The 72,089-nt window shown below is 28.9% G+C and overlaps 7 protein-coding genes and 1 pseudogene across 8 annotated transcripts in view; 1 reads left to right on the plus strand and 7 right to left on the minus strand.

The window, feature by feature from the left end:
* Positions 1–516: 516 nt before the first annotated feature.
* Positions 517–1,074, minus strand: LOC132925368 (uncharacterized). The gene has a single exon (XM_060989771.1). The coding sequence runs from the start codon at positions 1,072–1,074 to the stop codon at positions 517–519; it is 558 nt and encodes a 185-aa protein (XP_060845754.1).
* Positions 1,075–1,151: 77 nt separating this feature from the next.
* Positions 1,152–1,721, minus strand: LOC132925370 (piggyBac transposable element-derived protein 4-like). Its single transcript, XM_060989772.1, has one exon. It carries the CDS (start codon positions 1,719–1,721, stop codon positions 1,152–1,154), a length of 570 nt encoding a protein of 189 aa, XP_060845755.1.
* An 8,262-nt stretch (positions 1,722–9,983) lies between these two features.
* On the minus strand, positions 9,984–12,131 carry LOC132924284 (uncharacterized; annotated as a pseudogene).
* Positions 12,132–13,410: 1,279 nt separating this feature from the next.
* LOC132925371 (uncharacterized) lies at positions 13,411–14,115 on the minus strand. The gene has a single exon (XM_060989773.1). The coding sequence runs from the start codon at positions 14,113–14,115 to the stop codon at positions 13,411–13,413; it is 705 nt and encodes a 234-aa protein (XP_060845756.1).
* Positions 14,116–15,863: 1,748 nt separating this feature from the next.
* Positions 15,864–18,072, plus strand: LOC132925372 (52 kDa repressor of the inhibitor of the protein kinase-like). The gene is made up of 3 exons (XM_060989774.1): positions 15,864–16,805; positions 16,897–17,644; positions 17,726–18,072. The coding sequence occupies exons 1-3, from the start codon at positions 15,864–15,866 to the stop codon at positions 18,070–18,072; spliced, it is 2,037 nt and encodes a 678-aa protein (XP_060845757.1).
* Positions 18,073–19,906: 1,834 nt separating this feature from the next.
* On the minus strand, positions 19,907–32,321 carry LOC132924590 (protein O-linked-mannose beta-1,2-N-acetylglucosaminyltransferase 1-like). Of its 2 annotated transcripts, none has more exons than XM_060988991.1 (13): positions 32,087–32,321; positions 31,690–31,999; positions 31,389–31,607; positions 30,500–30,673; positions 29,888–30,251; positions 29,586–29,800; positions 29,426–29,496; positions 28,500–28,814; positions 25,277–25,508; positions 24,671–24,936; positions 24,171–24,486; positions 21,772–21,944; positions 19,907–20,758 (listed from the first exon to the last, which is right to left on the minus strand). In XM_060988991.1, the coding sequence occupies exons 2-13, from the start codon at positions 31,774–31,776 to the stop codon at positions 20,671–20,673; spliced, it is 2,520 nt and encodes an 839-aa protein (XP_060844974.1). In that variant the 5' UTR covers positions 31,777–31,999; positions 32,087–32,321; the 3' UTR covers positions 19,907–20,670. The 2 variants fall into 2 exon arrangements, with proteins under 2 accessions (XP_060844974.1, XP_060844975.1); XM_060988992.1 differs by having other exon boundaries at positions 32,062–32,321.
* An 8,115-nt stretch (positions 32,322–40,436) lies between these two features.
* On the minus strand, positions 40,437–55,369 carry LOC132924117 (kelch-like protein 10). Its single transcript, XM_060988219.1, has 7 exons — positions 53,285–55,369; positions 50,705–50,956; positions 50,300–50,579; positions 47,989–48,392; positions 47,179–47,348; positions 45,724–46,087; positions 40,437–43,723 (listed from the first exon to the last, which is right to left on the minus strand). Exons 1-7 carry the CDS (start codon positions 53,488–53,490, stop codon positions 43,468–43,470), a joined length of 1,932 nt encoding a protein of 643 aa, XP_060844202.1. The 5' UTR covers positions 53,491–55,369; the 3' UTR covers positions 40,437–43,467.
* Positions 55,370–55,516: 147 nt separating this feature from the next.
* Positions 55,517–72,089, minus strand: part of LOC132924115 (uncharacterized) — a 21,943-nt gene continuing 5,370 nt past the window's right edge. Inside the window, exons 2-12 of the mRNA XM_060988218.1 lie at positions 71,447–72,053; positions 69,026–69,270; positions 67,010–67,321; positions 63,527–63,896; positions 61,881–62,080; positions 59,136–59,238; positions 58,739–58,963; positions 57,853–58,212; positions 57,426–57,554; positions 56,910–57,290; positions 55,517–56,075 (exon numbers count right to left, since the gene is read on the minus strand). Of these exons, the coding sequence (XP_060844201.1) occupies positions 55,875–56,075; positions 56,910–57,290; positions 57,426–57,554; positions 57,853–58,212; positions 58,739–58,963; positions 59,136–59,238; positions 61,881–62,080; positions 63,527–63,896; positions 67,010–67,321; positions 69,026–69,270; positions 71,447–72,007 (3,087 nt within the window). The 5' untranslated portion in view covers positions 72,008–72,053 and the 3' untranslated portion in view covers positions 55,517–55,874. The remainder of the gene's footprint in view (positions 56,076–56,909; positions 57,291–57,425; positions 57,555–57,852; positions 58,213–58,738; positions 58,964–59,135; positions 59,239–61,880; positions 62,081–63,526; positions 63,897–67,009; positions 67,322–69,025; positions 69,271–71,446; positions 72,054–72,089) is intronic.

A 72,089-nucleotide genomic window follows, 5' to 3' on the forward strand; every position in this document is an offset into this window, starting at 1 on the left:
CCTAAGTCGAAATCATGTGTTGGTACTAGAGGGGTTTATTTTTAGCCAGACCTTGTCTATTAAACAAACAACTGATGTGGAAATTAAAAAATTGCCGGCGTCCGCAGACTACTAACATACAACAGTATTTTTACGGACACCGGCGGTCGCACCTTTGTATTATTTATACGCCATATGACCGCGGGCTGTCATAAACACACTTATTTGTAAAGGGGAATATTTTTCGTGGCGTCAAAGTTATGAAGATAATGTTTAAATGATGGCGTAGAGGAGAAAATTTCGCGTAAAATGATATATTATTCGCCGCAAACCGATTATTTTATATACATTTATTATTATACGTAAAATATCACTATAATAAGTATATAAAAAAAATTCAATCACTTTTTTTATTCAAATATTATGTTTCCAATTTCAATTCTTAAATATAAACATAATACAAATTATAAATTTAATACAAAACATAAATATCGAGACGTATTTATAAATAATATATGTAAAAAATAATGAAAATCCTTAGCCTGTGTGATGCAGATTGAAACAACTTATACATGTATAAGATTTACATGGTGCGCAGAATGTAGAGATCTTTTTTACTTTCTTCGATGCCTTTTTCGATCTAACTATTACTGTTCTACTTTGATAGCAGTGGAAACATCTCTTTCTGATTTTTCTGTTTCTACCACATTTTTTTGTTGTTTCTTGAAATATGTGTTTGCTGTTAACTCTTGCTTGTTGAACTTCTTGTGATCCTTGATTGTCTAATCCGAGTATTGTATCAACTAATGTTTCTCGAAATTGTGTTATCTTCATTTTTTTATCAGAATTAATTGTATTGTAAACTATTAAAGCATTTACCATAGCAGTTCCAAACAGTATTTCTGTCGCCACCTTATGGTACCAACGTATAGACTTACGAACAGCTGTACTAAAGCTAGACAGTTGATCTGATAGATCAATTCCCGCTTTTCCGGAGTTGTAGTCGACAATTATCTTAGGCTTAACTATCGATTCTTTTTTTTTGTTCTTTTTTCCTGTGTCAATCATATCAATATTATGTTTTGTCGACAACATAGTTACATCCCTTTTATCACGCCATTTCGCAACAATAATACCGTCTGAATTTTCCTTTCCGATTATTTCCCCGGACTTCACTTTTTTTTTGTTATTTCAGGTAATTTTACTCTATTTGATCGCAGAGTTCCAACTAGGTGTGTATCATTAGTTAAAAGTTCGTTTGCAAGTGTAATTGAAGTGTAAAAATTATCCGTGACCATTGTACGTCCCATGTTTAAATACCTTCTACTTAGATCTAGAACAACTCTACAACCCAATCTCTTTCCATCCACTTGACTCTTTCCTCCATAAACTTGAACGTTATAAGTATAACCATTTGTTCCGCAAAGTTTAAACAATTTTACATCGTACTTATGAGCTTTCCCTGGTATATATTGTCTAAATAATAATCTGCCACGAAAAGGTACCATAGTCTCATCAACGGCCAATACCTCGCCTGGTTCCATTACATTTTGAAAACGGTTTACAATTTTATCAATTATATTATGTATTTTATAAATACGATCACCTTCAGGGGCTTTTTTATTGTCTGAAAAGTGCCAAAATCTTAGAAGTAATTCGAAGCGATTTCTAGACATTGTTTTTTGTGCCACATTGTTTTTATATCTATGTTTGGTGCTCCAGTAACTACCTAAATTTGGCATTTCAACGAGTCCCATCCATATTAATAAACACGAAAACAATTTAATCTCTTTTGAATCTGTAGGAACCCATTTTGTAAACCTGCTAAACTTGGAAATTCTATTATTTGATAAAAACTGTTCCGCGTTTCTGTTCGTTTCAATAACAATAAGTTCAATAATGTCATCAGTGAAAAATAAATTAAAACAGTCCTAAACAGTGGCATTAGCTGATATATTAATTTTTAATCCCGGAAAACCATTAAAAACTAGCTGTTTTTGATTATTACCTGTTACATTAGGACAAAATTTGAACACCAGGATTTGAAACCGGTAATATTGTGTCTTGTGAATGTTCGGTATCGCTGGTTTCACTTTGTTCATCTGAATCAGAAGTTATAATTGGGTTGTAGGTTTGGTCTTCATCTGTGTCATCGAAATCACTAAATGAACCTCCACTATCATCAGTGTCTAATAATTGACGTACCGTATCGTCATTTACTTTAGGTCTCTTTGGACGTAACGCCATAATTAAAAATAAAAAATTACAATAAAATATCACACGAAATTTTATTATGTACGACTGCCGGCGGTCATATGGCAACTGACTAATTATATTATAATGACAACGCCATGCGTCCGCCTGCTACCATACACTTTAAATATCATATTCTTACGTAGAAAGACATAACAAAGATAATAATATCGGAATTATTTTTTTACGATTATTTGTTCCATAAATATGCCAATATACATTTATGGAATAACATAAATAGAACGTGGCCTTGTAGGAAAGATAGCGATGCGACCGCCGGCTGCCGCATGGCAGTCAACGTGTTAAGTGTATAGTTTTTTCCCCTAGTGAAGGAAAAAGAGAAGGCTTCCTCAAATTGATCGAGAAAGGAAATAAATCTTTTAATACAATCCACATAGACCATTATGGGCCTCTGAGCACAACAAAAGGGAGATTTAAGCACATATTTGTGATTGTTGATGATTTTAGTAAATTTATAACTCTCTATGCTGTACGGTCAGTTAAAACAAAAGAAGTGTGCTCATAGCTTAACGAGTATTTCTTTCATTATAGTAGACCTCTTCGTATTATATCCGACCGTGGTACATGCTATACCTACCTCTGAAATGTTTTAGGAATATTGTAACTCCAATGACATACACCATATCCTAATTGCTGCTGGCTCACCACATGCTAATGGACAGGTTGAGAGGTATAATAGGACAGTTAAAGCTATATTATCTAAATCATTACATGAAAGAAGTAAAAATTGGAATAATTTTTTAAAAAAAGTACAATTTTGCATCAATAATAATTATAATCGCTCAATTAAAAGCACTCCTAGTGAAATTATCTTTGGTATGAATCAACACGGTGACTCTAATGATTATCTCAGATTGATTTTAGAGGCTGAGCAGTATCATGAAAGTGAGGATAGGGACTTAAGTGAGATTAGGAACTCTGCTCAAGAAAATATTCTTGATGCACAATTAAAGAATAAGTCATATTATGATAAAACTCACAAATCTCCTAAGAAGTATGAAATTGGAGATTATATTATGATCAAAAATGTAGATACAACACCTGGAATAAATAAAAAACATATGCCCAAATTTAAAGGGCCATATGAAATCAAAACTGTTCTCCCCAATGATAGGTATGTTATTCAAGATATCCCAGGCTTTCAGGTAACCCAGATTCCATTTAACTCAGTATATGAAGCTAGGAATATGAGCCCTTGGATTCAAATCTAATCAAAAATGTATTATGTATACTTTTATTTTATTTTTATTTTATTATCATTATTATTATAGGTACAACTTGTACTATTACCACTTATTATTATTTATTTTTTTTTATTTATTTATTTTACTACTTTGTATGCTATTAATTAGTAATTACCATTTTTTTTTATATATACACTTATGACTTATATGATAATATGTATTATTAATTTTATTTTTTTTCATTTGTGAGAGAAGTGGGAGCCACTTCTTGGTCAGAACGGCCGAGTTGTAGTAAATATTATATAGATAAGATAAGATGTAGCCGACTATCGATATCACTAGGATTTCCCTCATATTTATTATTTTATATAGTCAGTCTTCAGTTAACCACTGTTCGTAGTACATGTGAGCAATAGTGTGCGCCATGTACTATGACAGTTCTATTAACCACCTATTGATATTGTTAATTGTGATTTCATTATAAGTTATTAAATATACGTTAGAATATAATTTTCAATATTATTGTTATTAGTTACAACCCCACCTAAGCCATCCTACACATCATTCATTTCTTCGCGGTAGTCCGTCGTTTTTTTCGCAACTGTTTAGTATATTGATTTTGAACACCATTAAATCTTTTATGTTTTTTTGGAGAATTTGTATTTTTGTTGCGTCTTCTTTGTTCTCCATCCAAGCATTAACTATTGCTAAGTCTATGAAGTGTATTGCAACTTTTAACGTCCACTTCTTAGATTTAAACCATGTGCGGTAAGCTTCCATTTGTTGACTGCACAAGTCAACGCCATCCATATTTTTATTATATGATACTACTACTACAGGATAAGAAACATTTATCTCTTTAATTTCGGTTTTACTCCATCGTGGACCAACAATTTAACTATGCACAATTGTGCATCTACTACAGTAACATGTTATATTTGATATGAAACTTTAGCCAAACGAGAGGCTAATGATATTGGTTTGTGTATGTACAATTATTTATCTAATTACCAAAAAATATTACACATGTAACTATGTACAGTGATTGCTGCCCTGGGCAGAATAAAAACAGTATTCTTATGGAAATGTTTCTGTTTTTCTTGGATTAACAGGAAACTATACAAATAACAGATTATAAGTTTATGGTATCAGGCCACTCAAGAATAGAGTGTGACTCAGACCATGCCAAAATCGAAAAAATCCCGAAAAATATTTCTTTTTTCAATAAATCACCCGTATGATTGGATACAATTAATTAAGTAAGCAGGCAAAAACAAATTTTTGGTTGTAAAAATGACACAATATATGTTTTATGATTTCAACAGTTTGTTCAAAACAACCTATCAAATGAAAAAAACTAACAAAAATAAGAAAAAGTTTGTGTTTAGAGATGTCAAGTGGATTCGCTATACTAAAAATGAAAAAGAAATAGTACACCACTATTAATTCCATAAATTGAATCTAAGCAAAAGAAATCCAGTTTCAATGAACATTCCAAAAGCATATGATGACAATTTATTTATAACTGAAGAAAAAAAAGGATCTCATGTCATTGTTTAAGTTCATACCAGAAACTTTTCATAATTTTTATAAAAACTTTTTTCTTCCAGTTTAAATCGACGATGTCGTGGGGACTGCTTACGCATTGCTTACGCCTTATCGTTTATTTGAAATTAATAATATAATTACAATATGATACAAATAATAGTTCGGACTATAGGGATTGATGAGAAAATCTCCCATTTAACCCCCTTACAAAAAAAATGTAATTACATTTTGTGTTCAGCACCATGGTCTTGGCGGGCCGCCCTTGACTTCGCGTTCGGGTTATCCTATTCTAGGGCCGGCCGAAGCCCGCCATCCTCGTAACTCGTTCCTAATATGGTATGATCTGCCGTGATCGCAGTTCCTTCCGTGGTGCCATAAGAATGATAATGGAGAACGTGGTCAGTGGCACCTCCAACGTTTCGCTAAGCGAAATCGTGAGTGTGTGCGACTTGTTCTCCATACCGAGCGGATCGAGTGCAAGGGGCTGTTGCTACCTTGAAGCTCTCCCGTTACGTTGTGCTCTTCCAAAGGCTTCGTCCTCGCGTTCGTCGTCCTCTTTGGTCGACAGCATTGATTCAACCATGTTGATGAACTCCTGGTGATTTATCTTGAACTGGCGCCTTAGTCTCGAGCGATCTTCTGTACCTTCTGGTATTTCCTAAGGCAGGGGCCCACTCAAGATTTCTTCTACGTCGCCTGCGCACGGAGGTCTTCTCAGGATCTCGGTCATGTGGGCGCAATCGTCTAGCCATCTCGGGCAGACGAACAGAGTGTGTTCTGTCGTGTCATCGGGATCTACGCAGTAGCTGTCATCTATCCGTTTGAACCTGAACAGGTAGCTCCTGAAGCACCCGTGCCCAGAGAGTGCCTGCGTGTTCAGTGGTGGCTTGGCTAGCCAAACATATTATCCTATATATTGGTGAATTAAGTACCTATATATTATATTAATTAAGTAAATTTTGATTAAGAAGTGTTTGTACAATAGTATTAACTTTTAGGTATTTTTGAACACATTTTATAATATTATTTAAATTCAATGTTTTACTACATAATTATTTTATTTTGTTTTGTTTTACTTATTTTTCAAAAAAATAAATGTTTAAAGTGCAATTATAAGCTGTTTTTAGTCAATTTATATAATTATTAAAACAACTTACTTTATTATCAAATAATATAAATCAATTTTAGATTGAATTTTGTTGACTTGATACCAATAGCACAAACATTTTTTTGAATATTAACGACTAGATACCATTCAAGTCATAATATTTAACAACGTTTGTATTGTTAGTGTCAAGTCAACCAAAATGACGGAACAATTATTTTTAAGTATTTTATTTTATATAAACATGTAACAAATCAAAGTTAAAAATAAAATAAAATATAATTAACGCTCGAAACGGTATAAGTGTCGTCATTAAAATAATTTATAATCTAAAAACATCATAACAATAATTTATAAATATTACCAAATCACATAAACGCTATCAAGAAAAAAAAATTAAAATAAATGTTTTCCTTGGTAAATAGATCTAAATTTAGATAAATACATCATAATATTTTTGTCAATTTTATACTGATTAATGATCATACATTTTAATTGAAGCTTTAATCCGTTTTAAATCAGATAGAGCCATATTTTTATTAATTCCTATTGAAATTGAACATATTTTCGTCATCGTTTCAAATTGGATTTCTATTAGTATTGATATAACCACATGTGTTGCCAGTGTTGGTGGATGGGCACTGCGAAATTGCCATTTGTACATTTTGTGAAAGCTTTCTGGGCCGTTTGTTGTTCTATTGATTTAATTTATTTTTTTAGCTGTTCCAGTAATAAAATAATATTTTTAATTAAACTTACCTAGGTATAATTATTGATGGCTCTTTTGCCTATATTTTAGGTAGAAATAAACAACCAGGTTCAATGTATGTCTTTAAAATATAATCAGTAATGACCTTCAGTGTCATTTAGACACGAACTCATAAGTCATAAGTTGAATAAAACCATCTTCAACTTGTTCGAATGGTAGAAATGGTAGTCCAAAAATCGATTTTAACCACTGCCCCAATTCGTTGTTATTACCTAATATATGATATTCGTTATGTATTGTGGTTTTGTATCTAATCAATTAAGTAATTTATGTTATATTATATTTATTATTTTCTAAGTTGTAATATAATAAGTGCTTGCCCTACGCTACCAAGCTTGGCCTAAATAGAATCGACATCCAATAATCTTTATGTCAGGAAACACCGTTTTTGCAGCCTCATGAGCAGCAAAATCGAACATGCAATTGTTTTATACTTAGTATTTCAGATGAATATTTTGAGCTTAATTGAATTAAATACATTCACATTTGATTAAAAGTTTTTTTACATTTATCAATGAAAAAAAATAAACCAAAGATAAATAATAACCGTTTTTAATCCATGTATCGTATAAAGTTGCATAAAATGCTTGGTTGCATATTCAAAAGTACCATCTACAAATTCATCTTCACACTGTAATAGTACATTAATATTTGTCTTCGTTGTAATACAAATAAATTGCAAATCGTCTGGCGCGTGAAAAGTTTTTTCAATTTTGAATTTAATAACACCATTTTCTTCCATTTTTTTCAACTAAAGTATAGCACAGGTCAATGATCTGGGAAAGGAGAATAATTTTTCTGTCTTTTATCATACATGATATGATATTTCATATGGATTTTATATCTGCAGCTTGTGACACTTCAAACTCTGTTGCCATCAGTTCAGATCTGGTTATGTTTTATGGTCTCATTGAAATTGAGTCTTCTGCTTTACGTTCACAATTTTCTCGTGAGATTTGGTGTTCGATTTTCGATTTTGTGTTTAAAATAAGACTGTGCTCACCCAACATTGACAATACTTTTGAACGGACACTGTTTGATAATATACTGGCTTAGCATGTCCTGTTATCGTACAACAATATTTGTACCGTATGTTGACCATTTTATTGATCAATTAGTAGCTGGATTTTACAAAAATATATTCAAAGGTATGTATTTATTATATTTAAATTATACTTGTATAATTGAATAAAAAATGTATGGTTCATTCACAATTTAAATTATACAGATTTTGAAGCTATTTTTTCAAAAAATCAGTTTCTTAACTCATACAACCATAAGTATGTTTATTTTAGATACCCTACGTCTATTCATTTCAAAATTTCCAAAGGTGTCTCTCAGAATATTAAACATTTTGGCTAAGAGTCTTGTAGTTGTTGTCTCCGGGTTTTTCGTATAATCTTTCTTTTCAAGGAATTATTTTTCAGTGGTTTAGATATAGAAGGTTGATTAATTTTAGGTAGAGGTTTTTCTAAACGATTCACTGTTGTCCTGGTCTGTTTACTTACTCATTAACCAGTTGTTTATGAACATCATATTTTGCTGCTTCTTTAGTGGTTGAATTGTTCCTATCATTCCAATCTATATCACTCTTTATGTGTCTTTGTAAAAATTCACTCCAACAGAAATATTATCATCATCGGAATCATCTTCAAAAATTGAACTATCATATTATTCTTCAAATAAGAATTGTTCAGTGAATCCTATTGCTATACAAAGTGGTTCTGGGTTAATTGTTTCAATTTTTGATATAGATTCTGACTCCAATTTTAACTTAATACTTGATTCAATTGTTGGTATAACATAATATAATTCAAATTTGATTTTTCCTCATAATTTTAAACTAATTTGATTTTAGGGTATTGTTATTCTTTGGTTTTTAAGGAAGTATTTTTTGATACCGTTTATTAGTCATTTTCATTTTTTCTTTTCTATCATTGTTTAGGACGTCTAGGTTTCTTAAAATTTTCAATTAATACAAAATAATACAAAAAAAAAAAAATATGTAATTTATCACTTAAAATAAACCATATTATGTATGTAGGTTTATGTTTTAGACATACATACTACATAGTTAGGAATTCATAACACAAACATAATACACTGAAAAAAATAAGTAGGTAAAAATAATGAAAACTTAGGTCAATTTAATAATATCTTTGTTACTCCTGAGCTGACAAACAAATTGTCATTCCTACACCATAAACATTGTTAAATCTACAATAAGAATAAAACTAACAATTCTCCCGATTAATACAACAAATACTTTGTTAAATCTACACGAATCATGTTGTTAATAAAATGTATTGATGAAATTAATTCAACAATAAAATTTGTTGATACCAACATAAATAATGTTGAATAAACCATAGACATTTATTAAATTAAATTAATTTGTCTGTTAATACTATAATTTGAATTATATTTTCTACAAAATTTTTTGTTGTTATTAGTATCACCTATACTCGTGGTAAAAATATTTTTACCAATTTATTTCTTTTCTTTTCTTTATTTTTTTTATAGTAATACATTTATTATTTGTATAAACAAATTAAAAATGTAAAATGTTCTAATAAAATAAATCAATAAGTTAAATATTATCTTTTAAATTTATTCAAATAATATTGGTGAAGTATATTATAAACTATTAACAAAATAATATTTAATATAATTAACATAAATATTAAAATATATGTATCATATGTAGGAACCTTCTACCATACCTTAATAGTTATAAAAAATATTACATTAAGTATTATATGTAATAAATAATAATTAATACAACATATATACAAGTAATAAGATAATATTTAAAACAAGAATATAATAATAATAATAGTTTTTAAATTGATTCAAATACTGTTGCTTAAGTATACAAAATTATTAACTATTAACAATATAATATTTAATATAAGGAACATAAATATTAAAATATATGTATTATATGTAGGCGCATTCTACCACAATAGTTAAAAAAAAATATTACATAAAATATTATACGTAATAAATAATAATTAATACAAGTTATAATACAAATATATACAAGTAATATTTAAAACAAAAATAAAATAATAACAATTAAAAAAGATATAGAAATATGTAAAAACAGTACTTGAAATATATTTTATTTATTTAGTTCTGAAATAATTAGACTTATAATTGGATGAGATTGATCTGACTTAGTATGAATATTATAAAAAAATTTTTGTATAAACAACTATAAAATATAAGATTCATCAGGGTATAACAAATTAAATGTATGGAACAATTTAAAAACTACATCCACTGCTCTCTGGATAGTTAAAACTTTGTACTTTATATCATCAAAGTATACAATAATATCTTTTGGTTCTAGTAATTGACCAATTACAACAATGAATGGTTGTATTGGGATACCTAAACCTGTGAAAAAATAGCAAATAAATTAAATTAAATTAACTATTTTTAATAACTTTTTAATAGACACCTAATCTATTTACTCTAACTAATATCATTGATTATACATATTTACTAAGTATAATCAATGTTAATGCCAAAAAACAAACCTTTTTTTTTAGCTATAACATCTTCAAACTGTGAAACTGTATCAACATTAATTAAAAACGATTGCTGTGAATCTCGAATTGAGTACTTTATGGTGGATTTTTGTCCTTTATCATTACGGGTTGATTTTTTTGCGATAAGAATAAATACTACATGTAAAAGATGAAAAATACATGCAGTACGGCCATCTGAAAAATAATAAATAATTTTAAACATGTAGTATTTAATACTTAAAGATAACCCTTACTTTCTAGTGGATTCTTTTCTAGAACTTCTTCAAGCAGTTTTAAACTTTGGGAATCTTTAATTTTTAATTTTAACAAATCTATAAGTTTAAATGATACATCTGAATAAATTGACATTAAGTTAGATGAATTTGGATACAGCATAATAAAATCAATATCAATCTAGAATAACAAAATAAAATTGTATATTATTAAATAATTAAAATATCTCGGTCCACTTCAATAATACTTATACTTACTAATTTATAACCAGCTGGAAGCTTATAGCTTGTCCAGTATTTTAATGTATCAGTGGTACTTTCACTATTTCTTATATAATTCAGTCTATATTTCACAGTTGCTTTCCAGATAATTTCAATTTCATTAAATGAGCAATTATCGTGTTTTAAACTATTTAAGTATTCATCAATATCAGTTTCTGAATCTATATAAAAAAAAATAAACATACAGATATTATTTATTGTACTTACAGGATATTATTAGTTAGAAAAGTAAAAACAAATTTAATGCAACAAAATATTTACCAAAGTTTTTCAACTGACGAACATTACTATTTTCATCATATTTTGAAAGTTTATGTTTCTTTGTTACTTCGATTAGTCCACCATTCTTTAAATTTCTTATTACATTGTGATATTTTGCATATAATTTTCCTTTTGGCGCTTTATTTCCATCACGCATAAAGTAATAATCCTAATAAAAATAAATCATTTTTATCATTGTTTGCTAATTTACAAAATTTTGAAAAAACAAATTACCTTAACTTCATTAGGAAAAGCTGCAACGATTTGATTGGAAATTTCTTCAGCAGTTTCAATTGTCATGATAATATTTTCTTTTATAGCTGTTTTAATAATAATATCAACCAGTATTAATCTAGATGCATCATTTAATGAACCAAACTTTTTGTGGTTGGCAAGCACCAAAGATCCCTGTGATTGGTCTTCAAGTATTTTGCTTAGACTTAATACTGGTTTTGTAACTACTGTTGTAGTTTCAGGTAACATCATAGGAATTGCATCTGAAATATGTTTGCTAACACTCTGAAGTCCTATTAACTGATTTGGAACTGATTATTTGTTTTCCATTTTGATAAACAAATTTCAAATTTTATTTGATGCCTAGGGGAAAATGTTTCAACAATTTTTCACATTGAGCTGATGTTATATTACTCAAACATTCCAAATCAATCATTGAATCTAAACATTTTTTAAATTTGTGATATTAACAAAACAGTTATATTATATTCATTGTTTTTTTTTACCAATGCATGTATTATATAAACAGCCCAATTTCCAATTGTTTAACAATAACCACAATTTGTAAGAAATTTCTTCTGTAATCTTTGGATATTCGTTCATTACAGAATTTTGAGGTTCATTCATGTTTTGAAAATTAACAAGATTATCAATATTAGTTACATTAAATAAATCTGATGTAAAGCCATTTGTGATTTTATTTGCTTCGTCACCACTTAGATCCATTTTGTCTAACATACATATAAGCAAATTAATTATTAAATATTAAGTTATAACATATTATTTTATACAAACATACTGAAAATATCTTAATAAGTAGGTAGGTACCTAAAACAAGCAAATAAAAAAAAAGTATATTTATAAATATGGATGAAGTTAATAAATATTGCATAAATGTATATATATATAAAAAAAAAATTCTTAAAAACTATCATTGATAAAGTTTATAAGATGTTAATAATATTTTTTAAGCCGTATCATAATTGTATTATTAGCGACTCTAATATATTAATTGGGGGCCCATTTAAATCATCAATACTAAAAATACTCAAACTACCTGGTTGTGTTAAATTGTCTTCAACAACATATGCATCAAAATGTGAACGATAATAATTTACTTTAAATTCTTCAGCAAGAATTAAACATTTATTTTTATTTACTTTTATGTTGTGTAACTGGATACAAGTTACAGTTATGTAACAAAGTTAAATTTAAAGTTAAAAGTTACATTGATAAATAAAATATGTTTGTAATTATTCATTCATTATAATATCATTAACCATTTTAAAAGTTTTATGTATTAAATATAAGACAACCTACCCGTATAATAAGTCACAATAAAAAAACATGTTTATATAGCAGTTTTTAAAACATGTCAGTGGCGGATTTAAGGGGGGGCCCGAAGGGCCTCGGCCCCCCCCCCATTAGCATAAGTTAGGTTTTATTCTTTTTTATTATTAATTTTTATAATTTTATCTTTTATATTGTATCGCTCAAACACATTATATTATAATTTAAGAAATATTATCATTATATATATTTTATATTATCATTATATAAGAAATTCTCCCAAACATATTACTATTACTTTTATTATGCGGGTATAAAGACATTTCGCCTTAACGCAGACGGCAGACCGGCTATTTTTGCCGGGTACGACTCGTTTGCGCACATTTGCCTTTTTTACGACACGTTTGCGCACAAAATCACAACTCGTTTGCGCACACATATTTTAGGTTTAAATAATAAAGGTACAACTCGTTTGCGCACACATATTTTTTTACGATTCGTTTGAGTACAACAGCACATTTTCCTTCTCACTTTAATATAGGCTTAGGACTATCTGTTTTGTACAGGCGTGATTAAAAATGTGCATAATGTGTGTGTTTTTGTTTTGAATAAAAATATAATTATACTATTAATAAGAAGTAATATTATAGTAGTATATTGGTTATAAAATCATACTATTAATAAGTAGTAATAATAGCATATTATAGTTATAAAATTATACTAATTTTGTATGGTGGCATACAAGTCCGATTTTCTTTATATAAGTTAAGCGATCAATTATTTTATTTTTATATTCATTCCAAATATTTTCCAATTGTATCTCCTTATTGATTGTCTCTTTTTTCTTGTAGTTTATGATATTATTGTTTATCGAATTAATTTTTAAATCAGTTTCACTCTGAATATCAATAATTACGTCAATTACTTGATGTATGTGTGGATGAGCAGTGTAAAACTGACTGTTATAATGTTTGTGACAACTTTCTGCACCATTAGTAGTCTTAGGATTATTAATAGGTTCACAAGCCCATAATTTAGGGGGAAAATTACTGTCCGATGTTATGTAATTTTCTAAAATATAATCGGAAAATATAGAAGTAGTACTTGGCGCTAACGACATAAGATCACAAAATCCATCAGAAACTTCTTCAGGAGGTAAATAACTTAATCCAAAAAAATATTTCATCCATTTGCCAATTTCAGAGTCATTGTTTAAGTACTCGCTCGATAATATTTTGTGTTGTTGAATATGTCTAAACCAATTTTGTCCTAAATGAAAGTTACAACATGCAATTTTGCAGTTAGGAAAAATTTGCAATACTGCATTATGCGCAGCTTTTTCAAAGTCTACATGAAAATTGCTTAAATTTATTATTTTACCAGTAATTTGAATACATATATTTTGTAATGTATTCCACATATTGACGTAAGTATCAGTATGTTTGTTACTTAAAAAACAAAACGCCACAGGAACATAAAAATTGTTTATATATACGTGAATAGTATAAAGTTGAACAAAATATTTCGGAGCGAATGTAAATGTCCCATCCCCAAAAACGTGTTCTGCACTTTGTAGCAATTCCAAATTATTTTTACATGTAAATATAAATATATTTTCATCATCACTAACAAAACAAAATGCATTACCTTTGTTAGTAAGATTATGTTGAAGATCAATTAATTGTTTTTTAGCATCTTCTAAAGATTTCGGTATATTTGGAAAGGATTTCTTTCGTTTTTCATACATGGATCTTCGAATTAATTTCATATCACTATATTGAAGATGTTCAGAGTTATCATTTTTTTGCAGTTCCCGGCGTATTAGTTTATTTGGTTTAATGTGTAAATCCTCTTCTGCTCTACGTTTCAAATTGCTTCTTGCTACTTCTCGATGAATTGTTCGGTTGTCGTACTCTTCATGGGTATGCGTGTTTGTCATTTTTAAAATTGTATATTTTATATTATTAACCAACCTAACTACAACACTCACGGAACATTTTTTATTTGTACACCTAAAATGTATATCACCTGATTTCAACGTTCGAAATTCTCTAAATTTATAATTATCTATATTTATGCACTTTTTACTTCGACGCGTTTCAAAAACATCAGAAACTTCGATATCCATAGTCAGTATAATAGTTATAGTACTGGTTTCTGGCGAACGACTGTTTAAAAGTATATTATATTTAATACACGTCGATTATTTTTAATGATGATCATGACTAATGATATCGATTATTGATATGCTGATAATTTGTATTGTTCAAGATATAATATTATTATTATCTATCGCGTTATTCCGAGACCAAGTTCGACGACCTTTGTACAGATTAAGCTCGGCAAGTTCAACAGTCGTCCCCTCCTCTCTTGCCTATACGACAACCGTGGACATATCCACCTACGCACTGTACGTACTACGTACTGTTCTTCCGCGACCGTCGTACGAGACGTCGCCTTTGTCGCGTGTGCGTCGTTTTTCATTATCATAAAATATTATATTATATTATGTTACGCAGTAACATTTATGTTTTGCGCAAACGAGTCGTCCGTTTCAGATTAACGACGGTATTCGTTGTGCGCAAACGAGTCATCTATATTTAGGTAAAAAATTTGGATTGTGCGCAAACGAGTTGCACCGATTTTTGCCATGTATCGTTCCTACTGGCCATCGCTATCTTATCTTATTTTATTTGTAAGACGATTCTCACTAATCCATTTCTATATTGCTATTATCGTTTTAAAATGTTGGTAATTTTACAGTCGTCGACCGTCGTGTCACTCGTGTGTAATTCGTATTTTCGTGCTGTACTCGCCTGTACTGCTGTTGTCCGTGGTGTTTTCGTTTGTAGTTTCGTGTTCAATTATTCTGTTTTAAAATGTCACAAAAACGACAAAGTGAAATAAACTTTTTTTTTTAAAAGTTGAAAACAAGTGACGAAAATAATCCATCTCCAAGTGAAGGTATAGAAAATGTAAGCGTGTTACCAACAGTCAGAGCCAGCTACATTTTCTGATTCGTGTGAAGTCGATTTTAACAGTCAATATGATATCGCATTTGCTATTGAAGAAAATGCAAATCTAAAAATTCGAAACGATCCAAATATGCTTTACAAATATTTAAAAGAAACGTGGTCACCTAAACAAAATTATATTTTCCCTGTAAGTATGAATAAAAAAGGTCATAAAAGAAGCTTTCAAATTGAATTGCTAAATAAGCAAAACTGGTTAGCTTATAGTCGTAATAGAGAAGGAGCGTTTTGTAAAGTATGTGTACTTTTTGGACCAAAGTTTGGTGGGATTGGAGGACAAAGGCTTGGGGTCTTAAAAGAAATTCCTATGATAAAATACAAAGATGCTTTACACGATTTTAAGATACATATGGAAAGAGAATATCATAAAACAGCAATTGTGCGATCTTTAGAATTTATAAAATGTTTTAAAGGCAAACAAAAACCAATAGAAATTCAACTTGATGACCAACTAAATGAAACTGTCAAACAAAATAAAAAGAAGTTGATTCCTATAATTAAAACAATTATTTTCTGTGGTCGTCATAATATATCTATAAGGGGGCATAGAGACGATGTTAATTTATCAAATCTGATTTCAAATGACCAAGCAAAAAATAATTTTAATATTGGAATATTCAAAGAATTGTTGATGTTCAGAATAGACGCGGGCGATGTAGATCTTCGCAATCACTTAGAACCGGCTCCAAAAAATGCAACATTTGTTAGTAAAACTATTCAAAATAATTTGATCGATATATGTGGCTCGATTATCACAGACAAATTAATAAAAGAGGTGAATGAATGTAAATTTTTTTCAATTTTATGTGATGAAACTTCAGATTTATCACACATTGAGCAAATGAGTTTATCGATTAGATATGTTGATTTAAAATCATGCTTGATAAAAGAAAATTTTATTTGCTTTGTTCCGGTTTATGAATGTACTGGTGAAAATTTAGCAAATACAATCGTCCAAAAATTAAAAGAAATTGATTTAAGTTTGGAATTTTTACGAGGGCAGGGATATGATGGTGAAGCAAATATGTCTGGTAAATACCGCGGAGTTCAAGCTAGAATCTTAAATTTGCAACCAAAGGCAACGTACACTCATTGTGCATCGCACCGCCTAAATTTAACTTTAATAAAAGCATGTAATGTATTATCTATAAAAAAATTATTTTCTACAGTCAAAGAAGTATCTAACTTTGTGCGTGATTCTCCCAAAAGAGTTGATTTATTTAAAAAAAAAAATAAATGCAATTTTGCCTTCATCAAAATCAGTTTTGCTAGTAAAGTTGTGTGAAACTAGATGGGTAGAATCTCACGAGGCGATTATTCGGTTTTCCGATATGCTTATACCTATTGTACAATTTTTGGAAGACATGACAGTTAATACGGATGGAAATATACTTTCTAAATGTAACGGACTTCTTCATTCAATATTGACTTTTGAATTTATTTTGGCCTTAGAAGTAGCAGTAGAAATATTGTCTTTGACTTTGCCAATATCACGTAAATTACAAGACCCTGGTTTGGATTTGACAAAATGTATTGAAATCATACAGACTGTATTAGATGTTCTTAAAAACAAAAGACAAAATGCAACATTTAACAACATTTTTAATCGAGCCGTATCAAAAGCCGAAAATTTAAACATTGAAGTTAAAACACCACGAATATGCAAACAACAAATAAATCGATCAAACAACATTACTTCAAGTCCTGAAGAATATTTTAAAATTACGGTATACTTCACAGTTTTGGACAATTTCATAACATCTATTCAATCCATGTTTTTTGACAACCAAAATCCAATATTATTTAAAATCCAACAACTGATACCTTATTATTTACACAATAAATCTGAAGAACATATTATAGAAGGTGCCACTTTTTATGAAGCAGATTTGCCTGGATCCATAGACGAATTAAAAGGTAAAAACAATTATTATAATAAATCACTAGGTATTACATTTTTGAAATAAATTATAAATGCATTATTACAATAATTTACAGGTGAAATTGCATTGTGGCAGCTGCATTGGACTCAACAACCAGTAAAAAAGGAAAAAATAAATGCAGCAATAGACGCATTCAAAGAAACTGAAGATGGGTATTTTCCAAACATTCGTCAACTTTTACTAATTTTAGCAATATTACCAGTAACAACATCGATAAGTGAGAGGTCTTTCTCAACGCTAAAACGCATAAAAACATACTTGAGAACAACAATGGGGGAAAACCGTTTAAACGGGTTAGCTTTGCTTAATATACATAAACAAATTGATGTAAAACCTGAAGAAGTGTTAGATATGTTTTCAAAATCTAATCCTAGGAAATTACAATTATCTTTATCGTTATAAATATTTACAATATTATTATAATTTAAATATAATCTTCAACAAATAAAAAAAATACACATTTAAAATTATTGTCTATTTGTATGTATTTGTTAATTACTGAAAAAATTTAAGATTTGCATTTTGGACTATGGCGGCCCCCCCCCAAAATTAAATCCTGGATCCGCCACTGAAACATGTGTCAATCTTCTAACGTAACAGTCATACAATTAGTAGTTAATCTTCTAAATAAGTGCATCCAACATAGGTATAGTAATAGTAATATAAAATAGAAATGTATATATAGTAATTAATTTAATAACTAAGTCAATTATGGTATTTATATAATACTATATTAAATAATACAATTTAAAAACATGGAATTGAATTTAAAATTAAATAAAAAAATTGTATTAATTATTTTTTACTAAAATTAAAATGATTATTTTTCTTTAAGAAAAACTTTTTTCAAAATTGTGGACAGATAAATTTCTTGTAGTAATACAATGAATGAACCCAGAAAATGAAAATAACCTTTCAATTGGAGTAGAAGAATAGAGAGTTATATTAAATTTTACAAATAGTTTTTTTATTGTGGCATAATTATTTAAAACTGACAATGACTTATTTTTATCATTAAAAAATTGTCGTTATAAACATTTTGTTTGTGCTATACATATTAAATACAGTCGATTACAGCCAAAGATATATAAACAGACCTTATATTATGTTTATATATCTGTGATTACAGCACCTAAATGTTTTTTTAATTAAAAATGTTTTATAATACCTAATATGATTATATTAAATATTTATATTATATACAATGTAACTTTTAATTTTAATATAAAGTTATAGGAAGATAAACACTAGTTACAAGTTACAAGTTACAAAAGTAACCGAGTTACATTACTTAGTTAAATGTAACTATGTTATGTCCAAACCTGACTATAGTATCATTGGACAATTACTTTTTTAACAAAAATAAATTATATTGCAGACTTTGGAACTGAAGCTATATCTATGCTAAGGATTCGTTACACAATATTGTGCATACTATAATGAGATTTCTTTTCAAAGATGTACAACTCAATATATTTAGCTATAAAGGACAAAAGGAAAAAAAGTGTTCTACATATTAACAATATGTTCAGTTATATTTGGTAATAAGTAATAATTTGTTTACTTTTATTTATTATTTTTTTTTAATTTTAACCACATTTATACATAATATGATTATATGAATATACATGATTTTAACTAAATGTACTTATCCAAATTAGCTGAAAAAAGAAGAAAAACGTTTTTTTATAGTTAGGGTAGGTAATTGTTAAATACTTTACTTTATGAAATTTTTATTTTATGTATACAATTGGCGGGACGTGACCAGTTCCGGTGCTTTCTCTTGTTTACTGAGACAGGTCTTCATGTTTACAAAAAAAAAAATAGAAAAATTGGTTACAAAATATTGTATTATTTTAAAGTATTTAAAATCTTAAATTCCGTAATAAAATAAGAAAAGAATTTCTTTAAAATTATTAAGTGATACACTTCGTATGTAATTAAATTCCACGGTCAAATATATGATTATGGGGCTAACATTAACACTATAGGAAAAACTAAGTACATAAAATGATATGTGTCATATTATCCATACAATATTGTGAAGACTATTATAGATATTGAACAAAGGGTCAGTCGAGTATACGTAGGTGGTAATGGAATATATTTAAGTCAGCAAATGGCTCAGTTGTATTCTAGAACCTATATTTAACGCAAATAAAATAAAGATACTTAGTAAATACACAAATGTACAAACTATAATAAAAAATAATAATAATAAAACACTAACAAAGAATATTTATTAATTTCAATTTTATTAAAAATAAAAACTATACATAAATTTAAGGGGTGGGCAGTCTCTACAACCTTAATACAAAAATATTATGTAATTTTAACTTAAGTAATAATAAAATACAATAAATGTCATCTTTGGGGTAAATGTAAAACAAATTATAAGCACATTAAAAACAAAATAGTTAGTTCATCGTAATATTACTCTTGAAATAAAATAACAAATATTATATTATATAGTTAATAGAGTAAAAATACTCTCGGTTTAATACTAAAGCAGAGTTTTCACAACTGACATATTTGCTGTTTCTATAACTTGTGCCACATCCTCGGGAAATGCATGAATGACAAATAATACTACAGATGGAGTGATCCTACAACATTATTGTAAGTATCCTTAAAATGACAAATTTTGGCAAGAACATGAGTCATGGGAACCTAGCTTAAGCTAGGGAAATTAAATAAATAAGAAATTGAAGCAGTCTCTACATTACAAATTAGGTTTAAAATACTATGAGTTGGCAGTTTTCTTTAATTAGAAACTGAAAAAGATATAATACATACTTAAAATAAAACTCACATAAGTATGTTTTTACAAAATAATAATAAATGAGATGATTAAAATTATACAATAAAAAAAAAACATTTTAATAAAAGTAATTATAAACATTTAACATAGATATGTAATATATAATATTATAATATAATATAATTTAATGGTAATAACTACATTAAAAAGTAGTTTTCTTTTCCTCAGCAGTTTAGTGTCTACAACATATCATCTCCGCCATCGTCATCCTCACCAATACCGATACTATTGTACCATAATGCAGTTACATTCATCGGCTTGAATTTGCTATTATAAATAAAAATAATAAAATTTAATTAAATTATAAAACTATAATACACAATAAAAGAAAAAAAACATTAAAAATGTATATTTAATCCTAATAATAATAATTATTACACAAATTAAGAAATAATAAGTTATTATTTGAAATATTTATATCATAGTTTTAAAGTAAATTGGAAATCTGGACAAAATAAATACATAAAAATATAAGCAATATAAAAAAACCTACAACAATGTCTATAAAATATAATTTGTTCACATTATTTTAATAATTAAGATAATTTATTTATAGCCTAAATTTTAAATGTAAAATATTTACTATTTAACATCACAAAATTGTCATCATATATTTTGAGTTGTATATTAGATAATATGATACAAGACTCTAAGTACTATCTAGCTCCGTGTTTTATTGTTATTATTATTTATTATTAAATGCAGTAATCCATTTGGTCATTTATGATCATACCTGTTTTTGATAATAAAATTCACACAAACTAGATCACACGCTTCAAAAATCTTATTTTATTTTAAATAATTCCAATCTATATAATATTAATATTAACTGAACAATCTTGGCGAGTTTATAAAACACCTAGTATAATTTTAAATTATATAGTTTATTATTGTTTTTATTTGGTTAGTTTATAAAATATCTTCTACCTAGATATTTAATTAAATAACACACCATCAAGGCCGTAACTTAAAATTAATTTCGGGAGAAGTTTTAAGCTAAAAAATTGTGTTCTAATTTTTATTATAATATTGTATAGATTATTTTACTACCACATAATATAACTTGAAACAATTTCGGGAGAGGTTTGAACCCCACTCTCCCCCCTAGCCTGTCTTGCACCATTTCATACTTTAACATAAAATATGTACAGTTATCATTTTAATGAAATAAATACCTAACCAAAACAATATGCATGTACAAATGTATACATCCATATAGATAATGGCACAAAAAAGTAGTAATTATTAAAATAATACTAAATTCAATATTTCAAGATTACCAAAAGTATGAGAATGGGCAACTGATAATAAATAATTCGGATCCGCTCTTAATATGTGCTGGAATTCCTTCTTCATCTGCATTTGTTCCATCATCTTGACTATCAGTATTGAGATATAGTCGCCACATTCCTTTATAATGCCCTCTAATGTCTAGGTCCCATATGCCTAGGCACTAAATACAAAAACAAACATTATTATATACAATGGTAATAACCAGTTAAGTGAATTAAAGGTCAAAAAAATTATTAGGCTATTTTTAAAATTAAAATTTTTTTATTGGGTAATTATTCTAGAATGTTTTTTTTTCTTAAACGGTCTGTCTGTAAAAAGTAAATAGAATAGATGTTGTTTAAGACTGTTGCACCAAAGTGAAACAAATTAAATTATTTTTAGTATGATAGTTCATGTGCATATTCATAAGTCAATAACGACACACAATTTAAATAGGGCACATGTAAACTTCTCTAAAATTTAAATAGTAAAATCCCGTAAACAAATTTGACTACAATAAAAAAAAATAAGAGCCATTTAGCATTGTCCAGAGGACACCATGTCAAGATGGCATCAGTTATACTCCAAAAATATATGTATTTAAAAAAAATTCATATTTACATGCATACTAGTTTAATTAAAATTATTATTATTGATTTGGTCATATTGATTATTTTTTGATTGAGTAATAATGTGAAGCTGTTCTTATATAAAGAAATGAAGTAATTTTTTATTCCTTATAGTTTTAAATTAGCTAGTGTAATAATTCTTATCTTAGAAATTCATTTTTTTGGCAACTAAACATTTTTTTTTTTTGTTTTATGTAGGCATACTTTGTAATTTTATGTAGATTTTACAGAATATTGTTTAATGTACCTATAAATATAATATTAATTAATTCAGTAATTTATTTAATTAATGTATTTTATAAACAATTAAGGAACAATCACATTCAGTGGTTATAAATTGTATTTTTAATAAACCTACTGATTAAATAATAAACACATAATGTGTTAAAATATCACACAAAACAAGATTTATGTTATAAATTATATTATATAGATCAATTATGATGATAATACTACGTGATTGACAGAGATGAGAAAATAATTAGACCCAGTTATATTTATTTCTAGTTATTATTGGTTGCATTAAAATATATTGAAAAGACGAAAACAGTTATAAAACCACCAAAAGAACATGATGATTAAATATTAAAATATAAAATATTAATAAATAAATTTCAATGGTATTTAAATTAACTCTACTACCTCTTTTAGAGGAAATAATATAAGTTAAGTAGCAAAATGTTTTTAGATAAATTTCCAACATTTTAATGAACATTTCAATTATCACTTGATTAAAATTTAACTATTCTTAGTGTGTGTAAATATTGTTAAACTTTTATTAAAAGCTTAGTATTTTCTGTATAGGTCAAAGCTAAATACATTATGTAATTCTTTTTCGTCCATTTCTTTGCCTTTTCTAATAATACTCGGTTATCATGTTCTATCCTCCATAGTTACTTAACATACCATTTTAGCATTCACATATCTGCTATACCAGTAGTTTTCAACCTGTGCGTTGTGGCTCCCAGGGGCGTCGTTGGTTATTATTAAAGGAGCCGCCTCCGTAGTATAAACTAATAATAAAATTGTAAACAATATGTTTTTATTATTATCATTATTCGTATGGGAATCGTATATTTGATTCCAAAATTAAAAGGAGCCGTGGACCCAAAAAGGTTGAAAACCACTGTGCTATACATACTTATCCCATACTTGGTCGTATTGTCTGCTGTCGAACATTCAGATTAACACAACATACTTTACAATTGTTGTATAAAATCTATCTTTTATTTTCTACAGAATCTTCTGATTATGTAAAAAACCAAAAGATTCTCTTCAGTCAGGTCATAAATCTAAATATAATCTTATTTCCTAAGTCATTCTCAAAAACATCATTCTTAAATACCACTCATATTAAGTACTTGAACTTATTCACTACACACATTACATCACCCTTCATTATCATCATTGCCCCTTCAATTTCTTGATTTGTCCTACAACATTTTACATAATTACTTAAGTTTTACTTTAACTAATCCTTAGTTCATACCCTTCTCCAGTCTTCTAAACTCTAATCTACTTAATTTTAGAATTTCCTGAGAAAATACATTATATTGTAGTTTATTAAAATAAGATACAATTGTTTCTTTCAACATAAATTAAAAAGGTGCATTTTTTCCCTAGTAAAGAACCTAAAAATAATCTAAATATATTTTTAAATTAAAATGGAAACATTTAAGTAAAGATAATTTACTCAGATTTTTAAGTCTAAATTGATAAAAAAAGTATACAACACATTAACTTCTCTTAATAACCACTTTCATTAGTTACTTATCTACCTTTGCCAAAGGAGTCCAAGCAACATTTGCTGCATTTCTATTGCCACCAGACGGATCTTCCATTTTTATATATAATATAAATAATTTCTTTGATCTAATTGTATTGTCATTATTCATCATTTCATCAATAACAAAAAATTCTTCGTCTGATTGATAATAGTTTCTGTTTCCAGCATCATGCACTCTCTTGTCATTATTTTTGTTACCTCCATTATTCCATTGTTTTTTTCGACATGGCCACCTACTGTGATCTAATAGTTGTCCTTCTGTTATGATCCTACGTTCCATCCATCCAAGGTATGTTATTCGAGTCATCCTACATACATAACACATACAGCTGTATTTAATATATATATATATAATATGCATAAAAAAATTACTAAAAAAATTTAAATTAATTTATTTTATTAAAAAAATTTAAATTGCACAATGTATGAGCAAACCAGTAAAATATGTAAAACCATACAAAAAGTAAAATTTAATTTTAAAAATAAACTGACTTGTCTATGTTTTTAAAACGAATCAGACCCCCTCTATCGTCATATTCTCCACCAGTACCACCACTATGAGATCCAGCGTTTCCTCCATTTACAGCAGAATTAGGGTTATAGAATGCATGACGGCCAAAGTATGTATGCTGAAAATATGGATTCACGTTAACAGAACGAGATGATCCAAAATGATATGTTCTGCTGACTTCTGGTACTATACATTGTCGTCCACGTTGCACTTTGGTTGATCGCATCCACATATCCCAATCCCAGGGCTAAAAAATTATATTGATACTCAGTTTTATGGGTCAAGTTATATAATAATAATAATACATTTTTTAATTTTATTGTTAGATAAAAATTAATGAAATATTACTACCAAACAATAACAATTAATTAATTATTATAGCAATAGACGTTATAAAAATATAAAAAATATTGCAAAAAAAAAATAAATTGATAAAAAAATATAACTAAGAAAGTTACTAAATTTGTTAAGTGATATTACATAATACTGATGACTTAAAAAATTAAAAATATATATAAAAAAAATAGCAAAAATTCAAAATAAAATGATTAGAAATTAATATATTATATTATAATCAATATACTAACTTTCTCTACTGTTGGCCATTCTGATTCTAGCTGGTCCTTGTATAAGGACCTTTTAAGCATCCATCCTAATCCTGGCATCCAGTCAATTCGATATAAAACATCTGGTCGACTAGCAGTGTGTTCATATCCCTGGTCATTCCATGCAGATATACAGTACAGTGATCCAGAACCACCATCACCATCTGTCGAGTCGTCAGCTGCAGCCAACAATGGAAGAGTCTGACTGAAAAAGCTAAACAGCACAATAATAATTTCACATTAAAAGTGAGTACAAAGCATTTGATTTCATATTATTATTATTATTCATTTCTTTAAAAATATAATGTGCCCCACTGAACAGGTTCGTGTGGAGGTCGCCCACGAGTTCCCACTACAATATTAAACATAATATAAACATTTATGTTAATAAAATTTACATTTAACTGTTTTCCAATTTTAGACTTATAACGATAAAACTAACTAAAATATACATCATAGCTAATAATAATTAATAAAAGGAGACTAATAGAATAATCCAAAAGTATAATTATAATAAATAGCTAATAAGGTACATTAGTAAGCAACTAAATTAAAGTTATACTACAATATTTAAAGTTTTATATTTTATCCATTCTGCAGCCAATTAGTTATTATTACTATTTTTTTTTTACTGTTAAAGGAGTGAGTGGTTTTGATGTTTAATGGTAACATATATATATTGTTGGACCTATTTTTAAGTAGATTGCGTTAGTTTTCTATGTATTAATGTTACATTATATTTAATAATTTTCTTGTGTTAAAATTATGTTCAATTCTAAGTGTTAGATTATTTTTAATTATATAAATTACAGATGCTTTAAAAAAAAAAAATGTTATTGGCAGCACATTTAATTCTTTATATAGATATTCTGTGTGATATAAAAGATTATTTTTTAGAATAATTAAAAAATTATTCTATTTTGTATTATTTTTAATGGATTAAGTGTTGTATCATAGGCACCTCCCCAAATGATGATAACTATTATTATTGATTCTAAAAGTGCTTAGTGAATAATTCTAATTTTTTTAATTTCTAATAAATTAGCTACATTTTTGTATACATAGATTATTTTTCTTAGTTTTATTGTTTTTGGTTTTATGTGGTTGTACTATTAAGGTTATGACTAGAGTCCAGATTTTTATGCAAAAACATATTTTTAACAAGTGTATGCTGTTTGATGGGAGTAAGAAATGTTTGCATTTCATAGGTTAGGTTTTAACCTGTAGAATCTGTCAAAAAAGTTTTTTTTGCATATTAGTGCATATTTTGACTTCAGAGAATATTTCAGAATATTTTAGTTTATGGTACATATTATAGAATATTTTAGCATATTTCCATAATATTGGATTATATTAAAGGATATTCAGCATATATAAGACAATAATCACGGACCTCCGTACTAACTTTACTCTGAAAAATTTGGAAAAATTTATTATTGTACATTCCTTTAAAAACATTGTATAATATTTTTTTTTTTATGTTAATGTATTGCATAATGTAACATAAGATATAATTATATAAATAATGATAAATTATAAATTCATAATCATAATCAATAATCATATTGCATTTTTTTTTTTTACTTATTAGTTAGTATTATCAATATTTTTGAGAATATTTCATCAATTTTAGCTGCATATAAACATCATATTTCAAACATTTTAATATAATATAAATCCGGACTCTAGTTATGACACATTTCAGTGCCAAAATATTTACAAGATTTTAATAATTTTAATGAAGTTTGACATGTGCATAATTTTGGATTTAAGCATTTATTTCATGAATATACAGGCTAGTAATAGTAAATACATTCAAATTAGATAATATAATATAGTGTAATAATATGTAAGTTTTATCTAAATTATGAAATAGATTTTTTGTACATAGTCAATTATTGATTTTTCTCAGTTCATCATGTATATATGTAAATACCTTGTCCCAGGAGTTATCTCATTAAAAAGAACAGTGTCATAAATGAGACTAATTAACCATGTATATTTAAGTCGTTTATTTGTATATTAAATAGGGTAGGAAAAAGGTATCTATAGGTACTTCACATAGTGTTTGTGTTTCTAGACAAAAAGAATTATTTATTCAAACTTTATTTCTTATTTTTTAAGTACGAGCTTAATAAATCATAACTATATATAGTATAAGTATATCATAAGCATACTATAAGTATATAGTTGCACACTTTTTTTACTTTCAAACGCATTATATATGTACAGTGATTTCCGCTTAATGTGATCACATTAGTTCAGATAATTTTGATTCTATTAACCGGTTGATTCCATAATACATTTTTTTTTATTGATGATTTTATACTTATTTGTATGTTTAAAATTAATTTAAAATAAAATAAATGCATTTAAAATAAAGTAAAGAAACTATAGACGATCGATTATTGTATTTGAGAATCTTCTAATTTAATTTTGCATTGCTTTTCGATATAAAGTTTTCATTGTTTTCTATGATTCTTCGGTCAAGAGGTTGTATGACTGACGTAGTATTTAAGGGTAAAAATTTCAAATTTATATTTTGTAAATTCAATTTTGGATGTGCTGTACAGTTATCAAGAAGTATTAAAATACATTTTGGTTTTATTATTTCTTTATTCCATTTTTTGCAAAAATTCGTTAAAAATTAGACTAGTCATCCAAGCATTTGAATGAACGTAAAAACCGATGGACAATGTCTTTACACCCTAATAATAATGTGGATTTTTACTTTTAACTATAATTAAAGGACTGTACCTGTCATGTTTGAAAAATCATAAAAAAAATAAGAATGTTCACAAAAGTGATTCCATTGACTGGTACTTAGTCATTCTAGTAAAACATCAATTTAAAATTAGTAATATAACATTAGGTTTGGGATTTTTAATTTTGATTTCAATAAACGGTGTATTCTATAAACCAATGATCACATTAAGCAGAACACACTGTAGTTGGATACTGTTGCAATTGATTGTTCTGTATTTTTATAAGCCTTTAAACCATATTGTGAAATTGATAATAATTTAAAATTTTCTAGGTAATGTACATATTTAATTATTTTTTTAAAAGATTTATTAATATTAGAAATTTATGAAATGGGACGGGAATATGATTGTTCAATGTACATATTGAGATAATTTTTTAATTATCATCAATTATTTATGATTTTTAATAAGGTATTTATCAAAATAAAATAGCCACATACCTAAAAAAGTCAACAGAAACATCTAAGTCGTCTTCCAACACAATAGCATAATCAGCCTGCGGGAACAGTGAACTAAATGTGTTTGTTAAGGCTGATTTGTAATGCTGTGTAACTCGACGGCGGCGTGAATTGGTATTACTTGTAATACGCCCTCCACCAACTGCATTGGATGATTCACCTACAGCAGGCATATGCTGTACAGCCCTCACACCTAACAGCCGAGCTACTTCAACTGGTTCATCATAATATCCGTCCACATGAACAGTAACCATATGTCGTTGAACACCTCGAGCATTTAGTACAGATTTTATTGTCCTATTATTAAAAACAATCAATATCATATCAATAAATTCCACTTCTACAACAGTATATAATAAATAGTAATACATAATAAGTAAGGCTCGAATTTAAATTCATTTTTAAAAGATGTAGTAATGACCTAAAAGAGCTAAAAAATGCCCCACCCCTAGAAGAAAAAGAAAATGAATTTAAACATAAATTTACATCAAATCATTTTAGCTTTACAAAGAACAAAAATTGTGTACTGATGAAATAAATAAATATTAAAATTCAAACAAATAAATTGTATACAAGTAAAAATGAAAATACTTAAATTTAACAAATTATTTTTTTGTTTCACTGTGTATTACACATTTTTACAATGCACTATGTTTATATTCCAATGAAGTCAACTTTTGTAGTCATATTACAATAAATAGGTCAAAAATGTCTTAAAAATTAAAAAATGCGTTAAATCCGTAAAAAAATGTTTGTAGTTACAACATGGAGTACTTGAAACACATTGAAAAGCATGGTGTAAGTCATAAGACATTCCAAAAAAAAGATACAAATGCATTAAAATCCGAGCCCTAAATAAGCCTATAATAAAAATCACTTAGAATACCTATATAGAATAATAGTTATACCTGTAAAGATAGTCAGCTCGATTACCAGCTATTATTATCACAGGTACTCGATCAATATTTGAATCAGGTATCTGCATAGAATATAAAATATATATAAAATATATAAAATATATATGGATATATAAAATATCCAATTCCAATAAAAATATTTCATACTCACAGGTAATGGATGGAAGTCCAAAGGTGCAGGATGTACACAACTACATACATCACCATAGCCCTCGATACGACTGCAGAACCGTTGCCTCCGTGCCAGTGGTGATTCAACTATAATGTCATCATCAATGATGGAACCACTATCAACAAAATCACCACCATCATCATTATTATCTTCAGAAGCACCAGCTGTTATCCAAGAATCACACCACTCATCATCTACAAATCAGATATTAAATATGAGATATAAAAATTAAATATAAAGTAAGTAGAGTAATTATACAAAAGTTATATTTAAATACTTACTTTGATTGTTATGACTACGATTAACGTCAAGTGGAACTTGTACACGCAATAAAACATCAGTTCCCCAAGAAGACAAGGCTGGTGCATTCTTACTGTTGTGCTGTACGATTAAGCTCGGGTTGCTATTATAGCTCTCTCCGTATACACGACCACCAACGCCACCATTATTTTTTTCTTCTTCTGGGTCATTATTATGATGTTTAGCTACCATTGCCCACATATCACGCCAACCAAGTTCAGACAGCCACAATGATCCACCTGCAGCAGATCCAGTTCCACTTCTACTAGCACTAGCACCACCTGCACCAGTATGCATTTGCATTGCACGTCTACCTTCATTAGTGAGATGGAATGATGCCTCATCCTGATGAATAATATAGAAAGATTAAATTAAATTAAATAAGCCTAATTTGATAAACACTATAATTCCACATTTTTATTAAGCTGATATGATACGATTACACTAGCAGTAATTTAACATAAACGAAAAATTAAGAATTTTACAACTTATAAGTTGCATTTTATTTATTGGTAATTAAAATAGACCCGTAATTTAAAATGTAGTAAGGCGGTATAGAGTGGACATGATAATATTAATTAGGCAGTACTAACTTTAACAGCAAATATCATTATACGGCCAGAGGACACTCGATGCAAAAAACCAATGAGTGGTTCATCATCCATATATGTGTCAAATACACGTTGAGCCATCACCATGCCAGTATGTTGATTCAGGACAACGACATGCATGCCTCTATTGTTTAATGGGTCACTATCGTCAATCACCTGAAAATGAATTAATACATTTTTGTTAAATTGTTGTAAAGTTATAAAGAAAATGTCAACATACAATTTGTTATCTCTTTGGCCTGTACACAATATTTTTACTTAAACTGTTCAGCAGAACCAATCTTACAATATTAGCTTTAAAATTAGAGTAAATTGATCTATTATCAAATTTAAAATCAAGAACATTATCTATGTTTATATGTTGTCATTTTATATATTTCAACTTTTTTTTAATAAGTAAATAAGCATTTTTAAATAATAATAATTTACATATTTACTAATAATTAAGGTTGTGAATTTAATGCACTAAAAAACCATTTAACATTTAAAATGCAATAAAATATGCATTTAAAATGCCAAAAATTATAGTATAAAATGCACTTGAAATGGTTTTTAATTTAATTTTTATAATTATATTGATATTAGTATATTATATGCATAAAAATGTATGTTAAATTGATTTAATTTGAATTTTGATTTTAAAGTTGATTGATTCTTTAATAATATTATTCGCCTGAAACATTTTTCAAAAAGTTTTCAAAGATGTTAATTGACAGAATTTAATTAAACATATCAGAAAATAAAAATATGATCTAAAAAAAAAAAAAAAAATTGAAATTGAAATTCATTACTTAAACAAATTTCAGTTTTCTAAGGCTATAACTATATTTGTGCCTGGAAAATGTAATTATGTAAACTATATGTAAATTACCGTTGCATCATCGACACATATCCTCACACGGTTTTTACTAGACAACACTTCAATAGATATATACTTTGCTGCGTCGCCATTTTGAAGCCATTTACTACTGGTATTGTAACCAATACCTGCAGCGGCAGTAGCCGAATCGACTGTTTGGCGGTTAGCAGTGAGCAATGTCAGTATCACGTTGATCAAGACAAACAGGATGACAGAGCACACGAGTAACATCTGCAAGCATAATATACATTAAACATGCTGTTTGATTTAATATTATATAATACTATACAACGACGGTCTGACGAGTACTCACCCTGACACGCTTCCAGCAACAACAGTTGCGACGCATGGCCGCAGCTGCCATAGTTTTCGAATAAATTCGTACGGAAAAATCGCTCATTGCCACGGTTTCATCAGACCGCTATAAAGGCATATTCTCCCGACACCGGTTTAGCTTCGTCACCACATCACTCGGTACATTAGAAACGAACTGCACGCTCGGCGGTACGTGGGCGCAGTGTCTTGTCTTTTAAAAAATATTTCGTCGCAAGTGCCTTATCTCGTACGATTCGTGTCGTCGCACCCGGTACCTACGTTTTTTTTTGCCGATCCAAGCCGCCGGACTGAAACCCGAAATGGACGCTGTAACGACGGTCGACGATACGAAAAATTATCCTAATCCTACCGATGACTCAGTAGTCAGTACTCACAATACGGTCGAACGTGAGACCGCCGCCACGGCCGGAGATCGTCGTTTTTTGCCCGTCAGTACGCGGCGGACGAATCGGTAATTACTGAGATTACGTCATGTCCTCTCAGGGATCGTATCTGCGATGTTTCCAACAGTTCGCGACTCAACAACAATTACTACAACGGCAACAAAAACAAATAACAATAATGTCAGTCTAGTCATTCGCGCGGTGAGTGTATGAATTGTTGATAACGTCGGATTGTAAACAACTACACACTTTGTTGTCGCGGCTGATAAGAGCGACGTTAGAACGGGCGCGGATGCCAAACTCCGACAGATGTCGCGTCCGGTATACGGCGAAGCCGCCTATAATATAGTTTCGGACAGCTAGCCATACCGGCAACCGCCAGCCTCGCTACTGCCGTCAATTTGAACTCAAACGACATTAAGTTTTGACAAAATGAAAGTTAGTCTAAGATGTCCGATTTCGATTCTGAAAAAATATATGAACTCGGCAGAAAATTGTTTATAGATCGTATAGAATACTTTGTAAAAATTACATCTTATATTCTAATGAAGTGGTAATAAAAACTTGAAAATATGAATTTTTTCAAATCATATAATATTTAATTTAAAATTAAAATTAAAACCGGAAAGTTTCGTATGATCTACAGACATTTTTCTGCTGAATTTAAATATTGTTTTCATACGCGTATACGAGACTGGCAACCGTGGTGACCCCAGCCGGTACCCGCATTGCATTTCACTTATACACTAATAATCATTTACAATTAACACATAGATCTCGGGTGGCTAAGATGAGATTATGAATTGCCTAAAATGTTGTCCCGCGAGATGCTTTTTGTTTTGTACCAGTTGTAGTAGGTATACCTAACTTATAAAATGTAAGTTGTAAGCTTGTAACCAAGTAGGTACTTGGCTGACGGCTTAGTAAGGGTATAATATAATAAATATGTGATTTTGACATGGCATGCATCTGTACTAGCCATCATCGGCATACGCTATAGACTCGTTTTCCAGAATTGTGCACATTTGATAATACAAGAGTATTGCAGAATTATATACCCAGTTAGATATGTCCGGAAAAAAAATTGTCTTCAAAATTTAGTTTTGAAAACTAAATTTTCCGACAGTATTACAGCAATAATTACTATTCAGATATTTTACAAATATAACATTTCTTAATTGGTTACAACTTACAAGTAAATATAACGTATTGCAAAAAGTCAACATTTTAATTTTTTAATATTATGTATCGAGGTAACGTTATCCAGGCACCTGAAATCACGGTTTCTCGATACATTCGATATTTTTTTTATGGCTACAAATTATCACATAATAATTAATAAATAACATAATAGTTAGGTACCAAACAATATCGTATAAAATTAATATTATAGACTTATACTCTCTTCTTTATATTATTTACCATTGTATTTATATATCCAAATGTTAATTTTTTTCTCATAAAATCAATTCATTTGCTGCTTTATAATCCGTCTAGCTTAATCCATACTTTCAGAAATGAGTGTATTTCCAAACTTTCCCTCAAGTGTAATAATTAAAGCAGAATATAATGTAGTTTTTCGAATTAACATATGCTTCAGGGGTTAAAAATTACCACATTTTTAAGTCCATCTGAAAAGTTATGATAATTGCTACCGCCTACCAAAAGATTTTAAACTTTAGTCACAAATTACTTCTTTTATTAATTAATATAATAAAATTATTAACTTTATCAAGAGTAATTTGAAAAACATGGTCATTAAAATATTGAATGAAGCTTTAAAAGTTAAACGTAATAAATATTTATAATAATATATAAGCATGTTCTATTGTCTTAAGAAAAAAATCAAATAAGTGTTGATTTTAGGTACATTATCAACGCTTACTTGATTTTTTTTCATGCCCAGTAACATCTGTGTACCTACCTACATACTATATAGTTAGTAAACACCAATTATCTATACTCTATAGACCGTTGATTTTTCTGTTCGTGATTCGACGAGGGTAACGTAAAATGTCCAAGCTATAGGTAAATAGAGTTAGGCTAGGGACTTATTATTTATTGGAGTTTGCGTATTTTTTAATAATCATTCAAAACATAGCTAAATAATATATATATATTTGTTTCATGGAATACATACAAGAGATTTAAAGCAATCATTTTATTTTACATAATTTGTATATTTAGCTCTTTTTTCCTATAAGTGCATATTTTGTTATATTTGTATTTTAAGGGGCCTCGCTACTGCCGTCAATTTGAGCTCAAAATACGTAAAGTTTTGACAAAATTAAAGTTAGTTTAAGATGTCCGATTTTGATTCTGAAAAAAATTCTGAACTCGGCAGAAAATTGTCTATAGATCGTACGGAATACTTTGTAAAAATTAAATCTTATATTCTAATGAAGTGGTTATAAAAACTTGAAATTATGAATTTTTTCAAAGCATAATATTAAATTTAAAATTAAAATTAAAACCAGAATGTTTCGTACAATCTACAAACATTTTTCTGCTGAATTTAAATATTGTTTCAGTATTAAGATCATACAACGTTAACTAACTTTAATTTTGTCAAATCAATAAGTAAGTTGTCGTAAAATTCGTATAGTGAATTTTTATTGTTATCGAGTTATTGACATGTGCTTGCGCTTACTCCAACCGGTACCCGCATCGCTTTTCACTCACACTAATAATCATTTACAACTAACACATAGACCACGGGCGGCTAAGACAAGATTATGAATTGCCTAAATGATGTCCCTTAAATAATAACCGTAGCCCCTTAAGCCCCTTAAGTATATATTTCACATATTTTATTAAAAAAAAAAATAAATAAAAATAATAACAATAGACATAGTGACATAGAAAATAATATTTTATACATAGGTACCTATACCTATACTATACAATATTTAATATGAATTTTCTAGAAATTGTAAAATAATAAATTAAAATGAATAAGTATAAATTATTAAATAAGCTATCTACTGTGTATTTTACCAATTATTTGTGTTATGTAACTTGTAAACCATACAACATAAAAATCGGTTGATAAAGAATACGCTGAATACGGTCAGTTGATGTAATTTTGACTGTTCATATTATGGCATGCGTTTTCGTCTTACAATAGTTGCTATGGTTGGTAAATATTCTAACTGGGTACAGTTTTTTTTAGTGTGAAACTTAAATTAAAAATGCCTTATTTAATAATAAATAAATTTGTAATTTTTGTTTTTAAATATTTTTAAGGGAATAAATGAATGCATACCTATATTTTAAATATTTTTAGAGTACCTATAGCCATACTGGCCATACTAATAAAAAATATTGTAAATTATTTGTTTTTGAAAAAATATATATTTACATGTCTTTTTTGCTATAGGTGTGGTAAGCTTAGGTAAGTATAATACCCAATCTATAGAATACGGTTAGCAATCATATAATCTAATATTGAAGAATCACACGGAAAAAATGGATAGGTTAATGAGTTTCTAAATTTAAAACCTCCCTAAAATGTTGTCCTAAGTACAACACTGTACTCTCTTAGTCCTTAGACGTTTATAACACAATTACTGAAACTCTGTAATACTTATAGTTATAATCAACTACAAAAATCAATTTGATTCGAATAAATTCGAGTTTAAAATCATTTACATTATATAAGTATTGTTACAGAGAAATCCTCAAACTTTATCTGCAGTTAAAAATAATCTAAGAATTTAATGAATTGATTATAATTATTAGGGACTACGTCATTATATTTACTATAATAATGGTACTTTTATAAATTATTTATCATTATTTTTTTCATTTAGTTGCGCTGATAAACTATATAACTATTGTTTTGATATTTTATATACCTACAAATTAGTTTTTTAATATACATATTTATTGCTGCATCTATTTGATATACAACGAATTTTCGATACTTGTCTGTGTATTTATAAATACCATTTATTAATTGTAATTAATTAATTTAATTGTTATAAGAATTTATAAATTCTTGAATGATGCTAAATTGTTTTATGGTTTATTATAAATCACAAGTTTTTTTTATTAAATCTATTCATTCATTAGTGTCAATTTAATTAAGTTGTGGTTTTGGGTACTTTTAGAGGAAATATATAAATTGATCTGATTGGTCATTTAAATTATAGTGGCATATATCATGCTAGGACAAATTTCTTGATCTCGAATATATTATTCAGTAAACTTCTAGTGTGGCAGGATCCTGCTGCTTTCCATGGACCTATATCAAAGAATCCTATGATATAATACTTTCAAAATCAACCTTTCCTTTTTTATTGATGCCTCGACGTATTTGTAGTATTGTAGGTATAATATGTGCAAGTGCAATAATACAATTTATTTTTGTGCAAGTTATAAATATGGAACAGTATATTCTGTAAATTATTAAAATTATATTTAAATACGTATTTAAATGCAAATTTACTGTACGGCTCAGTGTTCATGTATAATAAGAAAGAGAAAGAAAACAAATAATTCGCTTAATACCTGCAGCAGTGTATCCTATTGACTTACCTATGTTACTTGTGCAACTTATTAACGACTACTAAATTACGACCTATCATATTATTTTAATTTCTTTACTTAACACATGCATATTACATATGTGCCTAAATTAGTAATATAATTAATCATTCTAGTTAAAATAATAGTTAATGATAATGAGTCATAAGATATAAGAATAATCAATAATAATAATAATACTTTAATAATTAATAGTAACATACTCACAAAGTCACAACATTATATTATCTACATCATAATAATTTATCATATATTATAATATTTATAACTATATTGAGATTTACCGATAAACAATCCGTTAAATCTACCGAAAACAACAAAACAATATAAATACAATAAAACGCAATTTATTGAATCAAAAAAACAGTATTGTTTATCGATAAATGAGCTTCGAATCAATCAAGCAAAAAAATAGAATAAATATCTCGTACATCGATCGGCATCTGCGAATCGCGATGCTATGTGAGAAAATAAAAAGAACGAAGAAAAACATCCGGAGGACCGTCGTCGGCGGTCGTACTTGTTACTGCAATCGCAGCCGCTACAAACGCTAACCGCGAAAAAACTGTACACGTATACGGCTTTCAAACAACGCACATTACGTGAATACGAAAAGAACGGGTTGGAAAAATTCTGAAAAATTCTTAAAATCCTATGAAAAGTGGAAAATATTCGAAAAATCACGTCAGTAGAAAAATAATATAATAATAATAATAATCAATATAATCGCCCGCACACGGACCAAAGAGTAATAATAATAATAATAAGAAAAGAAAAATACTGATCAAATTAGATAATTACTGAAGAAAAAAAATGATTCATACAAATATTTAATAGAAACAAGTCTGGGCGGACTGAACGAGTTAATGATATTTTTAATTTCAGTTAAATTAGCAAATTTTTTAAGTTATACAAATTTGAAATACTTATTAACTCTTTCAGTCTGAAATAATTTAAAAATGTAATAATTTTTATTTAAAATCAAATATTAACTTCAATTAATTTAATTTCCAAAGAAAATTTTTCTTTTTATATAGATATATACCTACATCAAATCAATTCGATTTCAAAGTAACACAAATTTTTCATATATGTACCTACCTATATTTTTTTATTCATCACAGTAATAATCCTTTTTAAAAACTTTTTAATCACACTAAAAGAAAAAAAAACATTTTTCTGATAATGAAAATTCGAAACTATTTTTCATAGATAATATGAAATAATTAAGTTTATTCTAAGTTAAAACAAAACCAATTACAAAAATAACTTAAATTAATAAGTTTTCTATTTATTTATTTTTTCTTAGTTTTAATGCATATTTTCGATAGAAGTTGTATGTTTTATCTATATGTATAATACTATAATGTTTATAAATGTATTTTTTTTATTGAAAAAAGACCCTCGCAGGCATACTTATAAATATTATAATACATTTTAATTTTAATGTTAAATTTTTGATTGTAGGCTGGAGGCGATAATGAATTTAAATATTTAAAGATGTTGGTGCGATTGACTGAGAGTATAGTTACTAAATATTTTGACTGGTTATATAATAAAATATATACTTATTATATGACATGATGTAGGTATTATTCGGTATTCCTAATATTATTTAAAAACAATTTCGCGAAATTTTTTTATGCTTCAAAAACTATACCTATTAAGTACTAATATAAATAATGTAATATGGATATGAAATGGATAAGTTTTACTATATTATGTAAAAAAAAATATACTTTTATTTTTCAATTTTATTTTTGTTTAACGGTATCATGTTACCGACTGACTATTGACAGTATGGAATGAGACATATTTTTTAAAGAAGAAATTATGTTTGGAAATGAGTTCAAAACTTTTTTGTTTAATAATATATTAAAACATTTTGTCCACTTCTGATTTCCATTAAATGCATAAAATAATGCAAAATATTTTTGCGTATCGTTAAAATTAGACCAATGTGCCATACCTTATTTGATCCTATGATATTAGATGAGGTACACAATTACGATAAATCGCCAAACATATAGTATAAAACTATAAATAGTTATCTATAGATATTATAGGTACGTAGTAGTTCTTACTTCTAGTTCTAGAGTATTATTATGATATATTATGTTACTATGTTTATAGCACAAATATCTATATATTTACTTTACCAATTTCTATATATTATTTTGCCAATGCAATAATTATTTTCTGAATATAATTTACTTTGAGATAATAAGGATATAATTATTATAATTATATGTATATTATATCAGTAATTAAGTTATTATATACTCAACGGTATCAACGAAACTTGTTTAGCAGGTTAGGTAGACTTTTATTAATATTTAGTTCCAGCGGAAAATAAAATAATTGAATTCTGTTAAATATTAAATTAAATGAGTGAAAATATAATAATATAATAATATATAAAATGTAATTTTAAAAGCAATCAATTATTTTGAAGTTATGTTGTTTAAAAAAAGACAGATTAAAAAAGTTTATTCATTGACATATATTTTCATAGTATTTTATGTTTATAGTTAACAACTGTGTTAGGTTATTAGTTTTATTATCATTCAGTAGAAAATATAGACATTTAGGTATGTTATTATAATAAAAATTTAACGTTATAGGGAAAAATCTCTATTAAATTATCTGAAATATAATAATATGTGGAATGAAAGTCGTGGAATGAAAAATTATAGTCACTGAGTTACATGAATTACAAAAAATATATTTTTATTTTTGTCATTCTACATCAGGAGTGTGTAATATAATTATATAAACAGCCCACCTCGAGCTATTTGACGTATTTGTAATTACGTCATTATACCATTTTTTTGCAAATATTGAAAATAATATATAAAATAGGTGTCTCACAATTTTTATATTATATAAATATAATATAATATATTTATATTTATTGTAATTTGTAGTATAGTATACATAATTTTATAAATGATTCACTGTACATATTGAACTATATCTAGTACCTATCTACCCTGCACAACTATTTCATAAACTTCAAAACTTACACTATTTGTATTTTAATACTGCATGGTAATTCATAATTCAACATTAAAATAATTACATAAATTAGGTAGGCAAATTACTGTTATATAACCCTCCGGAAATATGAAAATAAGGCCTAACCTGTCTGTAAAATTATTTTGAAGACTATAAGCTAGAGCAGAGTTTCCCAAACTGTGGTTCACGCATCCCTATATAGGGGTACGCACGTATACTCGAGGGGTCCACGAACATAAATTTAAAAAAAAGCTGAGCTATAGAGCATAACTTTTATTAAGCTCCGTTTAAAATTTCTTTGATCTATTGTTGCTTTCAAATTTTTTATCACTGCCTAGTACCCACTGGCTACCTCCTACCACCATCATATTATATTCATATTACCTATATCATATTCATATTTATTATGTACTAAATTGAAGACTTAATATTATAAGCCAGGCTTTTATTTATTTTAAACATAACACAATTGGGATGACCAAGTAAAAAGTTTAATAACAAAAATAATTTAATGTGTCAGGTAAATTATGATGTAATGGCTGACGATTTATAATATTAACAAACAATGAGAAGTTGAGGAGATACGTATAATATACGTTGATACAACAAGTCACGCAGTCATAACCGCGAAACCAAAAAATTAACGTCTAAATAGCGACAATAAAATAGCCAACAGATATTATAATAACGATCAATTAAAGGCTATACGTATAATGTTTTTGAATTTCTAAAATGTTTAATGTATTATATTGATATTTGTTCTTTTTTTGTTGACTTTTAGATAAATGATAATAATAATAATTTAAAAATAATATACTTTAGCTATTTTGAACATTCGCTATTATGTCTTTTGGCTATTTTATGCTTACAACTATTTTGCCATTGCTATTTTGACATTCGCTATTGTGGTTTCACGGTTTTGACGTGATATATCGATACTATTAATAACTATTACCTAATATAACAGATCACGTAGGTCGTAGAGTATTATGTTTTGAATTTTTCATAATACAATAGTTTTATACGAAAGTAATAATACCAAAGAGTATATACCATTATATAAATATATATACGAGTATATAATATATGTATATTTATATTACATTTACAACAATTTTGATTAGGATACAGCATAATTAGACATCATTACGTACATCAACAGAAGTCGATAGATGTCTCATGTCTGACGGCTATAATAAAGCTATAATAATACTATATTCGTATATTATATACATACGTATATAAACATAATATTATATTATAATAATATAGATGCTTTTTCAAAACCGTATTGAGGTCCATGTCGCGGATATTAATTTTTATATTTTATCGAATACATCGAGTTTAAACATATATAAATAATTATTAATAACATTGACTTGTACATTTAATATTATGTATTACATTGTAAATTATAGTTAATATCATAACTCATATAATAATGCTAATGTTTGTTTCGATAGTAATCCAAAAAGTGTGTGTGTGGTTTAGATTAAAAAATTGAATACATAGTTAAAACAAGAAATTATTTATTCTCATTTCTATGATACATATTATTAAACGTAGTAAGCCTTATTTACATAGTCTTATATGTATATATATATGCAATAACATGACCTTATTATCGTAATTGACATAGTATAATATGTAACTACTCAATTACTCCAACATAATAATTAATTGCAGTTAATGAAGAAAAAAGCAATACAATTATATTTTAAAAACATGAGTATATTTTACTCATAGTTTCATAATCATTTTATGGTTACGTTAGATTTATGCTAATTTACTAATTTAACAATAATTTTTGTTTACGCGAAATCAATAAATACGTGAATAATAAATATCCGTATAGATTAGGTACCTATAATATAGTATATATAACTATATAAGTATTATGCCATCATCGTAACCGATATCCCGCATGAAATTCAAGTTCTATTTAGTATATATAGTCTCTAGTGTCTTTACTCATATTACCACTTACGTTTACTTACTCTAGTGGCTAGCCGTTATGGTAAACTATCTGCGAAGATAAGCAAACGTAAAACTAAACAAGATACATATTAATATATTATATATACTACTTTATTTAATGAACGGAATAAACAGCAGAGCATGTCACATAATCGAATTAATTTTGAAAACGATAAAAAAACCATAAATATATTGATGAACTTTTTATAATTTTCCATTAAGGAACTTTACTATAATAATTATTTGTTTGAAGAATTCAAGAATGTGTATACTAGCGACAATATTAATATGTTGGTAATAAAAATCCTAGAAAATGAAAATTTCACTCTAAAAATAAATATGGTATAATGAAGTACCTATATAGAAGTAACATATCTTTCTGTTAGCATATATTATAATAGTTATGGGTATAACTATAAAACTAATCGTTACTCGTTATATATACACTATGTGTCATAAACTATTTAGAAAAATTGACGATTTAAAAATGATTTCTTTCTATTACCTACCGAGATTATTCTATATGTTTACATATTATTATTTACTGCAATAAGCTTATTACTAGGGTTAAAGATATTTAATAATCAAAATACAAACACAAATAGACAAGCAGATAATAATATAAGATATGCACCATAAATAATAACAAAATAAAATCTAAAATGAGCAATGAGCATACATAAAAAAAAATTATTTGTCAGAAGTAATAAAAACTTTGCTTTATATTTATTTGTAATACGAATTGCTTTATTTTTGTACAATATTAACGACATCCGGTACTTAAAAAAAAAATAGTTAGTCAATAAATTATATAAAGATCGTTATCAGTGGCAAGAAGCGCACACCACATAATATTGCAAATAGCAACTAATAGAGTAATAGTAGGTGTAATAATAAAATAACGAAATTTTAAGTTGTAAATTTTGTGTAATTTTAATTTTTTAGGCACAATTTTATTATTATTTTGATAAAGCACCACAAAGCACTAGATTTTAATGCATAAATATTATGCCTTAATAAACAAAATTCTTGAAATATGCAAAAATATGTATAAACATTGTTTGATTTAGATTCCTTATATTTAAAATTAAATTTTTATTTTAACCTGGGTGGCTATTTGTTTAACAAAAATAAAAACACTTGAATACAATAAGTTCCAAAACCTATACATTGCTAGATCAATTATCTTTATGATATAATTATAAAAATAGGTTGGAATGAGTTACAGACATCTATTATTTATAATATTATTAAGTTCCTATACATAATACATATCGTCTTATTGATGGCTTTTAATTACTTAATATTGATTTTTATTTAGTAAAACAAAGATCCATGATTGGTTATCTTTGAATAATAATTTTAACATTAACATTAATTATTATAGTAGACTTCCTTTCATTTTAGTTTTTTCAGTTTTGTTTGGGTAGGTTTTAGGGTTAATCTTGCCCTGTGTAGTTGTCACTTGCCATTATCAAAACCATCTCAATAATATTTCTTATGCATTTTTTTAAATTTAAAATGTGGTTGACTATTATAAAACAAAATACGTTAACTTTCATAATAATATAAAGCAGGTAACTGCATAGGGTTATACAATAAGAATATAAATATATAATGATCATTGTTCAGTGAAAAACATTAATTGACCTACCTATAAATAAAATATATTGAATATTTGCCATAAGAACAGTTCACGTTTTCATTATTTAGTTAATCTTTAAACAAACTAAATAATTGTTTTAAAATATATTTAATACCTCGCTAACTTGCATGATAACATAAAAATTTTTTATCAACGGGCAGTTATGCTTGTTGCCAGTTATCTATTAGTCGATTATTATCACGTTGTCGTCATCGTCGACTTGGTTATTGTCTACTTGAGTGGCAACCGTATTGACGGATTCGTTGTCGACGCGATCTGTGTCATTGTTATTGTTTGGTCTGTTGTTCCTCACAATGTTTTTTCGGCCTTCTTCCAGTCTATCTCGGTCCAGAGGCATGTAATATTCGACGTTTGGTAAATTTTTCATGACGCACGCTGACAGTGCCGACCTATACACTTGCATACTTTTCGCCTCGAACCTTCATTATATTAGGCAAGAAATAAAACATAATTAAAGATTTCAATATTGATATAGTATACGGTCCGTACTACGTTTCATTTAAGCGGAAAAATCTTACATGGATTGAAGTATTTGTATTGAAAAACAAATGTTTTTACACAATCTGAATATTACTATTGTACCTATTACACTGAGGTTTATGAATATATAGAATAAAAATGATATGACATTTAACTATAGATGATTAGCTCGAAAAAAAGCTTATACCTGTCCGTTTTTTATATAATAGTCTACACAAGGAATGTAAAAAAATCGGGGCTTATTGTATACGCGGAAAACCTATTATAATATGATTGGGAAGTTTAAAAAAACTGCATAATTTGTATCTATTATTTAAAAATGTTAAGATTTAAATACATTGACAGAGAATATAAAGTCTTGTATCATAATATTATGAAAGTTATTATATTATATAATACGTATTTATTGCTTGATTTTTTGTTTGAACATGAACATCTACCATAGTTATAAACTGTCTACAACCACATGACTAAATAATGAAGTTTATAATTTTTTGGGGAAGAAAAAATGAAAATAGTTTATAATATCTTATTAGATCGGATGCGAGAAAGATGCAATTTTTACCATTTAAATATAATATATATTGATATATAGTATCTAACTATTCTAACTACTGTAGTAGGTTGTTTTATTATTGTTAATGAAGATTGTAATGTTATAAAAAATAATAAGTTTGCTCGTACTCACAAGATATTGCGACAGTAGGTATTTTACGGGATTATATATTTTCATTCATGTTATAATACATATTTAAAAATATTACAAAGCGATTCCCTGTTTTTACAATTATTATTATAAAACATGTTCATTAGCAATTATAATGGCTGATGTATGTATATGATGGGAGATAAATTTTCACCAATTACGACGGCGACTGGCTGAATAATCGACGTACACAGATATTTCCTATCATATAGAGAGTCTCTATAATATCGAATCTCATTGCTTATTATTATTTATTAGGTACATAATATAGGTACACAGCTGTAAGTACTTTTACACTTAATACTTTTATAGGTACCTATATATACAATATGTTATGGTTAATTTATTGATGTGTTATACTTATATTTCAATAACAATTCAATCCGTTGTTAAATTATTATTAGAGCAAGGACTTTCATGCATTCGCATATTTTGCTGGTCAACTTTTTCGTATGCAGAGTAAGTACACAATACATTTCACAATGTTTGTGACCAAAAGCTCAACGTTTTTAGTGCATATTTTTGCATATTTTGACATTTTTGGGTTTAATAGACATATTTTTGATTATAAGAGTATATTTTAAGGTTGTAGTGCATATTTTGAAGGTTTTTCGAAAATCATGTACTTTGGTAAATATTTTTATGATCAAGGACACAAATTATTATATTTAACTGTTTCTATATAATTTCTCATAAAAACGATAGAGACTCATTTTATCTTAATTGCGAATCTGAAGATTAGATTACAATAAAATGATATAAAATTATTTTACGTTTATTTTTGTATTTTTGTATAACAATTAATTGTACGTATTAAAATAACTATTTATTCGGCATTTGCGATAATTTAAAATTATTAAAATTAAATATTTAAAAAAATATATATAATTTGTAGAGCTATGAATTTTAGTGTTTTAATTTTTTTAGGGTCATATTTAACGGCATATTTTTATTTTTTTGATGCATAAGTGCATATTTTTAAATACATATATTTGATGACTTTTTAGTGCATTGTCCTTGCTCTAATTATTATAGTTTCTGTATAGAAATTTATGATATGTATATCGCGAGTAAACATACACTAATCTATAGTAGGGCTCGAAAAACCGTCTCAAATGGTAACGATTTTGGTTGAGTTTCCAAAAACGATTTTCAAGCCTATTGGCTATAGCTATTGCGTCTTTCTATATTTACGCGTCCCGTCCCATCCCGCCCAACTCTCATCGTTCTCACCATTCGTCCGTGCGGTCGTTGTAACACTCCACCTGAGCTATGGTGGTCACCCCGTTGAAACCACCGGCCACGAATATCATGTCGTCCAGCACCTCGACGGCGAAATTGCTCCGCGGATTGCACATGTCCACCACCGGCGACCAGTGGTTCGTGGTCGGGTCGAACTTCTCGCTGCTGTTCATCCGCACCAGCCCGTTGAAGCCGCCGATCACGTACAGACAGTTGTGATACGTTATGCACGACACGCCGCTGCGTCTGGTCTGCATGGGCGGTATCAGCGTCCACTCGTTGGTGTCCGCGTTGTAAGTCTCGGCCGTGTTCATACACTCTTGTCCGTTGAACCCGCCGGTAATGTATATTTTGCCTGCGCGATCGTACGACAGAATTGTGACGTTTCGTTGTCGTTATCGTTTTTATTATTTTTATAAATATTATTGATGTATAGGTATAGTAAGTAACATGCAACACTATACAATATACCTATCGTATTTATTGGTATAGGTATGATATAGGTACAACTTTATAGTGATCGTAACGCTAAGAGATCTGAATAGCAGCTAAGGAAAAAGTTAAAAGGTATCGTTTAGATACTATCACCCGCGGATAAAACTGCAGACTTTGATTAGAGGGATTTAAATTTTAACAACAGGTTTAGATTTGACAAGTTAATTATAGTACATTATTTATAATTTATTATAGGTACCCTGTACATTATTATATTGTATTGCTATCGAACCAATTAAAATTTTTTTCCACTTAAATGTTACTGAACAAAATACGGTTATTTTTATAATTTAATATTTTATATTATTTTGAGTGGCTTTATTAATAGTGACCATAATAATGTAACAGTTAGGCTCGGAGGACAGTCCTTAAAAACCGAGAAAATTGAAAACGTACTACTGTCAAGTAGTTGTCGAGTGTACTTCGTCATTGAGTAGGCCACTGTAATGGATATGTTAAATTAGAATTCAATGATAAATAATTGAATGCGAACAATTATTATACAGAACGGGTACCTATGTATAACAACGTTAATCGATCATAACAAAAGAAAGTGTCTATATTACGAAGTAATTTTTTTTATCACCTATTTATGGTAATTTATATTATATAATGTTACAATTGTTATCGTGTATGTAAAAAATATAATAATATACGTATAAGTTCTCACGAATAATATTTTTTAATTACAATAGAATAACTAATATTATGTCAACATATGAACTTCAAAAGCGTTTGATATACTTATAAAAAAATATGTTTATTTATTTTTAATATTTTTTATTACTATAAATTTAAAATTTATTTAATATTTATTTAACCTTATATTCAATTTTTAAGTTTTTAACGAAGACTAAACACATGACACTACAGTATTTAGCTGTACTAAATACAGCTGCCAATAACAAATGGTTGAGATAGATTTTTCATTTTATATGACATTACACTTACCATTCATCACGGCTGCACAGGCGTCACTCCTCTGAGAAGTCATCGGTGCTATCATTGTCCACTGGTTTCGTTCGAAATTATATTTTTCCGCAGAGCCAAGCCGATGGTGACCGTCGAATCCACCCATTGCGTAAATAATGCCGTTTAACAACACAACGCTGACATAACATCTACGTCGGTAAACAATAATCACCAATAATAATATTGACATTGATAATATCTTATTTCTTGATGCACATAATTTTTTTGTATAAAGGTATAAATATGCTTCAATTTAAAAGAAATAAATATTCAAAATATTTTTAGATCTTCAAAATAAGTAAAAACAGAAAATAATGCATTATGAACACGTAAAGTCCTTTTTTACGTCTATATTACCTACTACGTAGAATAACAATTGGAGACCCCGGAACACCACTTAAACTTAACCTTCAATAACCCTTTTCATTTCAAACTGTTTGACGGTTGTAAATCATTGTTTACCAATTAAAATTAAAATAATAAAATAATTAATAAGACTATCAAAATAAATATATTATATTATACATAATAATTTTAAATTATTTAGACGAAGATACTGTATTTGAGGCTACGAAAATTGAACGACGTCGTACCGTGAACTTTGCTCTGTCTAATTAGCCACCCACTGTTATCACCACAATTCCTGAAGTACTTACTATTTACTAATTCACATTGGTTTAAAGTGATAAAATTTAAACCGCACGTTGAATTGCCCAAACGTACTTGTTGGTAGGTGCTCAAGAAATTACTGATAAATTATAGTCTCATTACACAGTAACCTTACCGTACCTCTTACAGTTCATCGGCGCTACTTCTTCCCAAATTTTCGTGACCGTGTTGAACTTTCTACAGGAGTTGAAATACTCCAGCCCGTCGAACCCTCCGATTATGTAGATGTAATATCCCATGACGATCGTACCATGGTACGCTCTCGGCCCGTGCGTGTCCTCTTCGAATATCCTCGTCCACCGGTCAGATTTTGTGTCGTATGTTTCAATAATCGCGGTCGGGCTGCCACCGCTCCAGCCGCCAATGGCGAACAGTACTTCGAACGGGTATCTGGGACGCGCGAGCGTTGGTGCTATGGAATCGGTCATGTTCGACGTCAGCTGTAGGTCATACATGAACTTCAATGTCTCGATTATGTAAGGCCTGCAATCGTCTCTGTTTTGTATGTAACGGTGGTCCTTGACCTGCAGCAATAAATAAATCGCATATGTGATAATTAATAGTTATACACCGCCAGCACATATCGGTAGAAAACAGTAATTTTCTTCCAAAAAGACGGTTTTGATATTTAAGCATTCAAAAAACGAAAATGAAAAGTACTCCCGTTTTTTGATGATTTTAAAACGTTTCTGATAAATATTTTTTGGGAACAAAGAATATATTAGGCGCAAATTGTGTTTTTAATTTAGGATGAAGGCCGCAAATCTTTTTAAGCAAGGCCGTGAAGGTTAGGTTTCATTATATTTCAATTATAATTTTTAAATTAATTAATAGTAATAAAATAGTTTTAATCTGGCACAACAATACTAATATTATTGTATTACCTATACCGTCTTCGATTATTCGTATGTTTGAAATGGAAGGCCTTATATATTATAATTGCTAATATTATAATTTCAGAATCTCAGGTATAATTTATTTATTTATTTGTTGTGCAAGCAATTAACATCGTAATATAAGTGTACACATTATCTACGAACATTATTATACCTATAAAAATCCGTGTTATTTGTGAACTTTGTTAGAAAAAATCTCGTAAAATGTTGTATAAAACGCATTATAAATCATAAAACATACGTGTCATAAATTTGAATTTTCAAAAATTATTAAAAATTAAAAATTATCGAAAAACGATGAGCTAAAAATATACATTTTTCTACAATTACACAATCCCAGTAATAATAATACAACTAATCGTCTATCTATAATATCCTATGTAAATGTTTAAAAAAAATTATAATAATAAGAATTATTATTATTATTTCACTAACAATTAAAAACATAGATATATTTCTATACAATTTTTTGGTAGGGGGAATTATTAGATACTAGTGGGAGTAAGATTTTCGGGTACATTTAAACCATTATAGGTATAAGGTATACACTATACGCTAATACGCTAACTATACGTTAAAATTTAACACAATAATATATAATATTATAGTTAAGTAAAGATTTATTACGAATAATATATAATAAATATATTAAATACTAGCTGATCGGTAAGCGTTGTATTGCCCGGGAATAAATGTTTTCATTTTTTTTTCTGATGGCACTTAACCAAAAATAACAGAACTTAATACAATATGAATATGGCTTTGATGTATTAAATACTACAAATATAACTAGTTTAACATGGAAATACACGCAGTTATATAAAAAATACTTAATAATGATAATGTATTTTTTTATTATAGTGTACTTAACTAATATAAATAATAATATTTGATTCACACCGTGTAATTAATTTTATTCTTAAATTAGGAAAGAAAATGTGTGTAATTTTAATTAAATTGTGTTACCTATCACTTAATATTTAAAAATAAAAATAATAAAAGATTAAATTGGTCAAAAAATAATATCGGCGGAGTCATCGGATATAACTTAAGTAAAAATTCTGGGTTAATAAAAAAAATTATCTACAATGTACGTTTTACATACTGTCTAATTTTTGAAAGTGAATAAAATTTTTACTCCCTTCGTTTACTAAAATTCATAATATTATATTGACTATATTTAAAACTTTCTATTTAAATATGGTATTAACTTCATACAATTACAATATTGTATATATTTAATCTCAAATTTTCAAACTTTGTGTAGATTTACATGTTATGGAAAGTACTAGTTTCAAGTATAATATTGTATTATACTTTTTGTTTACTTTTAAAAAAAAAATGAAAACTATTACTAATTTTCAACTATTGGCTTTATTATTTGTAATAATTAGTTAAATTAGTATAAATTAGTGACACATCATCTAGTTAATTAACAAATGATGGATCGCATGAGACCAAAACTTGTGGAGTTATACAGCAACAGGTGAAGCAAACAAACCCTAACAGAAAGTAATTCATATTATTATAATTACATTCTCAATGAAATATTTGGAGTCCATGAGACCAAAACGAATTTTTGGTAGCAGAAACAACAAATCATTTTTCCGATTTTCGGGGTCCCTGTCCACCCATTTCAATACCACGTCCCAAACAAACTCTTCCCGTTTCACATTCAGTTGATTATCTTCGATTATTAGTTTGAATTCTTCCTGCCGGAGTTTCATCAACTCGTCGCCTTCTTCAGCAATTGTCATAAATTCTTTGATGATGTATTTGTACGCCGCATTTGTCAACGCTCCAAAGTAATAATAGCTGACATATGACATTTATTAATATTATAATTATTATTATACAATATTTGGTATGAAATTAATCAAAATGGAAACACGATTCCGTGGAATTGTAGCTGTTTCCTTTTAGTATAGTTATAAACATACTCGGCGAATTGCAACATAGTAACACAATTGTCAGGTGCCAGGCATTCGACGACAAATTCGTGACAGAGTTGCACCAAACCGTCTATGCATAAATAATCAGCTGTCCGCATAATATCCATTACGTTATCGTAGTTAATATCAATTTGTCTCATGTAAATGTACTGTAAAATAAATTCCATCGTAGTACTCTCTATCGATTTTAGGTTTATTTTCGTATAATCTCCTTCGTGCAACGTAGTGGTGAAGAGTATTCTAAAAACATATCTAGTACAATGCGTGTTTAAAATGTCACGCTTAAGGTAGTTATTGCCTTTACATAAGCAATGTTATGTACATAATAATTGTTCTTATATTGTATTTATTAATTAATATTCTGCAGTACTTAAATATTACGTATGAAACAAATAATGAAAGCAGGTCAATTATACATATATATAAAAAAAATAATAATACGTAGTTTAAATATTAAATAATTTAGGGGACAATAAACGCTTAAAAATAATACTAACAGTATGAGTATACTTAATACAGTACACGCCGCTTATAAGACTCATGGATATAAGGTTCAGTCGCTTATTAGACTCAAAATCATCTGGAACGGTCCGGACATTTTAAAATACATTAAAAAAAAAATCAACACTTCGGTTTTAAAGCTCAAATCTCGTAAAATAAATAGTAGAAAATAAGCTTTTTTGGTTATAATTTAGAAATAAATTAGTATTGAAAAATTAAATAATATTCGTGTTGATTATAACTGTTGTACAATGAACGATCAGTCGCTATTCGAATTTCAACATGTGATGCTTTTCTTGTTGTTAACACACGAGTGATAATCTAATGCGACGAGCTCTTAGTTTGAGTAAAAACTAGACATTTTAATACGAAACAGTATATTTTCGGAATATTAGAACAAAATAAAAAACAAACTAAAATTACAAATTTTTTCAAAAATAATTTTTCAAAATAAATAATAAATACATTATACATACATCCTTTATAATTTTTTATTAATGTATAATTTTTATAATATTTTTATAGGTAATATTTACCTATTATAATTTTAGTTTTTCTTATCAGGATTATTAAATTTATTTAATAACTAGTATGTAATATGTAATATGTGTTAAAGTATTAAAATTAAAGCAAAATATGTAGTAAAATAAAATTTATAAATACGTAATTAATTTTTTTTTTCCACTTCACTTATATACTTATTATAAGATTCATTCGGTTATAAGACTCACTTTGTGCTGGTCCCAAAGTGAGTCTTATAAGCGGCGTCTACTGTAGTATATTAGTACCCATCATATTTTTAAGACTTGCACATTCACAATTTTTCCGATAATAAAAATATCGTATAAATGTTACCTTGGATATGAAAAATTATAGTCAAATTTGATTGGACTACTTAAAATGAACTATTTTAATTAAAGTAATTTTTTTTAAATAACTAAAAATAAACAAATTATAATTTACATTTATTAATGGCTATAATAGAGGTAGGGATATTATGAGATGTCTATAAAATATTAAAAACATAATTAACCGAAAATAAATGAACAGTTCTTCTGAGCGAATAATATTTATTGAAAATTATAATAATTACATTTTAAATTATAAATTGTCCATACAAACAGTATTTTGTTAAGTAAAAATTAATTAAATAATATAGTTGGCATATAATATTATAATAGACATTACGTATATCAGTTGTAATAGTTGTAACTAGTAATTAAATGGTAGATACCTATATAGATTATATAGGTTTATTCTGATTATCTTTTGTATAGTTATAACCACATTTAATTAACTATATATTTTATATTGGATACGTTTTAAATACGTAAATTAGAATTATTTTTATGATAATAAATGTAAAGTGTATTTAAACTCAGTTTAAAGTGAAAAATAACCTTAGAAGGACGCTACGCTTGCGTGTGTTACTTCGTTTTACCAAGTGCGTTTAACATAATAAAGCAAATTTGTTTTTAGAAGTTCCGATATTGTATATATATATATACTTTATAGCCATATAGGTACTAACATTTAATATAATACAGTGAAATGGTCTATTATCACACTTAAATGTAAGAATATTATCTATGTTTTTACGTGGGGTTTTATGATATTTGAATGTTTGAGCAAGTTATGACTTTATGAGTATGTAAAATATTATGATTTAAAAATTGTCATAGCTCGTATATATTATATTATAATATAGTAAAAACACCCATTATAAGTCAATTCACTTTAAAAATCAAGATGAAGATAATATATATATGTGGCTATTTCTTCATCTTAAATTTTTAATTTAAATATATAATAAATAATAATAGATTTATTCAGTTAACACCTCTATAATATGTGCGTATTGTTTTTAACCAGATAACATATACATAATTATTTAATATTATATTAGCGTTTCCAAATGTGAGAACTATTGCAAACGTATGTTATATCAGCGTCCTTGTTTTGTATAATTCAACCGATTCAGGACTAGTATATATATATTATGTCTAATGCAGAAGTGTTAAAAATGCATCTAGTGAGTCGTAAGTACTATAGATACTGAGTACTGACCTAAAGTAATCGCTCGAACCACTCAACACTGATCGATGTATCGGAAACGTGTCACCGTTATCGAGTATCAATGACGCGTCGCAGAGTTTGACGTTCAGACGGAGTTCGTTGAAGCCATTTAGAGTGTGCATAGAAACTTGTCGGGTCAGTCGCCGTCTATACGAATCTTCTCCGTCGCTTTTCTTGATAAGTTCTACCGTGTGCATAATTTTGTTTTTGTTAAAACAGCGTACAATTTTTATATATTGCACGTCTTAACTTACTGTCCATGATGATATTAAGGTTAAAATTATAAAAGTTAAAACTATTTGCTCGATGTATCTATTGATATACCTACAATTTAAATATCAAAATAATATGTCTATCAGATATCTTCGTGAGAAATCGACAATTAAAAATAATATGTATTAAAAAAAAAAAAAAAATGAATTTACAAACACTCTAGTTAATATAGAAACGAATACATAATTATATAAATATACAAAAGATATAAATATCCACTGAACTAAATACTATAAATAATTAGTTCAGCGATAATATCTATATGTATGACGATTAAACTGAATTTATGTTTATTTAAACTTTCTACAATCTACACGAGTACCATCATACCGTTAAATATATCATTATACACTGAGAATTTAAATCAGACATGACAATGATTCCCGCAGATACCCGGCTACAGGTTATACACAATTATTATATACTGTAGCGTTCAATAGACCACATAATAACATTATTATACCGATTATGGGTACATCTAACTCTGCAGGATAACTATATGACTGTGTATATAATATGTATCTGGGTAGGTAGACCTATTGTGATTAACTGATAAAGTGATAACATATTAAGCAACACGTGTCTATTGCGGCTTGTCACGGTGTTAAAATAATCGATCAATGCCGTTTAAAATATTTCATCTCATTAGGTCACACATTTTTACATTTTTGTTCTCAATTCCGATCAAATAATTTCCTGCGTTTTGTTTCAATATTCGTTACAGATATTATTAGAAATGATTAATATATATATATTTTCTTTAATATAATAAGATATATTTTTACAAAACGCAATATGGCCAATATGGTACCAAAAAGCACAATACCGCTGTTGCGTGTACTGTTGACTGTTGAATAAAAATGGATTTATACCCACGTATTTCAAAAATACGTAGATATACTAAAGCTTGCAGGTGGCAGTTTCCAAGTGATTGTTATACCGAAAAAAACTAAAATTGTAGTACCTAGCTACCTATCTATAGTTTCTAGTGTATATCAGTGGCACTACTGAAGTATTTTATAATCTATAATTATTAATTATGTATATGATGTATCGACAGGCCCGAATTGGGTCAACGATTTACCGAGAAAAACTCGGTGGGCCGTTCAAAATAAGAGCCGGTTAAAGTTGTTGTATGAATCATACAATTTGGCTAAAATATAATATGATTATATCATACATTATGATAATGATAAATTAATACAAACATTAATATAATTTAATAATTAAGTCGTACAGCAGTATCTGTAGTTGTAATCAAATGTAGACATCGTAAACTTGGTAGGTTGATATTTTTCTATTCGGCGCTGTACAATATACTATTGAAATTATTGTAATATAAAATCATACAAAATCTATATTGTTCTGTATTTATCCATTTTTATTTATTTTTATCTATGTTTGATATCGAAATCAAAATTGTGATTTTATTTATTATCTGTAATCGTATTATAGTTTTTTATTCCAATAAGTAAATTTGACAAACTTTTTTTTTCATGATACATTTTACCATATTATACAACAAAAAAATTCAAAGATTATATCACTAACCTTTTTATAGTTGTATAGATATAATAATTATAATGCCAATTTGTTTTAATTTTTGAGTCACGAAAATATCATTTAAATTTACGTATAAAATGTCAAAAAAAAAACAATGTTTTTTAAAAATTTATCAGGAAATTATTGAATGTGTGAAGTTCATGAATTTTATTTACAGAGATATAATCTCAAATCTTGTAGTCACAATTTATAAAATTTAATAGCCATCACTGAGTTCGATATTGGCGGCTATACCGAATAAAATATTGACGCATCGTACAAGCGTTTTATGGTTGTTTAAACGTAGGTATTACGCGAGAAATTAATTTATTTCTCTCGGTTTTTTCTAGCACAATTCTAGCAAATTTACTGCATACAAAATCATCTAAATACACTAAGTGGACAATGTTAAGTAAATAGTTTTAATCCATAAAATATATACATAATATGTAGCTAGGCGTACACGAAATTTAATATAACCAGTCTATATAGATTAAATTGTTCGCAACTCGACAGCCGCTTTAAAGTCAATAACAATTAAAAAAAAAAAATAATAAAAAATACACATAAATACATCAACCGCATTTCGCAGTCACGTCAATCATTTAAATGTAGGTATAATGCAATGGTAGGTACAATGGATAAAACTACGATAAATTTGGCGGAAAAAAATTAACACGGCCGTATTAGACGACTCAGTATAAAAATAAAAATAAATATAATTAGCCCCCGGACGAGGGACAAGTTAGGATTTCGTTTGCTGAACTCATCGGCAACCGTCGGCGGTCGAAGCTTTTCGGTACTCCCGGTACCCTTCGGCGCCGGTGAATATGACGTCCACCCACACTCGGACCGCCTGGCCGGTCGCCGCAGACAGGTAAAACGTCCGCTGGGCTGTCTTTACCACAAACGCGCAACCCTGTCCCTTGATACTGTTCGTGTGGTCGACGTACACTTCCTGAATGTCCTGTTTATATCAACACACACCGGAAACAATAATGTATTATAAAAATATTAATAAAATAGGTGACGCAAATAATAGTAAGAGATACACAACATGTGGTAGAAAACTGTTCGTACACTTTTTCCCATAACATATCATCTAGTGTCTGTACAAAATCGAACAATACTCCGAGAGCACTGCGCGAAAATAAAACCTACTTTTTGGCGATAAAGCTTGAAAAAAGTATATGTTCGTTACCATAATAAAATCATAAAAATTATGGTAAAATTATTCAATATGTTTTAATGTTTTATATAAAGGTACCTATTATATTTACATAATTATTTTTAAAAAAATACGTGAATACATTATACGCAGTAACATCTCGCGGTGAATTGTGCAAACGTTGTCATTAAATGTTTAACCGAATCGAGAATTTATGTTAGAAATTTAACACCCAGCTATTCACTATTGAAAACTGGGTGTAACTCGCGTACGACGCGTACATATTCAATATTATATTGAATACGCATTAAATATTGAGTTTGGTTCGTAAAATGTAATTTTATTTTATTGTTTTTGGCAGGATTTTATTTTATTTTATGTGTATTATAATATTATATCGATGCGAGGAATAAAATAATAGTTGGCTTGAAATTAACAAATATTATATTATTATCGGCAATGCGGTTTTATACTGTCCAATAATGCCTATGCCGGGCTATGCGTGTGTAATCCGACAGAGGCTGACGTGCGTTGGGTTCATATCGATAAATAAACGCGTTAGGTATGTAATAGAGTATGTGTAAGTCACGGTCGCGTCGAGAAAATTCTTCGGAAAAATCACCAAACACACACCTGAAAACGGATCGACGCCCTCGGCGCGATTTTCTTCTCGGTTGCGGCGGCGCCTGCTCGTTGATTGGCGGCGTCCGAGCCGTCGTCGGACCGATGGCGGTAATAGGACAGGGCCCTCGACCGCCTATCGAACACGAACCATCTCTTCAGCCACTTGCGGCCGCTTCGGCGCGCGTTATTGGCACCGGAACCGGAAAGCTTTTTCAAATAGCCACGGCACGACGTGCTGTCGATCCAGAAGTGCCGGTCGACGCCGGTGCTGTTGTCGTCGTCCAGCTGATGTCCCGCAGACTCGATGTGCGCTCGCAAGTCGAACGCCATTTGGTTCTCGGTCGAACCGTTGTCGTCGTACCGGATCGGTAGATATCTAGTCAACGGCCTCTGTAACGGTAACAAAAAAAACGAATTATGGTATTTTCATCATTGCAATATGAGTTGTTGCGTCATCAAGCGTAAGCAGCCGCGTACTTGCGTATGCGGCGCTAACTATTATATACGGACTCAGGCGATACTAACTTTTGTGATGTCCGACGGAGACGTTTTGTTCTTTGGTCGGAGTTTGATCGTGGCCCCTCCGTCGAAGATAGTCGACATAGACATTCGTGAAATAGAGTCATCCGATACCGGTCGGGCACAACCGTCGTCCTGCACAGTAACAGACAACGTTATATTAGAAACATTTTATTACATTGATAATTAAGTCGGCCGCGTAGTGATGGAATATTGCAATAATTTATACACAATATATTTTGTCCGTAATAATAATAAAATACCATAATATATAAACATATTTATATATGAACAGGGCGAGAAGGATATAGTTTCAGTGAGAATTTAGTCTCGCCCACCATCCTCCTCTGAACGGTACAATTAGCTGCAATAGGGGTAAGATCCGCGGCCGACAGATATTTTAACCGGAAGTAACCGACAAAACAATAATTACCTCGCCACCGCTGCTGCCTATACTGCTACAGCACGTCGTCGTCATGCTACCAGTCATCAAGCCGTTGCCGTTGTTTGCCGCCGTGTCTTCCGTCACGGGAGTGGTTGTCGAAAACCATGGTGACCTCGGCGGCTGCAGATCCCACGACAACGACGACGGTGGCCTCGGTGACATGGGAGATTTCATATGCTGGTCCCACGACCATTCCAAAGACTTGGGAGGTTGATGTTCCGCCGCCGACTGCATAGAATGCGCTTCTTTATGAAACTGATGGGGACGGCGGTATTGGTCTGATAAGGTGTTTGTCGGGGCCGTCGTGCTGGTTGCGGTGGCATCCAGCTCTTGCAGTTTCTTGTGACCCTATAATTACAATATTGTCAATATTATTCTACGCAATGCATTAAATAACAATTTGTCTATTAACTACATAATACGAAGAACATTTTATTTGGGTGAGTTAAAATTGTTGGAAGGTAGGAACAAACTTGTTTATTTAACAAAATAATTTGTTTCATATTATTTAAATTGATTTTTTTTTTTTAAATATTTCTATAATAACATCAATAAAGAAATATATACGCTTCATAAGTATTTAACTCAATCTCTACTTGTCAGTCACAGAGAGAGATTTGAGTGTCTCATCTACTCTCTACACAATTGGGAACAAACATTGCTCAACTTTAAATAGTCAAAAGTTAAGACATATTTTCTGTTGTCTAAATGCCGTGTTTTTATTATTTAACATTGAAATAATAATTTCGGAACTAATTTTTTTTTTTTTTTTTTTTGAGAATTTGATTAGGCGGGATTTCGATTTTTAAAAGACTAAATTATTATTATCTTTTATATAGCTTATAATATTTAAAGTCACGTATGCTATAAATACCTGTTGGATGGACAATGTTGCTGTATTTATGTCAGCCCTTAATGCTCGTAACTGGTCATCGCCTACACTTCGGAGCTGATCGAGTTGCGCGCGTAACCACTCGGCGCGAGCCCGTCGAGCACGCCTAACCGCCACGGCAGCGGCCCGATCCCTGTGCAACTCTTCTCTACGGGCTAGCCATCCGGCCTCCTCTTCCAGCAATCCGAACTCTACATCTTCGTACAACTGCAGGACATACACCAGCATTACATAAATATAATATACTATTGTTGAGGGCGAAAATAAAAATCGTCATCGACCTCGACGTTATTTTTATGATTCGTTACAATATAATGACGTATTGTACCTACTATATTCTAATATTATAGTATTTTGTAATATTATTATTATGTCTCACCTTTTGTTCGGCATCCAACAGTTCCGTCTGTTTATCAATGGAAGCACGTATTTCAGTTTTCAGCACGTCGTTGTCCTCGATCGATTCTAACCGTTTCCGTAACCTATGACGATTATTGGTATGTATTATAACAACATATTATCAAAGTAGATTACTATTTATAATTACGAGCATAAAGCGTATATACTATACATATACAACATGTAAACTGTAATAAACGGTGGGTGTAAACTATATAGACACTGTAATTAGATTTTATAAATGGGGTGCTGGGTGGGTAGCGTAATATTGGTAGTGGTATAAACGAGTAACGACAATATTATATCTATAGGTATACGAGATAGTAATTGTGGAACAGCTATTATAAATAGGAGTGGCTCGAGGGATGGATATAAAACCTCAAAACAATTAACTACAAACACAATTATAAAGAACATAATATTTTATTTCTTTATAATCATGACTATATACAAAATACCAAAGCTTGGCAAGTTAACTAGTGCTCGATGAGTCAATAAGTTAATAAAGAAAAATGTAAGTTAATATAGAAAAATCAAAAATGTAAGTTAAATTTAAAGTAAAAAATGTCTTATATTTTATTGTACAAGTTACAAGTTCAATAGAAAAACGGCTAATAATTTAAAGCTTTAATGTTTAAGGTTTTAATATTTATACATTTTCCCAATAACATTCTGAATAATCCTAATTTATCATCTTATTCCATACCTGATGTAAGTTGATTTGTGTTTATTATTATACCATAATAATAAATCTATAAAATGGAGTATAAATATTAACTATACCAATATTTAATCTATGATAATGATTATACTAAAAAATAAGTATAACAAAGGACTCGCAGCAAATTAATAATTGTTATATTTGATTAAAAACATTACTATGTTGTCAACATTTCCCTATCATCTTGCATGATACATCTTTTAAAATGTTATAATTATTTTTCAACGCATATACAATTTACATACAATTTTTTTAAATATAGCTTAAACATTCCATAGAAAAAATTAATTCAATAATTATACGACTTTCTGTATTTCGAAAATCTTTACGCTTAATGGATATAAAATGTAATTGATACATGGTTTGGTTGAAAAACTTTAATAAAACAAATAATTATTATCAGAACAACCATCGTTGTGGAATCGGAAATTCCATCGGAATGGAAAATTAAGTTGTTTTTAATGTTATATATGCAGTTTTGTAAAAAATACTTTTAAAAAAGTATTAAAATACTTTTAAAAAGGTATTAAAATACTTTTATAAAGGTATTAAAATACTTTTAAAATACTTATAAAATAATGTATTTTACAAATACTCACAAGTATATTTGAATACAAATATAATAATTTAATTTTAATTTTTACAAATCTATATATAACTAAACCGTACCTAATGGCTAATACTGTAAATTTAAAAGAATTTACAATACATTCACTGAAGATTCTTAGAAATAATTACATGTTGCCATGTTGGCCCAAAACAGTTAAAATATGTTCTTTTATAGTCTATTTTTTCGAAATTTTTATCTGATCTTTTTTTTTAATATTTAAAATGTTACTATTTATTTTTATAAGAAATTGATAAAACTGATTTATTTATATAATTTAAATACAAGTATTTCAATTTTGTTCAAAATACTTTTAAAATGTAATCAGAATACTTAAAAAATACTTTGAAAAATTGTAATAGGAATACCATATAAAACTACTTCAAAATGTATTTAACTACTAGTATCCAAATACTTATATTCGAATACTTTACAATACTATATATATGTGATCAATTACTGAATTACTAAAAACAGTTTATATACTAATTTTGTTAAGAAATATAATTATTTCGTCATCTAACCATACTCCTATCATATCCTATCTACATTTTTTTTAAACAGTATATTTACAATCCGCATCAAAGTACACCAAGTTAATTAGATAAAAGTGTATACACAAAAATAAAAATATATTATAGTATAAATTAATAAATTATATATATAAGATAAAAGAGCTAGTAAGAAAGGAAGTCTTTGAATCTAGACTTTAGGTACTAACAGAATAATATTATTAATTATTATTTTAGGTTATTTTTTAAAAAAATTTACGGCACCGTAATCATTGTTATTGGATAATATTAATGTTGAAATATTTTAGATTAATGTTTTTAGGTGATATTGTAACTTTAAATGGACATTTATGTTAAGTTGTATTTATGTACCTACGGTTTTTTGATCCCTATTGAAATCTAAAAATAATGCATTTAACATTTTGGTTGGGTATACAATTGTCATCTAACACCACATATTATTGTAAAACGTTATAAATACTATTTATTTGTATCTAATCATTGAATATTGAAAATGGTAAATTTATGAAAGAGGTTGATGTAATAAAATAATTGATCAAATTGGAATATTACATAGATTTTTCTTTGATTAACTATTGGTACATTTTATTACTAACCGATCGACATATTTACGTTTTTCTTTGATACAATATTTTTTGTGACTCGTTTTATTATACTTGTTTAGAGTGTTTAGACCCCCCCCCCGCCTTCCACACAACAATGTTAGTGATTGTCAGTTGTCGGCTATTGCTGGTTCCTAACTACCATCATCACATTTTTATATAAGCTTTCCGTTATGATCGTCTCCTTTGTCATTGCTTCCTGATGGTGAGGGTAAATTCATGTACGTTTAGGGCCTTGAGTATTATAATAACAATAAATTACCCTTGGAGTGTTTGCCGGTGCCCTGCCAACTGCGAGTCAGCTGCCATCCTTTGATCTTGCTGTTTCACAGTACATACGTCCATTTTTTGTCGGCAATCCGCCACGGCGCGATCCAAACCGTCTACAATGTTGTCCGACTGGCGAGTTTCATCGTCAGCAGCATCGAGTTCGGCACGCAACAACGCGGTCTCGATAATTAACTGTAAACACACCGATGCAAATTTTATTAATGCTACGCGAGTTTATGAAAAACTTGTTTATGATCATAAATTTATAATTATGCAAAACTTATACCAATATTTTCTTCAATTAAATTTAATTAATGAGGTAGGTATTTTAGTAGTTAAACAGATGTTTAATAGGACAGGCACTAATGTAAAATCAACAAAATTCTACTAAAAATTATTATATTAAACTACCAATACATATCTTGAATAATTCATGTACGTTCCCAAATTGATTATTGAAATGGTTTACGATTTACACTAATAATAATTAACATTAAAATTAACGATTTAAATGATTCCCGGTTTAATTTGAAACCATATTATTTTTTTTAATAAAATAAATGTAGTCCTTGTATACTATACAAAAACGTCTAAAACTAAAGTTTTTTAAAATTAATTTTGAACAAACAATGTAATAAAATTTAAAAAATGTTGAATAATTTATAAACATGTATTAAAAATTCAAATTAAGGTACGAATAAAACCCATGGCCACTGTTTTATTGAGCGTGCCTATTTACGTGGAAGAAATCATGCTTTTAAACAAAATCTAAGATTACATCATCCAAACTGATTATATGATTTATCAAAATACGAACACAAAACCGGGTTTAAACGAATGAACCGAAACATATTGATTTTTCAATTAAATTTTACATTCGTATTATTTAAAAATCTTTACCTTCACGTCCTCATTTGATAACTGTTGGAAGCAATACATTTTATCATGTGTTTGTTAGAATAAATTTTATTAGGTAAGTATATGAAAAATAGTCAGTTTAAATATTTAAACCAGATTTGTATCGTTATTGCTTTATCTATAATAAAACGTGCAAACTAAATTTATTATAGGTAAGTTAAAAATTGTATTTGTGTGACCTTCCAAATCTATTTTATTTTTCCCGATATATATAAGTATTTAGCGGTTACTTAATATATATATAATAATAATAAAATGTTATAATTATATAATAAATTTGAAAAATAGAAAAATCGTCTTCTTACGTAAAAATAAAGATTGAAGATTATTAGTATTAAACATCCGGATACAGACAGACTTTTCTTAAGTCTTATTGTTCTGAATTTTGGTTTATTCGTTAGAGATAAAATAATTTTAGCCACATCGTTGAAAACAGATGAATGTGTTTTTACATGCGGTAAAGAATATACGCACGCACGCACAAGCATACACACACACATACACAACGATAAATTTACTTATTACACAGTCACCTAGATACTGTCTATAATATTGGACTTCACAAAAACGTTCCACTTGCGATCCCACTCGAGTATTATCCACGAATGCGTCCAATTGAAATTTGAATAACAGGAGTATCATCAAATGACAATATTATATAATTGTAATAGGTATTTAAATTAAAAACAAAGCTTTAATTTCTCAGTACGATGCACTCACCTCCCGATCGACTTCTTCGCGACGCAAGTGCAATTCGACCAGCCTAGATTTGTGCGCGGACAATTCCACCAGCAACTTACGACGTTGCTCAGCTGCTTCAGCCAACCTGTCAGCAGCAGCGAACGAAACCGTCGGAGCTTTTGTCGAGCCACCGTCTTTGGGATCCGCCGCAAACGGCGACGAACGCAGCCACATCGTTGTCGTTTGCCACGAAGGCGGCGGAGACGATTGGAGGAATGTCGACTGCAGCTGCATCGGCCGGTCTGGCGATTTCGATGAGAGGTTATCTGCAGTAGTCGGTGACGTTTTGAAACCGGCGTCGGTGCTGTCTTGGCCGTTGTGCTGACTCTGACCGATTTGGTCCTTAACACTGTATAAATCATAATAATATTAAAAAACAGATGGATCGTAATAATCACACTATCATATCCAGAAGCTAAGTTATTAAGTACACAAAAAAAATAAAAAAATAATTATGAGATAAAAAAAGTAAAAAATAAGACCGTATACGCGTGCCTTGGCATATGTATTTAATTATGATAATAATATATATATATATATATCGAAGAAAAACAGGCCATATGTTTAATGTAAAGATAACACCTCCGGATAACGCTTTCCGGTGGGCAAACACTATAAACGATGTCGATCATTTTCTTTTTAAATCACGTGTATTCCGCTTGCACACGTTGTCTATCAATTCTAATTTTAAAATAGTCTCTTCTCGTTATATGGTTCTGACGATGCCACGAACATATCGTATTCATATATATAAATTGTATAGTCGCTGTTCTGTTATCGCCCCGTCGCGGCCGACGAATAATATTCTCGGACTTCTAGAAATTGTACGCAATGCTATTCAATAGCTAGAAAGGTTATCATTATAACCAAGTTAACCATACATAAGTACAACTTTGTGGATTCTATCTCTGAAACTCACTTTCAAACTCCGGAGAGACTGTGGGATGTTTCAAAATGGGTGGAACAAACAATATGTTGCAGTACTGTTCAAAATTTCCCTAAGTCCTATTAGGTAGAGTTCGTGTGGCGGCCAAATTCTAGTGAAAAGGATCCTTTTGAATACATTTTATCGGATATTTCGGAAGTCTTGACTCCGTCGTGAACTCGTAATACCATATTTTATAGTTTATTTACCGTAATCTTAAATTAGTTAAATTGAATAAACATTTTTTTTTATAATTTTTAATAATTAGTTAAAAATAAATATATTATATGTATGATTTTAATAACGATATTACGACGGTTCGACAACAGACCAGTAATAAATTATATAATATAGGAACAAACACATGTGTGATGTATTCAATTCGTCGTAAATGGCATACGAGGTCGGCGCACCGATAAAATTCAAGTATCCAAGTAGAAAACTAGTGTAGCCTGGATGGCTAACTCATTATTATTCATTTATCGTTATCATTCACTAGACACAATAATAGTTGTAGTATATATTATATCACGTTTACAAAACACTTGTTGTTCAGATTAAACTTTTGCCAGAATTGTGGCAACAGCTGATCTTAATACGACCATGAAAACTTGTGGTAAAAAATATCGTTCAATCGTGTTATAATATATTATATAGTTTCTTGCTTACGACGATATATTTTCATTGCAGATGCCATTGTTGGGCGTCGCTCTAATAAAATACATCGTTTTAAAAAAAAATATTATTACAGTTGTTCCCGCAGTTATACACCGATATATTATTGTAATAGTTTTCGTGTATTTGTTGTTACTTATGCAACAGGCGTTCCATGTACGGTTATCCGTGTGCTCATTATTATTAGTTCAACGTTCATATAAATATTAAATAATATACATAATAAAACATGTTGACTTGACAAGAAATACCCGTATGACACTATGCCGTGTGTTTTGTGTACATTATACTTTAAACAATAAAAAGAAATTATATCACACCAAAAACACTATAATATGTGTAAAACAAAAATCTAAATAAAAATTATCATTTAGCTATACACGAAAACACATTAAAGTTGTGACATAATTTAAAAAGTAAAAGCTGAATGTAATACAAAATAATTGTTTGTTAATTGTTACACTCGTCTATATATGATAAAAATAGCATTTAGAAATGGAAATTTTGGTTAACGATAATTCAAGTTTTTAATTTTTATTTAATATACAAAATTATTTTTTTATTTGATACTTGGCGAAGGACGTAAATAATTTTTCAATATCAACAATACTTATATAATAATCCCAACACAGTAAATATAATATACTACCCGGTATAAATAATATATTAAGATAAAGCAGTTCATTAAGTTACGTAAGCCATAATGTATTGCAATGATTATTCGATTGCACTCAGTCAAGTAAATTATTAAATGAAGTCAATAAATTATTTTATTTTAGCAAATCAGATTATGTACATTTAAAAATATCTATATATTATTAAAGTATACTTTATCTGTTAAATAAGTGTAATCAATTTAATAATGTTATCTAAATAACGATCAATTACATTTCGTCATTTAAATGGATGTAATTTAAACACTAAAAATGATTGTAATTATTAACTTTGAAAAGTTATAACATCACTTGTTATAAGTTATAATTAATTGACAGGTTAATTAATTTAAAAAAAGTTGTTTTTTTTTTACGCAAGGAGAGTTCATAGTGCGTATTATTAATGCGGGTGTGAACGATGTATAGTGATTAGTAAGTTGCTTTACATTATATTAAAGGGCACCACAAGTCATAAGAAACGCTTATTATCTCCTCCCTCGTTATTCTTTAGCTGGTTACAAAATATACGAAACTAATCCGAGAGACTTATTTAAGAAAAGAAAATATACAAGGGTAACAATGTTAAATATACCTGTAAAATATCTATATTGACTATATTATAATACCTAACAATTACAATATTCACAATAACACATTTATAGTAACGTTATTTAGAAATTTGAAGTTTTCATTTTGGTTATCATAACATTATTTACAGACTAAGGTTTTCATTTACTTTATAATTACTTTGAGCCTCTCTAGCTCTTTACATCTTCTTTCAGCGTTAAGTAGTGAATACTGATTATTATTGTTTTCCACGCGCAAACGACTTATATTATTGGCCATTGCCGTGTAAACAGATAACCAAACGTTGGTTGGTCGTATACGAAAAACTCATAAGGGACGCTATTACCGCATAAATTCAAAAGATGTAAAGCATAAAATTGCCACACAATTAAAATAGGTACATACTACATATACGTTATTTATATATATGTACCAAGCGTACACATATAAATTAATTAATTTTAAAAAGATTACGAAATTAAATGAATTTATGCAGTATCGTGTCATTTTTGTAAGGGATATATGGGTGTCGTGTTTGTGCGATAATGAAAAGCGACGTTTAGATTTGCGTTTGATCACGGAAGAGTGGCTTACATCCTTAAACATAATTCACTATTTATAAATTTGATAAAAAAAAATTACCCGTTGTAGTATAATTCTTCAATGGCCGTCGTACAAGATGGGACAAGCGTTCTTATTCTGGTCCTTGGACTTCCGCATATTGCGGTTGACGGTGGCTGATTATCGTTTTCTAAAAATACTGAATCACTGTCTCCGCCAACTGCGCGCAATGACAACGGTGACATCGTAGGGGGAGACGGTGAGGTAACGGACGACCAGGTCGTCGATGACGGGGACAGTGGCGACGTCATCGGCGACAATGGCGACGTTGGCGAAGACGTCTCTGTGGCGGACTTCTTGCTATCCCGCGGGAGAGAACCATTTGTTTTGATCCTAAAATCGGAATAAAAAATAAAAATATAGTAAAGGAGATACATTTAAGGGTAACAATTTAGTATACACACACATATAATTATAGGTAATTATTAAATAGCGCAGGAGTTGACCACTTTTTTTTTATATCAAGCACTAAAAACCGTAAGTATATTTTTAATAAAAATTACAAAAAAATTAAAGTATATATATACGCTGAAGGTGATTATTTATAATTTATTTTTTTTTACAGCAAATATTTGTTCTAAAAACTACAGTTTACTGTTTAGTATAACTACACTAAACGCTGCATAATGTACACTATACACTGTATAGTATATACGGTATATAAGCGCAAAGAAAATGATTTTAGAAATACTGGTTTCACTTCATCATCAACAAAGATAACGAGCATAATATAATGTTCTAGTTCTAGTCATGCGCTATATATTTATTTGTAAATAAATTATAAATTAACTATACTTTGGCCATGCAAAATTATTTTGCGAGGTCGACCTATGTATGAACAACGATACGTTCATTCGGGCTTATAGAGATTATTATAATAGATGCAATATCTGCGAGTACTGATTAAGCTTATTAATACATCAGCTTAAAGGACAGTTAAGTTACTTAAGTTTACTAACATTACAATAGGAAATCGGATCGATAAATTGAAAATATTTTTAAAATGTATGTGAAATCTTAATGATGCACGTAAAACGAATATCGATTTATATAAGAATATAGTAGGTATAGAATTATAGACTATACTATAAGTACACCTATACACATAGTATACTAAACTACTACATTCAAAATAATAAAGTAAAACCAAATAATGTTTACAAATAAAAACTACAACTTTAATTAAACCAAAAAATGAAAAAGAAAATACTAACATACGACCATTTGAGGAAAAAACATTTAATTAAAAAACTCGAAGATAATTTAAAATTACCCAAAATTTGATAACAAACGCAGTTTTACTTTTATTTTTGAGCAATCCATATTTTTCTATTAGTTCAAAAATAAGTAAAAAATGTCTTCTATAGAAATCTATACAAGAATATCACGTAGTAGCGAGACCAAAATAAATATAAACAGTAACTATCAGTAATATCGTATATCAATTATCATGTTTTACATGTTAAACCTATAAACGCGATAACCTATATCATTAATATGAGTTAATTTGATCTCATAAATCGTATCAATAATGCACATTATCATAATGCTAAATGCTAATCAACTCCCGAATTCAATTAGACTAATGGACTAATATAGGCGTGTGGGCGGAGTAGCATGCATGAAACATATGTCACTGTATATATTCATCGATCCAAGAAAGGGTAATTTGTAATCATTTCTTAAAGACCAGCTATTTTCGAAAAAAAAAACTCAATATTTATAAATTTTAAATATCGTTTTCAAAAATTGTTTTGTTTGGTTAAATACAATATAAACAAGTATACTTAATATTAAAAATGCTAGAAAAAAAATGGTTTTTTTTTTAAGTTAAACAAGTTTCATATTTTATAGTTTTATAGTGACGATTATAACGTTGTGATTTTATTACTGCACTTTTGTTTTTTTTTTTTTTGTTGGGGGAAAATAACCGAATATTTTCTCTTACACGCGTGACAACGAAATAAGCGCACGCTTATGCACAGCACGAATTATTGCATAATATAAAAATCAGTGTATGTGGCAAATGTATCTTACCGGTTTTGTTGCGGTGGCGTAGTCGTCGACGGCGCACCAGTGCCTGGCGACGTGTTTCCGGAACTTTCGGACTGCGGCTGCTGCTGGCTTTTGTTCCGCTCTTCGTAATCCACGCACGCCTGCAATACTTCGTCCAACTGCTGTTGTAGACACTCGGCGGTGTCCCGTTGCTTGATATTTTCCTTGTCGTCGTCCCGCCCTTCTGTCGAATCGCCGGACTTGTAGTTGTGCCGCTGGTAGTAATACTATATAATATATTTATATTATAATATTATACATGTACAAATAAATAATAATTACAAACAAAATAAAATATGTACAAGAACAGATATTAAAATATATATAAACGTTTTTTGTTTTAATTTAAACTTTACGTTGTTATATTAAATTTACTATTTATATAATATTAATCACACTTATCACTTTATGAATACATCTAAATTACAGAAGCTCAGTGATTATATAATGATATTAGTATACCACTGTATATATGTGCAGATTATCGGCTTATAAATCCATATTGAATGGAATTTGACGCGAAAAAAATGATTGTATAGTTCTTGGCGAATGACAAACGTTGATGGCCGACAAAATGTCAAAACAACATGAGTACGCAGAGAAAAATAACAACTGGTGCAGATCAGTGTGTTTAAAATTTAAGTATAAAAAGCGAAGGGCTGTTGAATCGATTTAGTTGTCGTCGGGAAAGATCAAATATAACTAATAATGAAACCATTTTCACATTGATATTTTACATATTTTACGCATTGATTTTAAACATATAGTAAGTGCCGATTAGTGTATTATTGTATCAATGAAATAATTAAGATGTAAATTATGTAGGTATTATATGATTAGTTGATATAGGTATGAATGGTATGATAGATTCGATATACGTACGAGTATTATATGATTTATTGCAGTTTGTATGATAGGTCAGTTATTTATTCTGCACTATGTTGCCGATTATAAGTATAAGTATATATATATTTAAATCTTATTTTAACATCAACACAATTTTAATAGCATATAGGTACGTAATAATTAGATAGGTACTAACTTAATTGAAATAATCAAGTTATAATTAAATTATAAAAAAGTCAACTTATAGCAACGATTTAATTAAATTCAGATTTAAATTTATAAACTCCAATCGTAATGCAAATTTTAAAAAGTGTTTCTTAACTTAAGTATTGTTGTTGCTTCATATTTAATATATGGTTAGAAGTAAATCTTAGAAGCTTTAAATCTGTATTGTATATTTATTTTTTGTTTATTTTAACTAAATAGACTATACCTAGCAAATTTTATCTTGATTTACATTTTTAGGCTTAATATATTTAAAGATTTGTAAATCTTAGTAAAATTTTTTATTATTTTGATTCGAAGCTGACAAAATTATAACAATAATATAATTTCCGTTGTATAATTTTGGGGTAGTAAAGATTTTCAAACCATCTATATCCTCTTTGCCACCCCAAAAATATCCCTTCTCATTTGTTACTCATAATATAAAATAACGCACCCGCCAATTTACCATTTATACTAAGGGTAAGAATGAAGTCAATGAGGTGGATAACAATAAATTAAAATAATAATTATATTATGCTAAAAGTTATATTCATAAAAGTTATATAGTTATAGTTATATCACGAAACTTTGAATTAAATACTAATAAGATTGATATGATATCTTATTAACTTTAAAGAAAAATCAAAACGGTAGAAATTTAGACATACTTTAAGATTTGCAAAGATATAAGTATAATATTTAGCTTTAGCGTTTATTTTAGTTTATAAACTATAATATATTTACTACTAGTGATTATCAATCTTACTTTGACTATACGAGGCACGTTACTAAATAGCTAAGAATTTTCCTCGAGCATGCAACGAACGAATATTTTTAAAAAGAGACACCCGTGACTCACAAAACCCCTTTTCACGCCACCATTTATATATCAACAGAGCAACCCCATTATCGTTATCGACAAAATAGTCTGAGTCAATTGTTACGCACGCGGAACGTGTGTCCCTCCTATATAATATAATATATTATATAAAACGAATTCTAATTAAACTATGACAACTAATTCGACGACCAAAAAAAAAGTCTATTACAATACGTATATAATTATGCAGTCGAAAACGGGCAGAGATTAAACTACACACAGTTATCTATATTATTATATCGTATTATCGTCTGTTGTGCCGTGTCCTGCGAAAATTGAGCTCGACCCTGCTCTAGAAACTTTCCGGTAGATAATGGTTAGTGAACGATATACCGCGGTTGCCATAATCACGACCAATCAACAGATTATAAACGATAAAAGCCGCGAGGCACAACAATAGCTACGTCGTAGCTATAACATCATATTATTATATTATACGAAAATTAATAATATATACGAACAGCACTTACTTTTGAACTGTTGGCGTAGTGATCTTTGTGGTCCTGGTCGCCGGTGGCGTACGCGACGTTTTGCACGTTGGCCAGCGGTACGGTCGCGGTGGCGTTCGTCGACGGCGGCGGCGGTGACTTGGAGCCGCGGTGGTGATGGCGGTGGTGGTGATGCACCGGGAAACTGATGACGGGATTCCGGTCGTAGTACGGGCTGGGCAGTTGCAACGGTGACGACGGCGGCGGGGTGGTGACCGCTTGGTCCTGCGGACGGCCGGGACGAGCGGCCGCGACGGCGGCGGTGGCGTCGTCGGCTTCGGTCGGCGAACCGGTGTGGTCGGAGGGTGCGTCCGACGGTCCGGCGCCGGCGACCGGCGGACCCCGGCGGCGGTGCGGGTGATCGTACCGGCCGGCCGTGTCGCCGGTGACGGCAGTCGACCACGGTAACGTGCCGCCGGGCGGTGACGTCTCGGCCACCGGCATCGGTTGGTCCAACAGGGCCTCGAACCCGGTGCGGTCGTGACGCCGCTGTGGTTGCTGCAGCTGCAGCTGCAATTGCATCTGTTGCTTTTTGACGTTCATCGAGACGGCGGCGTGACTCTCTGCGTCTCGATATTATAATTTATACCTATACGGATTAAACGACGATCGTTTTATGTTATAA

The sequence above is a fragment of the Rhopalosiphum padi genome, chromosome 3, assembly GCF_020882245.1.
Source record: "Rhopalosiphum padi isolate XX-2018 chromosome 3, ASM2088224v1, whole genome shotgun sequence".
In the NCBI taxonomy this organism is placed as follows: domain Eukaryota; kingdom Metazoa; phylum Arthropoda; class Insecta; order Hemiptera; family Aphididae; genus Rhopalosiphum; species Rhopalosiphum padi.

Excerpts from the sequence above, each read along its gene's own strand:
- LOC132925368 (XM_060989771.1), bottom strand. The coding sequence starts at position 1,074 with ATGTTGTCGACAAAACATAATATTGATATGATTGACACAGGAAAAAAG.
- LOC132925370 (XM_060989772.1), bottom strand. The coding sequence starts at position 1,721 with ATGCCAAATTTAGGTAGTTACTGGAGCACCAAACATAGATATAAAAAC.
- LOC132925371 (XM_060989773.1), bottom strand. The coding sequence starts at position 14,115 with ATGTGGAATACATTACAAAATATATGTATTCAAATTACTGGTAAAATA.
- LOC132925372 (XM_060989774.1), top strand. The coding sequence starts at position 15,864 with ATGAATAAAAAAGGTCATAAAAGAAGCTTTCAAATTGAATTGCTAAAT. Across the intron at positions 16,806-16,896 it reads TCTTAAATTTGCAACCAAAG|TCAAAGAAGTATCTAACTTT; the intron begins GCAACGTACACT and ends TATTTTCTACAG. Across the intron at positions 17,645-17,725 it reads ATCCATAGACGAATTAAAAG|GTGAAATTGCATTGTGGCAG; the intron begins GTAAAAACAATT and ends AATAATTTACAG.
- LOC132924590 (XM_060988991.1), bottom strand. The coding sequence starts at position 31,776 with ATGAGCGATTTTTCCGTACGAATTTATTCGAAAACTATGGCAGCTGCG. Across the intron at positions 29,497-29,585 it reads TGGACTTCCATCCATTACCT|ATACCTGATTCAAATATTGA; the intron begins GTGAGTATGAAA and ends TATTCTATGCAG. Across the intron at positions 28,815-29,425 it reads CGAGCTGACTATCTTTACAG|GACAATAAAATCTGTACTAA; the intron begins GTATAACTATTA and ends TTTTAATAATAG.
- LOC132924117 (XM_060988219.1), bottom strand. The coding sequence starts at position 53,490 with ATGCACACGGTAGAACTTATCAAGAAAAGCGACGGAGAAGATTCGTAT. Across the intron at positions 46,088-47,178 it reads CTGTGCAGCCGTGATGAATG|GCAAAATATACATTACCGGC; the intron begins GTAAGTGTAATG and ends ACGATCGCGCAG. Across the intron at positions 43,724-45,723 it reads AACGACCGCACGGACGAATG|GTTCGAGGCGAAAAGTATGC; the intron begins GTGAGAACGATG and ends AATATAATGAAG.